Source organism: Gallinula chloropus, assembly GCF_964237585.1.
Source record: "Gallinula chloropus genome assembly, chromosome: 17".
NCBI classification, from domain to species: domain Eukaryota; kingdom Metazoa; phylum Chordata; class Aves; order Gruiformes; family Rallidae; genus Gallinula; species Gallinula chloropus.
Window position 1 is genome coordinate 12,463,724 of NC_140102.1, and position 67,994 is coordinate 12,531,717.

General features: G+C 54.2%; 4 protein-coding genes across 4 annotated transcripts; 3 read left to right on the forward strand and 1 right to left on the reverse strand.

The window, feature by feature from the left end:
* Window positions 1-892: 892 nt before the first annotated feature.
* Window positions 893-25,451, forward strand: TPCN1 (two pore segment channel 1; the record flags this gene model as incomplete). The annotated part of the gene is made up of 26 exons (XM_084272282.1): window positions 893-940; window positions 3,388-3,564; window positions 4,892-5,005; window positions 5,268-5,398; window positions 5,987-6,075; window positions 6,670-6,704; window positions 7,237-7,295; window positions 8,026-8,125; window positions 9,153-9,269; window positions 10,622-10,746; window positions 11,937-11,985; window positions 12,186-12,249; window positions 13,285-13,329; window positions 14,379-14,435; window positions 14,525-14,578; window positions 15,977-16,049; window positions 16,280-16,387; window positions 17,581-17,652; window positions 18,465-18,554; window positions 19,028-19,143; window positions 19,786-19,832; window positions 20,349-20,417; window positions 20,856-20,940; window positions 22,633-22,769; window positions 24,018-24,098; window positions 25,329-25,451. Exons 1-26 carry the CDS (start codon window positions 908-910, stop codon window positions 25,449-25,451), a joined length of 2,250 nt encoding a protein of 749 aa, XP_084128408.1. The 5' UTR covers window positions 893-907.
* A 3,497-nt stretch (window positions 25,452-28,948) lies between these two features.
* Window positions 28,949-34,284, reverse strand: SLC8B1 (solute carrier family 8 member B1). The gene is made up of 15 exons (XM_084272168.1): window positions 33,759-34,284; window positions 33,228-33,380; window positions 33,069-33,121; window positions 32,893-32,958; window positions 32,539-32,636; window positions 32,260-32,427; window positions 32,079-32,186; window positions 31,938-31,994; window positions 31,615-31,745; window positions 31,337-31,478; window positions 31,073-31,194; window positions 30,769-30,922; window positions 30,603-30,683; window positions 30,027-30,091; window positions 28,949-29,943 (listed from the first exon to the last, which is right to left on the reverse strand). The coding sequence occupies exons 1-15, from the start codon at window positions 33,906-33,908 to the stop codon at window positions 29,746-29,748; spliced, it is 1,746 nt and encodes a 581-aa protein (XP_084128294.1). The 5' UTR covers window positions 33,909-34,284; the 3' UTR covers window positions 28,949-29,745.
* A 2,046-nt stretch (window positions 34,285-36,330) lies between these two features.
* Window positions 36,331-40,504, forward strand: PLBD2 (phospholipase B domain containing 2). The gene is made up of 12 exons (XM_084271926.1): window positions 36,331-36,579; window positions 36,692-36,785; window positions 36,890-37,048; window positions 37,476-37,576; window positions 38,002-38,216; window positions 38,307-38,401; window positions 38,473-38,633; window positions 38,759-38,854; window positions 39,118-39,189; window positions 39,301-39,453; window positions 39,584-39,746; window positions 39,901-40,504. Exons 1-12 carry the CDS (start codon window positions 36,341-36,343, stop codon window positions 40,066-40,068), a joined length of 1,716 nt encoding a protein of 571 aa, XP_084128052.1. The 5' UTR covers window positions 36,331-36,340; the 3' UTR covers window positions 40,069-40,504.
* Window positions 40,505-41,953: 1,449 nt separating this feature from the next.
* Window positions 41,954-44,579, forward strand: SDSL (serine dehydratase like). Its single transcript, XM_084271927.1, has 8 exons — window positions 41,954-41,992; window positions 42,287-42,473; window positions 42,573-42,612; window positions 42,706-42,845; window positions 43,111-43,199; window positions 43,287-43,514; window positions 43,625-43,749; window positions 43,909-44,579. The coding sequence occupies exons 2-8, from the start codon at window positions 42,306-42,308 to the stop codon at window positions 44,100-44,102; spliced, it is 984 nt and encodes a 327-aa protein (XP_084128053.1). The 5' UTR covers window positions 41,954-41,992; window positions 42,287-42,305; the 3' UTR covers window positions 44,103-44,579.
* Window positions 44,580-67,994: the final 23,415 nt, after the last annotated feature.

Genomic DNA, 67,994 nt, shown 5'->3' on the forward strand with positions numbered 1-67,994 from the left:
TAACAATTGCAGCTCTGGACAATGGAGCATGTGGACACCTCCACCATGGGTTCCATGGACCTAAGCAGGTCTCGCTTCTGGGGGGTCTCTGGTCAGTATTTTTTGTCAGAGGTGCAGAATAAAAACCCCAGTCTCAGAACAGGAAACCAGTGATACTCCCTTTTTGAACAGTAGTGGTTTTGCTGCATGTCTTTATGCATGCTGATAGCACCCAGCCTGTAGAAGGCAGAACGTGGTGAGTATTTTGGAGCTTCGCTACGCACGCTGTGCGGCCCTCCCAGGGGAGGGCACCCTGTATGTGTAGCTGTGCTTGGCAGATGCTTTTTGCAATAGGATTTTATTTTATTTTATGAACTGTTTAGTTATGAAACATGGTACCAGTGGTCATTGTTTTGTTGTGCTTTCCCTATGAGACAAACGTGCTCTGAGAAGTTCGGAGTCAGTTCCTTGAGGAATCCTGCTGCCACTTTGTGGCTGGACATCCTCAGAGACCTGAGCTGCATGCAGCTTGTGTGCTGCAAACATGACAGCACAGATCTCCAGGAGACTGGCTGACACTATTAAACAGGATACTGTCTCTTTTGATGGTCTTTGGGGAGCGTTCCTGTGTCAAAGTGCAGAGTTTGAGTGAGTCTCTTAAAGGCTCCCACACGGGAAGAGTCACCTTGTCTGTGTACAAGCTGCCGTTTTCCCAGGTGCTCTGCCACCTCTTGATGCTCTTCTCTTCTCCCAGTGCCTGGCTCGTTTGTGTGCTTCCTGATGAACCTCAGGTCGCTTAATTGTTGTCTCAATTTTTGTCTTGCTGTTCGATGCAGATGGAGGTAGCTATGATGTGATTCACGACACGTCCAGCCCTGCTGCGGGGGACTGCTGCGCGCAGCAGAGCTCTGCCCGGCACGACTGGGAGATGAACTACCAAGAGGCAGCAATCTACCTCCAGGTGAGCCCTGCATCGTGGTGTTGTGTGGACAGTGGTAGTTCCTGATGATAAGCAACGAAGTCCCTTCTATTCTGAGCTTTAAAAATTGATGTTTTGCAAAGGGATCCGCTCAAAGTGTGGGTGGATGCTGGAAGCACCTTCAGATGGGCTTTGGCAAGTCACTTGGGAGCCACTGAACAAGCTACCCATCATCTCCCATCTCTCCCAGTGTCAAGGGCCGTGGTAGTTGAGGGATTTGGCACGTGCTTGGTTCTACCACCTTGCTGTGGAGATTTGTGTAAGTTGTCACAGAACGTCATTTTGTCACTTCAGTGTCTGCAGGGTGAATGGTCAGCACCCTCCTGGAGACATCTCATGTTCTGGAAGGGCAGCTCCTAATCCAGCCTTGGCCATGGATTTGGTGGGAGGCCCTGGGGCGTTTGTTTAGCATCAGTCAAACTGTGCAGGTCACCTAAGACAGTAGAGAAGGTAGAGGTTGTGATTTCTAGAGGAAGAAAGCGTGTTGGGAGCAGCCCAGGAGTGAAATTTATCCTATTTGAAAAGAAAAGACCAGCAAACAGACAAACCCCACTGATGCTCCAGTTACAGGAAACAAAGGTAGAGTAAATCAACAAAGGTAGAATATTTTTCAGATCACTGTGCATTTCCTATCAAAACCGAGCTGCTCCCAGAGCCAGCCAGTCTGAAATTGCTGCTGGTTCCCTCACTGCTCCTTCGTCCGTCCTCTTCATTCCCTTTCAAAGGCTCTGAGCTCCAGTTTGAGGTGCTGTGGATCCCATCAGGGCTTTTTTTGCTTAAACCACTGCAAGGTGATTGAAACCATTTGTTCCTTCCTGCTCCTGCCCCGTTGCTTCTCTGACATTTCAAAACCGGGTCAGCTCGCACCTCGGTCGTGCTTCAGCTTAGTCCTGTGCTAGAGCAGCACTGAGAATGGGCTGGGAGCTCCAGCCTTGCCTGGGCTTTTGTTTGAACTCCTGATTATTGGAGATGCTTTGCCAAGGGTCACCGAGCTGCTGCAGTGTCTGATGGTGATGGACACAGCAGGCTTGGCCCTTCAGATGCAGAATGTTCCTGCTGCTGTGACCAGTGGTCGCAGTGACAGTGCCCTTGAAATGAAGTCGTGTAACTTGAAGAGCTGCAGATTGTTTGAGCCAGTAGCTGCAGGCAGGAGCTGGGGAAAAGGCTTCACCACCCAGCTACATTGTGGGTCATGTGGCTACTGAGAGGCAGAGTGCAGCCTGTCTCTCTGCAGGGTGTTTTGCCAGGCGTGAGTAAGAAGGTGCTGCTGATGGCAGCTAGTGCTGTCTTTGAGCAGGGGGCTGCTGGCTTTTGCCCTGCTCTCAATCTGGCTACTGACCTGGCAGTGTGTGTGTGTTGTTAACCAGAATTCCAGCTTGCCTGTGAGATGAGTCAGTGAGGAACTCTGGAAACCCTGTTCTGAGTTACCTCCAGAATGCTTCACTTCTTAAAGGAGATCCTCTTTCCTGACCTCGCTATCCCTTCACAGTCATACTTACCCTTTGATAGCAATACCTTACTGTCTGCACAGGAATTGCTTACCTGGAATGTTGTTAATTTATGGAAAAAACCCCAACAACTTCCTGTGCATCTGCATGTCCCAGGTGGGGAAGAAAGCTCTGGCAGTTTTTGAAAGGCAGGAGTTTCCTGTGAGAGACACAGGCTCTGCTCCTTAAACCACTGACTGGGGAAACAGAAGAAGCTGTTGGGTGGTTCTGCATGAGAAAACTTTAAGCTCTCCCCAAACTAAGCTTTGTCCTAGAGGTAAAGGCAGTAATGATGTAGCTGTTTAAAAATCAGTTGTAGGCAAACTGTTAAGATGGAGTATCTGACCTTTTAATGTTAATTAAGCTTTCTAGTTAAGAGGGAATGACAAATCAGCATAGCAACTTGTTAATTTTTCATGGAGTCTGTCTTCCCCCAATCCTGCAGCAGAAAATGCTGTGTGTGCTCCAGTGTTTTCTCCCAGATGTTTTGCAAGGCCGAGATAAGAAGGAGCAACTGTCAGCCAGGTGCCCTGGGGCTTATCTGTGTGTTTTTGTGTTCTGTCCTGGAGAAGTTGAACCAAATAAGTCCATAAATACGTGGAAGTGGTTGCAAGTAAACGAAGGGCTGTGTTTATGTTGGGATGTTGACTAAAGTTTCTTTGCCTGCCTTGAGAAACTCTTTCAGCACTCTTTCTCACTTTGAAGAAGCTCAGGGGTTTCTGGGGCTGGAGTTTCTTGTGGATATTAATGAATTTCACTACTGAAATACGAAAGGGATGTCCCATGTGTGTAGAGTTTACTCCTCAATAAACAGATCAGTGGCAGGCTGTAAAGTGGGAATAGGCTGTTGGGAGTTATATTTAATCCTGTGTTCTTCACGTGGAAAGCTCCATTAGTGTACCGTCACTAATCCTGTTCTCTTCTTTATTCCCACTGCTTTAGGAAGGAGAAAATAATGATAAGTTCTTCACTCACCCCAAAAATGCCAAAGCACTTGCTGCCTACCTCTTTGCACACAATCACCTTTTCTACCTAATGGAGCTGAGCACAGCGCTGCTTCTCCTGTTGCTGTCTCTCTGCGAGGCGCCAGCCGTTCCTATGCTCCGCCTGGGCATCTTTGTAAGTACTTTGGGGCCTGTTCTGCAGGGGTGGGGAAGAGGAAAAAAGAAGGGTAAACATAGAGGAAGGAAGTAGAGGTGGTAAGAAATAAATCCACCTGCCTGATCAGGGAGTTGGCTGGCAGCAGGTATGCCAGGCAGCAAACAATCCTGTCTAAACCTGATGCGCACAGACCCTGAGGAAAGCGGTGCTCCCGTCCTGGCTCTGGCCAGGCCAGAGTTGTGCAGCTCTTAGGTTTTGTAGCTGTCTGAGAGGCTTGTGGGTTTTGCTTTTTCTTGAGATAACTCAAGAAACATTGTGCTTTGAGGGATGGTTTTTAAGTGGTCATCGGGGTTGGTGTTGTTACCCCACCGGTTCCTAGCACACAGCCAGCTCCCAGCTTGGGACAGGCTGCTAAACCTCCTCCCATCCTCTCTTCCCAGTGTTGTGGGAACTCTTTAATGTGTGACCGTGTCAGTGACTTGAAGGCTCGTGTCTGACCTTCACAAAAGGCAGGTTGACAGCAGGGGAACACACACTGGTGGGTACTGTTGTCAGTCCACAACCGTTTCAGGAGGTACCACTGTCCTGTGCAGCGCCCGGAGCTGCTGTCACTGGTTGGAGCACCCAGATCTGCTTTTGGAGTTGTTAACAGCACCCCCAGAGCAGAACAGCCAGAACAGCCCTGGGGTCTGAGTGCTGCTGAAAATGAGTCAGGGTTGCATAAAGCAGTTTGGGTTTGGGTCTAAGGCTCTGAGAAAACCCCTTTGATGCCTGTGGGGTGCATTTTGCATCTTCAGACAGAGAAGAGTCCTTCAGCACTGCCAGCAGCTGCATTCTGTTCCGGAGTCTGATCAGGACCCTTTCTCTGGTTGTGTAGAACATCAGTTTCAATGGAGAAAAACCTTTGTCTCTGTGAATTCCCTCTGCCCAGCAGCTTTTCTTCCTGTGTTTCACTAAAGAAATTGCAGACCCAAACTTACTTGTAATAGTTTTTGCTTGAGTCACTGGTGTCTTGCTGTTTTCTTTCAAATACATCAGTTCCTTTTTGATGTGTTATCAGGTCCATAAGGGACATGGCTTTCCAGGAAATGTTGGGCTGATACTCAATAGAAGAAAAGTCTACAGGCTTTAATAAAAGCACAGAGCAATAAATAATAGGAGCTCTGAAAAACAGAGTGCTGTGCTATCTTTAAGAGTGGCCTTGGGTTTTCCTGCATGTCACAAAGCTGTGTGCAGGCTGTTGGCAGACCCACGTGCTTGTCAAAGAAGGAAGGGCAGAAGCATGGCCTCTGTGCTGCTGTCTGTCCTCAGAAGTGCTGGTTTAAGCTTTGCTGTATTGTAACAGGTCCATGCAACCCTGGAGCTGTTTGCATTAATTGTGGTAGTCTTTGAACTCTCCATGAAGATGAGGTGGCTCGGCTTCCAAACCTTTATCAGGCACAAAAGGACTATGGTAAAGGTAAGTTGTCTGTCTGATTGTCAGTGCTTTTCCTCCAGCATCGCTGGGAACCAAAGAACCAGATGAAATGTTGCCCTGTACTATAGCAGGGACGACTTAGCCACGTGTCCCAGCTGCCAAATGACTCCTGTGAGACCTCTAAGCTCTTGGAGACAACTCCCACCCTTAAAGTGTCCAAATAAATGGAGAGAGTGCTTTGCCTTGCTCATGAGGAGATTGCAGCTGTGCCTCTCCCTAACCCCCCCTCCTTTTTCTTCTCCAGACCTGCGTGCTGTTTGTGCAGTTCATCGAGGCCATCGTGGTGTTGGTTCGCCAGACCTCGCACGTCCGCATCACCAGGGCTCTGCGCTGTATCTTCTTGGTGGACTGTCGCTACTGCGGCGCCGTCAGGAGGTGAGTCAGCGGCTGCGCCTTCTGCTCTCCTGCCTGGGATCCAGGGGAGGAAAAAACACTCTGATCCTGCAGCATCTCAGGGAAAATAAATGCCTTCCATGGGGCGTTCCAGATCTCAGAGAGCGTTTGCAATTGTCACTTCAGCGTACGCAGTGTGGGGCCTGTGCAGGGGAGTTTCAGGTGTAGCAGCTTCAGATGGGTTTGGCACACAACGCTCTGCATAGTGTCTTCTGTGTAACCTACCCCAGAGAGCCCAGTGCCTGAGCGTGGCTGTGGGGTTCCTGGGTCTGCCTGTTATCCCAGAGCTGCTCTTTCATCTGGAGAAGGGAAGTTAACAGGGTGGCATCAGTGTTGCTTGCAGAGCGTTGAGAGCTGACTGCGAAGCACAGATAGGTAGCTTGGAAATCATCTTCATTCACCTAACTTTGTACTTTCAATCCTTGGAGGGTGTGGGAAGAAAGTCCTCAAATATGGTGTGTTGTTGGGGTTTTTTTGGTGGGTTGGTTGGGTTTGGTTTGGTTTTTCCCCTGCCACCCTGGAGGAGAAAACAGGAAGGTTTCAGTGTATCAAGGTTTTCTTATTTTCCAGAAATCTGCGACAGATTTTCCAGTCCCTCCCACCATTCATTGACATTCTTCTCCTCCTGCTTTTCTTCATGGTGATTTTTGCCATCCTGGGTGAGTTGTGTTTACAGGAGGTGAAGTGATACTCTTAACCAGCTATTGTCCAAAAGCAGCACAAACAACCAGGGTGAATATAAAGCTGATCTGGTTTAGAGTCCTGCCAGGATCCTCCACTTGCCCTGTTTTTATCCACAGTCATCTAGAAGATGGAATTAAAGATCAAAAAAATCTAGAGGCTGTGTGTTTGGTTTTGAGACAAACTGCCTTTGACCTTACAGAGGAGTCAGGTGTATGTGTGTTTGTGGTTTCCAGGTTCTGTTTCCATCAGCTGTTCCTCAGCCTTGTAATTTTAGTCTAAATTCCCATAAACACATGTGTCTTGTGTACCTGCTACAGCCCTATGCTCACACCATCCCCAGAACCTTTGTTTTCTGAAAGGATTAGTGACACTCCAGTGCCAAATTGCAAATCTGTGTGGAGAAGGCCTTCCAGACACTGTCCTCTTCAGGCTGTCAGAGAGGGCTTACTCTTAGTGCCACCTTCTCTTCAGGAACAGAGGCTCACTGCTCTGCTGCTTGACATTAAACAGGCTTTATTTTTGTTCTTTCCCCCTTCTTCTCTCCCCCTCTCCCTTCACTGCTTCTCCAGGCTTTTACTTGTTTTCCCCTAACCACTCGGATCCGGTGAGTAGCGCTGATTCTCTCGGTTTCAACATGCCCAAAGGTGACTGTAGCTTATTCCTGTGTGGTGGCCTGGGAGGAGGCCAGCTGCTCCCCTGGGCAGTCTTACCCTGCTTCACCCCCTGCTAAGAAGCAGGGCAGTGCCAGGATGTCCCAGAGGGAACATCGAGAGTTGTTCCTTGCTCTTGGTGCTCCATTCAGTTAGGGAGCCGCCTGGGGCTGTCCCCAGGGGAGGGAGGGATGTGGGGGAAAGCTTGGCTGCCTCAGGGTGGCCCAGCAGCCACTGGTTCCTGCTGCCAGTCTGTAGGGATTAACTGCTACAGAAGTGTGTAGATGAGCTCTTAATTGCTTTCTCTTAATTGGTTTTTAACTCTTCACTCTGGGGGACCTTTAAAAGGTGCCCTTTCCCTGGGGGAGACATGGGGAGCTGTAGAAGTGCCTGTGCTCAAGTGTGTCGGTAGGTGGGTTGATTTTTGGATGAAATGTCACTGTGAGACTCTACTTGGTGTTTTGTCATGGGAATTTTTCCTTTCAGTACTTCAATACCTTAGAGAACAGCCTCGTGAATCTCTTCGTGCTTCTGACCACTTCGAAGTAAGTCCATGCTGTTCTAGCTCAGTCCTTCCCTTTGTTCTCAAAGAAGTCTCATTGAGCCAGCAGTTTCTTTAGGAAAATGCTCTTGTCTCCAAAAATGACCCCTTCCCTCTGCATGTGAGATAGTTCCTGGCTCAGCCTGCATGGGAAGAACTGGTATTTCATTTTGGTTTAGGGCACTGTGACCTCAGACACAGAGTTATTATCTCTAAGTGACTCAGACCACTTCACTGCTGAGGGCAGCAAGGGGGGAAACAGCTTTATTGGGCTTTGTTCCAGGAGGGGAAGCTCCTATTGGTGCTCCTGTGTCATGAAGTGACTTCCTGTCCTGCTGCTTTGTTCACCTATCTGCTAGGAAAGTGGGTAAATATTGATCAGCTGTCAGGGAGAGCTCTCTGGATTAGGAAAAGGATGGAATAAATCTTGGTTGTAATGCTTACACTGAGGCCATATTGCTGTTGTTGCAAGGGCCAAAGCACAACCATTGCAAATTTGCCCATTGCAAATCCCCTTTTGCCCCTTGGGGTTTTGGGACATGCAAGGCAGGTGCTTGTTGTGCTCTGGTTTCTTGCCATGGCTCTGTGTTCTCACTGCTCACCGTGTCACAGCAAGCACGGACTATGCAGGAATGTGCAGACCTTGGATGTGGATTCACACCCACAGACCCTGTGCCTCTTGCCATGTAGCCTGAGCTACCTGGAGCTTAAACCTGTGTGTCTCCTGGGTGCAGCTTCCCTGATGTGATGATGCCGTCTTATGCCCGGAACCGCTGGTCCTGTGTCTTCTTCATCGTGTACCTCTCCATTGAGCTGTACTTCATCATGAACTTGGTGAGTCCCTTGACTTCTCACTGCCTGGCTTTGGAGCTTGTTGGCCCCCAGATACTTCCCCCTTCCTGAGAGTGTTCCATGATAATCTGAGGCCCTTTGGTGGGATGCTTCTAGAAGTGGCAGCCTTGCTGCAGGCAGGACTCTTAATGTTTAACCACAAGGAGCTGAACTAAATCACGGGAAGCGGAATGATGCGAATATCTTTCAGCTTCTCCCACGTTAATATCCTGCTCCGAGTGACAAACTCACTTGCTTGAAATTTATTGTCCTTTTCTGTCTTAATTATTTATCATAAAATGGCATTTTATTATCTGGGCTTTCCTGAAATACTTTGTAAATCAGTTTGAAGGGGGTGGTGGAATTACTGAGTGTGGCAGGACTTGGAGAGCGCTGGTAACTGCGGTGAGCGAGCGTGGGTGCTGAGCTGGCTCTGCATCCAGGGCCAAGCCCAGCTCAGGTGAGGGTGGAAGCGGTGGCACAGGGCTTGTGAAAGGAGCTGAGGAATTCTACAACCCCCAAATTCAATCAACAGAAGTGATTTGATGCTGGTTGTGAGCTTGGATTTTGCTGCTGCTGTTCTTGACGGTGGATTAGTTTTAATGTGTTTGCCAAAGCTCCCGTGGAAGGATGAGTCCAGAGAGCAGCCCTCAAAACCTCCTTTCCCAGAGGAGAATGGAGCGTTTTAACAAACCTTTTGATACTGTTTTCTGTTGGCATCTCTGGGGTTTAGCCTCAGCTCTTAAAGCCACTTGCAAGTGTTAGGGGGGGCAGAAACACCTGGACCTCTTACAGACAGCAGATCAGTGTGTGCACAGCATGCCTGGAGACCCCTTTGTAGGATCCTTTGTGGCCAAAGGGTCCTTGCTGACTCCATCCCGCCTTGGCCAGGGTCATGCTACGTGAATTCCTCCTGTGGGCAAGTGCCTCTTGTTGCCTTTCTCACTGCCATTCCTGCCTGCTATAGAGAGCAGGAGCTGCTGAGTATGAGGATGAAAACATGATGTTCTCTCCTGCCTTCTCTCTCCAGCTTCTCGCTGTTGTGTTTGACACCTTCAATGACATTGAGAAGAGGAAGTTCAAGTCCTTGCTGCTGCACAAGCGCACGGCCATACAGCACGCCTACCGCCTGCTGATCACCAAACAGGTACAGGGCTCTGCAGGGAGGCCCAGTGGCAGGAGGGGAAGGAGGAGAGGTCAGCAGTGTTTTAAGAATGCCAGTGGTTTGGAGTGTTTAAAGAGCATCTTCCCAAAAAAGATGTCTGTAATCACGCTCACCAAGAGCTGTTGGTGTTTTCATCCATGTAACTTGTTTGTGTCTGTTTCTGGAGGAGAAGCTGTCTGAAATTCAGCCCCACATGAGGTTATGGAAATGTCTTGATAAAGACATTTATCAAGATGGGCTGAAAGGCTGAGTGAGCTGGGACTGTTCAGCCTTGAGAAAAGAAGACTAAGGAGGGACCTTAGTAATGTTTATAAATACCTTAAGTATGGGATGCAGGGGGAACGGCCAGCCCCTTTTCAGTGTCTGTGGGGACAGGACAAGGGGCAATGGCTGCAAGTTGGAGCACAGGGAGTTCAACACCAACATGGGGAAGAACTTTTCCCCAGTGAGGGTGAGGGAGCCCTGGGACAGGCTGCCCAGGGGGTGTGGAGTCTCCTTCTCTGGAGATACTCCAGACCTGTCTGGACGCCGACCTGTGCCATATGAGCTGGGAAGCTGCTTTGGCAGGGGAGTTGGATCTTATGATCCCTTGAGGTCCCTTCCAACCCCTATGGTTCTATGATTCTATGAAATGAGCAAAACCTGTTTTGGGGTGCATGCCATCATGGATTCCTCTGATTCCGTGTGGGTCTCTTGAGGACTTGCTTCTCAAGCACTAGTCCTTAGAGGAGGGGTGGGTCAAACAAGTGAAGGTACAGTACAATGCTAAATACAGTGTGAGCAAACGGTGTGGAAACAGAATTCACCTACAAACAGCTCTTTCTGGGGACAGAGCACTGTGTGGAGAGGGCTGATTTCTTGCTTAAGTTGTGGAGCAGGATGAGAAATAAGGTCCAAAAATAACTAACCCATTTCTAGCAGATTAGTTCATGTTTGGGGCACGTTCATTATATGAACAGTTCCTGAGGAATAGCTGATTGTCTTGAAAAAAAAGTGCCAGCAGTGGGATCTGTTAGACTCCTGATTTCCCAGGAAGAGAGGTTGGGCTCTGTCACTTGGGGTGTCTGGTGGGACAGTTTCATGTGACGGAGTAGCGGGGACCAGCTCTGCATGTGCAGGAGGGACAGACTGCTGGGAGAGCTTTCAGATCTCTGCTCTGGGATAAGCTGGGTGTGGTACAGTAATAGCTTAGGGTCCTTGGGGCCTTAATAACGGCATCTCACGATGACAGAGGGATCCTGCTTAAAGCAAACCCAGAGTGAGAATGACGTATGCTGGCCTCTGTGTGCTTCTGCCTGGTGTCACCGCTTATGACAACGTTCCCTTGTTTCTAGAGGCCATCTGGAGTTTCCTTCAAGCACTTTGAAGGGCTGCTGCGGTTCTACAAGCCTCGGATGTGTGCCCGAGAACGCTATCTCACTTTCAAAGCACTGAATCAAAGCAATACTCCTTTAGTCAGGTAGGACGGGCCTACTGCTGGTCCAGGGCTGGGAGCTGCTGCCGCTCTGAAGCTCGGCTGGGCTTCAGGGAGGATGCTGGGTGTCTGGGAGGTGGGAATGAGGACTTTTCTGGGAAGCTGGGCGCTTGGAGGGGCGGTTGCCCTGCGCTGAGGGTTTTACTGGGAGGTGCTGGAGTTCCCGCGTGCCCTCTTGTGGATACAGCACTGTGCTGGCAGCCTCCAGGCAGCCTGTCCCCCACCTCCCCCCAGAACAAGGGACCAGAGAGTGAGGAACAGCGTCGGAGCCTGCAAGGAACATTTCTTCACACCGTGCAGCCTCCCAGCTTAATAAGTTTTTGTTTTCTCCAGCAGCTGGCTGTGTCCCCCAGGGTTTTGTTAATTAAAATCTGGTTCTGCTGGTGCTTTCAGGACTCTCATCCTCTGTGTTATGAGGCAGAGAATTACCGTTCGGATGGGTGGGTGCATCTAGCTCCAGCCAGCATGGAAGTGGAGGCAATTAGTGCAAGAGACCTCCTCTTCTTTTTCCTTTGTTCTGGCCACAGACAGGCTCAGAGCGAGCCTCCTGTGAAACACATGCTGATGCTTCTCCTTAGAATCAAAAGCCAAAGAGAATTGTTGAAAATAAAAGGGGAGAAAGACTGAGTTTTTTAAATCTGGGCACCTGCTGACACCAATAAGAGCCTGAGAAGTTCAGCAAGCTCACTGTCAGACACCTGAGGCTGTTAGAGGCCTGACCCTCAGCACCGAGACAGGCACTAGTGTGTTAGGAGTCCCTCTCCTTTCATGTCCCTTCCCAGATGTCATTATGGCCTTGAAAAGCAAATGTGCAAAGGTGCTAGAAAAGGACTGCACAAGTAATTAAGACAGTCCCAGACTCCTTCATGAAGAGCAGTCCAGCCTCTGTCCCTCAGAGTTTGCTGTCACTGTGGAGGTCTGTGGAGTCAGGGCTTCCTCTGGGGGCTGCAGCCTTAGCGAAGGGAGGTGGGCCCTGCACCCCATCCTGTCTACTGCCAGTTGCTAACCCTTGGCCTGAGGGTGAGAGGTCAGTGTGGAGTTATGTCAGCCGTGGTTCCAGTTCTAATAAGGAGTTGTTAATCTCCAGGGACTCTCTACTGATGATGCCTGACAGGGACAATTAAGGATTTAATCAGCTCCAAGGCTCTCACCGGATGCTTCTTTCTGTTTTGCAGTCTAAAGGATTTCTACAATTTCTATGAAGTTGTGGGCTTAAAATGGAAGGTGAGTATTTACTGGGGGGAGAAGGAGGGAAGGGTGTGTGGGAGGCACAGCAGAGGAGGCCAGTGATGAAAGAGAAGGTGGATAGGAACAAAGGTGATCTAAAAGAAGCTGGTGGGGGGGTGAGGTGGGTCTCCATCACTGCCCACTTCTTGTATGGATGAAGCATTGACTACCTCTGATCCTGGGTGTTCTGCTTCCAGGCAAAACGAAATCGTGAGCACTGGTTTGATGACCTTCCACGGACAGCATTCCTTATCTTTAAAGGTAACAGCCTGGGCTTTCCTGACTACATCTGTTCAGCTAACAGGAAGAGCATTTCTTTACAAAGACAGGGCCACGGAAAGGACCCTCTCTTATGTCCCCAGCAAGCAGCTGAGGGAAGGTCTGCTAACCAACTCTGTGTACTCAGAGCCTCCAGGGCCAGAGCCTTGTATTCAGGGTCTCCAAGGAATATTTCTATTACATAAATACTCCCTGTGCTCTGACCCAGAGCCTGGCTTCCTTAAAATAAGAGACTTCTTGGCAGAAGCTCTGCAGTGAACCAGACCCTGAGGTCATGAGGCGCTGTAGTCCTTTTTCAGCACAAAAAAAAGTGGGGATTTATGATTGCTGAAGCTAGCAGAGTTTATAGTTTCTCCATATCCCAGGCAGTGGCTCACAGCAGTGACTCTGGAGTGGGATTTGTGTTTTCACAAAAGCTGTTGGGCTTCCTAGTCCCAAGATGTGGCCACAGTGCTCGTACAGGTCAAGTGCAACTGCTCAGGAAGGGGAAAGAGTTCTGAAACACCCATCAGTGTAATCCATCCTGCAGATGTGCTTTCTCTCTCCCATGTCTCAGGGTTCCTGGTGGAAATGGAGCCATTCAGAAATAAGAATTTATCTGCAATTCTTTCTGAGTGTTGTGCACTAGTGGGAAACAGTTAACACCATCTGGCTCTGAACACACAGCTGCCATAGGAGCCCTGCCTATCTCTGCTGATGCACTCAGCCCTCCTCAGCACCATATGTGCTGTTCCAAAGGCAGGCAGTGCTGTGCATTTAAAACTGCATTTACTTCTGTCCACACCAAAGTTCGGGGAGGGTGTGGGGTGTGGGAAGGCATCACGGTGTTTAGGGATAGTGAGTTTGCTGTTTAGAATTCTGGAGGTAACTTGAACTTGATCCCAAGAAGTAGAAGTTAATAATCTGCTAATCTGCCTGTCTGCTGTGCTGAGGGGTGGTATGAAAAGTGTCTCTGAGGAGAAGACAGAGGAACCTGTGTGTGTAAACGTTGGCTTTGTCATGCTTTCCTTCGTGCAGGCATCAACATCCTTGTGAAGTCCCGTGTGTTCCAGTACACCATGTGTAAGTACAGTGAGGAGCTGATTGTGGGGTCTGGAGTGCTGGGACTGCCAGCCCTTGTGAGGACGCGGCACAGGGGGCCTGGCCTTTGGTCTGAGCAGTGCCACAAGTGCAGACCAGGAGTTTTGGCAGAGAGGGAGGGAACCCTCTGTACTGCACACGGGTAACAACCACTGCTGCAGCCTGGGCTCAGCTCACACTGAGTCGAGTCTCTGTGGGTTCACTACACACGTAGGGGCTGAGGCTGCAGGGCTCACCTTGTGCCTTTGGTTGGTGGCTGGGTTGCACAAGCCTTGAGGCTTTTACCTTGCAGCTGAAGGATGCTGGGTGAGGAACTGCCTTGCCAGTCAGCCACCTCCTCCTGTTCACACTTGAGAAGGTGTGAGCATCCTCACTGCTGGAGGGATTGCTTGGCAACTGTGCTGCCTGCAAGAGTGACTCTGGGCTGTTCTTGAGAGGAGAAAGAGTGTTTACTCGTGGTACTGCTCGCTGTGTTCTGAACAGGCTGTTTCTAATCAGTAATTTGGGGTTTTATGAATGTTGGAGGAGAAGTATTTTATAAATTGGGATGCTGAAATAAAGAGGGTGGGTTGAAGAGATCTGAGTGAAAAGGAGAAGTCCCACACCTTCAGTTTTCAGGATCTGAGTGCTGGTGGGCAGTGATGGATCCAAGCCAACAGGGCTTTGTCCTACTTGATTTGTGACCCAGTGGTTCTCGAGATCTTGTCCCAGAAGTAGGAGGAAGCTGAAATACAGATGCAGTACCTTATCTTCAGCAGGAAACAAAACTAAACCAAATCAATGGTCTGAATCACGCTCCATCACTTTTCCTTATCGTTATCTTACATTCTGCTATGTATTGAGCTTCAGTTAAAGGCCTGGGAGAAGTCAGGGTAGGAGATGCTCCCCAGGCTGAGTTCAGTTTTATTCATTGGATTGGAAACAACAACCCTGCCACTTGTTCTGTGTGGTCCCTTTTTTTGTTAGCCTAGGAAATGGACGTCTTCTGGTCCAGGAGTGGGTTTGCTATGGGTTTTTACTTGGTTTTCCAGACACTGTGGTGGCTGTGAATGGAATTTGGATTCTTGTTGAAACCTTCATGCTGCAAGGTAGGAAACATTGCAGCTTATTTCTTGACTGTGGCTCTGGGGGATTGAAAAAAAGGAAGGCTAGAAAAAGGTGTTCTTGTGTCTTGCAGGAGGGAATTTCTTCTCCAGAAACGTCCCGTGGAGCTACATAGTCTTCCTCACAAGTAAGCTGATGCCTCCCAACAGAGCCGTGTCATTTCATGAGGAGTTGGGAGGGGAATAGATAACTCTGTTCCTGGAGGTTATTGGGTTTGAAGTGAAAACTTGTCTGCAGGTGTACAGACTCCATGTAGAACAGTGCTGTGCCTGGCAGGGGCTGTCAGCATCCGCAGAGACCTGTGTGAAGGCTGCCACACAGTTGCTGCAGTCTGGGGAGCTCCTTACCTCTGGTAGAGCTCTGCTCTCTTAAAGCTGTCTCCAGTCCTCAGAGCAGAACAGTCTCATCTGTCAGGCACAGGCTACAAAGCTCCTCCAGTCTATGGTGGCTGTGTGTGGGGTTGCTCACGTTGCCCTGCACAGGAGCATCACCAGCCCTGATCTGATCTGATCTGATGGCAGCTGCGAGCGGGCTCTGCCACGCAGGCAAAGCAGCCCTGGAGCACAGACTGCAGGGCCATGCTGAGGAGAGGGCTGGAAGGACTGCTTCCACAAGATGAGCTGAGTTTTCCAATTGAGCCTCATTCCCTCTGTGAACATGTGCCTTAGTCTTCCTCTTCAGCCCAAGTATAAGCAATTCTCTGTGTGCTGGTTCATTACAACGATGAGAATTTGCTTCCCTTCTCCTGCCAGTGTCTCCTGCTTGAGAAGATGCAAAATATAGCTCCATTGAATCAAAATGGTGTGTAAAACTGCAGGCAGGAGGTTCTTTGGAGAATCTAGGAGAGGTTGCTGACCTCTTCTTTGACTGCTGGGCAGCTCTAGTGCTAGTTCAAGGCTTCCCTGGCCGTTAGGCTTCAAAACACTTGTTACAAAGTCTGAAGGCAGAGGCACACTGCAACACCTCCTTTCACAAGGCTATTGTCATCCAGCTGTTCTCTTTGCTTCTCTCCCATCCCCTGGAACCTCAAAAGAAAGGTTTGAGGGTGACAAGCAGGGCATCATCATGTTGTTACAGTGTTCTTGAACCTACAGGCCCACAAGGTGCTGCCAGGATGGAGCAGGACCGCAGATGGCTCTTTGAAAGGATCTCTCCATGCAGGCCAAAGCTATGGGATGTGGATGTGCTCCACTGAGAACAGGAGGAAGCAGACAGGCAGGACTGAATTCCCTACACTGCTTCCTGGCTTTTCCTATGGGAGCTTGTGCCTCAGCATTTGTAGCATGTTAGCCAGCAAAGAGCTCTGGAGAGAAATCACTGTGAAAATAGAAAAATATGTTGATTTGGAGAGAAAATCATGTCTCTAGCATCTCACTGACAATAAGGAGGATGGGTGGGGGTCTCTTAAACCTATGTTCAGAAGTCCTGTACTTGAAGCACCGTGCATGTTTGAGGGTAAGCCTTTGCATAAGCCCTCCTTGTGATGCTGCTTATTCCTGACCGTGGCTGTCATCTCATTTCACAGTCTACGGCGTGGAGCTGCTCCTGAAGACCACTGGGCTGGGGCCTGTCGAGTATCTGTCCTCAGGTTGGAACCTGTAAGTGCACACTAACGTTGTTGAGAGAGGGATTGTGGGAAATTGTCAGGCTAGAAAGAGTGACTTCTGAAGTGAGTGGGTAGGCCTGTAGACAAGGCCATCAGCAGGCCATTAGAATTCTTCTGCCCTTGGCTCTGTGCATCTTGTGAGGCTGAGCAGCACCAGGTACCTCTTCTCTTCTGAAACACTAGTGATAAATCATCGCTCTCATTTTCTCTTTTCCTCTCCAGCTTTGACTTCTCAGTCACCCTGTTTGCGTTCTTGGGGCTCATGGCGCTGGCGTTCAACATGGAGCCGTTCTACTTCATTGTGGTCTTGCGACCCCTCCAGCTGCTGAGGTGAGATGGGAAGGCTGGGGAGGCACAGAGAGCAGGTGGGGAAGCAGCCAGCCAGGCTTGTTTTCCATCAATCCAGCTGAGGAGCAAGGTCCTTACTGGGAGAGGGCAAAGTCTGCTCCGTGGGTACCTGACCATGGCAAACGGGAATCATGTGGGGTAATGGGATTAGCCCGAGGTATCAGAAGGAGTGATAACAAAAACTTGGGGTGGGATATGAAACCCCGTGCTTTGGAGCTTAAGCTGATCTCTAATAGAGATCAAGGGATTTACTGGGGGCAGATTATCCTGTGTCTGCCTTCGTGGGGTTCTTATACCTAAATTGTCTGATGCAGCTCAGAGGGAAGCGTCAGGGTGAGGCACTCTGAGCCAGTTTAATAATTTCCACTGAATTACCAGAAATTACAGTTTTCAAAGGATGCTGCTTTCTAAGGTGACGCACAGCCCTGCTCTAACTGCCTCTCACACTTGAAGCAAGCCTGTGGCCTGGAAGCTCTCTGCAGCTCAAGGAGACAGCTCTGATTAACCCTCTCCTTCCGAGGCTGTTACAGAGGCATGCTCACCTTTGCAGGATGCTTGGAAAGCCATGGGTGTGGGAGGCATGTGGGGCAAAAACTTGTTACAAGCTACAGTAATTTAGCTCTTCAGCAAGGATTTAAACTTTATGGCACTGGGAGGGGAGGATGTTTTCTCTGTTGCTCCCCTGCCAAGGCCTGTGTTTGGCAGCCGTGTTTCTCTGTAAGGCTGATGGAGTTGCCAAATTTTAAATTAGAAGGCACAACATAGAGTTCCTTCATCAGTTCTTATTGGGTCATGGGGAAACACAGAAAGATTCTGTCCGAGGAAAGAGTAATAAATCCTGACCTGTACACAGGGCGAGTTTAAGTTTCTGTGATCCAATTTTATTGTTTCAAATGGCCAGCTATGTATCCCACTGTGTAAGAAGCCATAGGCTTTCCTTTGAGATAACTTCAGTCCTGGAAATATTAATTGAACCTGTCTTAAAACTTCAGATGGGACAGCAGGACATTGTTAGGTGAGTGGAGACCACTTGAGCAAGAGCAGATTCTGTGAGTTTGGTGTCAGGAAACCATCATTGCCATGGGAGGTACAACCAGCCAGGAATACTCTCTTAACTGTTTGAGCAACACCAGGAACACTTCAGTACATAGGTAACCACTGGCTTCTCCTTTCAGGCTCTTTAAATTGAAGAAACGCTACAGAAATGTCCTGGACACCATGTTTGAGTTGTTCCCCCGGATGGCCAGGTACTGACTTCTCTGGGCAGTGGCCAGGGAGGGGAGTGGAGGTTTAGGGGCTGGGGCTGGGGTTAGAGTAGGGACCTCTTATCCTGCTGAAGGATTTATGCTCTGGTCTGTCAGTAGATCATTACTGCTTCTTCCCTGTGCTGCAGTGATTTGTTGGAGCAGTATGTGGTAAAGAACACCTCAGCTCCCCAGGGCTGCCTCCTGCTCTTGTGTTGGGAGGGTAACTAAAAGCTGATGCTTGTTTAATTTCTCTCCCCTGTCCCAGCTTTTGGTGAGAGGGGAGGCTGGGTCTGGAGGAATGCTGGCAGGAATATACTCAGCCCCTGGCCAGAGTACAGGCACTCGAGAGCGGTATTGCAAAACGGTGGGGCAGAGGGAGCTTGGTGTTTGAGCAGGGCACCCACAGACCTTCCCCTTGAGGAGATCTGAGCAGAGCGTGTCAGCTCCAGAACCCTGTTCCTGGCACCGTCCCCACATCCAAGGACGTGGAGAGGGCAGAACCAGTGTGTGGTGTTCTTTATTAAAGAAACATAAAGAGAAACGTTTGTTTACCAGAAAAGGCAGACTGGGAGAGAGTCCAGGCTGCTCTTTAGTTTCTCTCTTCAGCAAGTGGCAGGCTCCTTGTCCAAGGACTTCTTGAATTAGAGCAGGCAAAGAACTGCAGAGCCACAGTGCTGGGGAGGGTGGTCTGGGGCTTTCAGTGCTGCTTCCCATCCGTTGGAAATTCCTTCCAGAGCAACCAGCCTGTGACTGTGTTTCCCTGCCTTAGCAACTCTTGGGTAGCACAATGCTCTTTCTGTTTTTGCCTCCAGCCTGGGTTTAACCCTGCTGATCTTCTACTATTGCTTTGCCATTGTTGGCATGGAGTTCTTTGCTGGCGTGGTCTACCCGAACTGCTGCAAGTGAGTACCACAGACTCCCCCCCTCTGCAGTGGGTTTGGTGTGAAGCCAGCAGCAGTGAGCTCTGGCCGCTCTCTCCCAATAGACAAGGGGCCAGAGGATGGGTCTGAATGGGGCTTCCCAATGAAGGCACCTTAGTGCAGGATAAATCCACCCCGTGTCCGAAGCTAAGCTGTCCTGTGCCCTTTTTTACCTCCTCTGTAACGATAGCAGACCACTTGGAAATGCTCTAAGGGTGTGAGCCAAAGAGCCTGACTCAATTTCTCTGGTATAATATTTATGAATGATTAGAAAGACTCTCTCCATGTGGGCCCTGGGCTTGGGCTGCCCTGTGAAGGACAGAGGCTTGTTCTCAGGGGAAAAGGGATAGATACTGCCACCCTGCTCACCGCCTTCTGAGCATTTGGTATTTATAACCCTTGAGATTGTCCTTGTTTTTCCAGTTCTCATTCTTTGTCCTGGTTTCTCCAACCAGCACAAGCACTGTCGCAGATTCCTACCGCTGGGTGAATCACACCGTTGGCAACAAGACAGTTGTGGAAGAAGGGTATTACTATCTCAACAACTTCGACAACATATTGAACAGCTTTGGTAAGGGAGGTTCTGTCCATAGCAAAGACTGTTCCTCAGTGTGTCTGTGCTCTGCAGAGCTGGTGGCAGGGCTGTAGTGCTGACGTAAGCCTGGGACTCTCACAGGGTCTTAGTAACGCTCCTCGAACACTCAGCACCCTGCTCTTTCTGTCTGGAGAAGTGCTGCTGACTAATTGTGCCATGACTGTTTTGCAAGGGAAGCAGGCATCTCTTAGAGTCAGCACATCTGTTCTGACTGGTGATCAGACCGGACTTCAGAGATGTTAAGGAGGGCTTTCAGTCCCCATGCTTCTAAAGAGCCAGCAGTGCTGCTAATACATTCCTCTGAACGTGCTGAGTACTCTCCATGATTTTTCTTAATGTTTGAGCAGAGATGCGTATCTCCTGGAGATCTGAGAGGTCTCCATGCTCTCTGGTGGAGAGAGGCAGGCCTGTTTCTGATTCCTGTAAGAAGTACAGATGAAGCCATGCCCCAGTTCTGTGGATCTAACCTGCTTGCAGCGAGGAGGGTCTGCATTCTGTCTCCAGATGTGTGGCTGCATTGAGACTTTGGTGTCTTGCATCCTTTGTCTAAGAGTCGCTGCAGATGGGGTCAGGATGGATACAGCAGTTGTCTTTGTCTTTTCTCTCCCATGTGTACAGTCACGCTGTTTGAGCTGACAGTCGTCAATGACTGGTACATCATCATGGTAAGTAACACTCAGCTACCTTGTATGTGTAGACAGCACAGGACCCTCTCCATCTGAGCTGATCATCCACTGTTTTCTTCCCCTGGTGATCAGAGATGGGCCCAGCGCTGTCACTTCTTGTTGTCAGGCATCTTTTGGCCCTAACCCTTGGGTGGCATTTGGCCTCTGGTGTGTCACTGAGCATGTTCTACTGTGAATCTTGACCAGCCTTCAGGCCAGGCTTCACAGTCTGCACAAGTGAAGTCACTGTGTTCCAGCTTGTCACCTGGCTGCGTTCTCATAGCTCTTCCAGCCACAAGCTGTAAGGGCTCCATGTGCCCACAGACAGGAACCTCCCTTTAGCTTGAGAGGCAGATGAGCTGCAGGGCCCAGCTGGGGCACTGAGCATGGTACCTGGGGGTACCTGTGGAGCCATCGTACACTTGGATGTACACTGCTTTATGTCTGTTGCCAAGCAGTTAACAGCAGACTCTCCCTTCATTTGTGCACCACTGACTTCTTTCCTCTCCCCTTTAGGAAGGGGTGACATCCCAAACCACTCACTGGAGCCGTCTTTACTTCATGATCTTCTATATTGTGACCATGGTAGGTCTCTGCACATGCTTTGTGCATCAAATATTGGGGATGAGGAGGGGGCAGCAGCTTTTACTGTGGTCCAGAGGGAGCTTCCATCCCTAAATGAGGACAACTTTGCTCTTCTACATGAACATCTTCCAGAAACAGGCGTGAGCCTGCCTTGCATGCAGAAAGTGGAATTTATAGTCATTGACAAAGCTGATGCTGCACAAATCTGGGCCTGGAGTAGGGACTGGGGCAGCACAGAAGTTCTGTTAGCAGTTTACTCAGAGGTAGTTGTGTGACGTGTGCTTCCCATGTGGTGGAGGAGCTGGGGAACACAGAGTTGAAGCACAGACCAAATGCTCAGTTTTCTGATGAGTTGGGCTGAAAGAAACACACGCACCCCCCACAAATACACCCCTCAGCAGCAGCCTCCTGACCTCTCCTGTTCATGTCCTCTCCCAGGTGGTGATGACAATCATCGTGGCTTTCATTCTGGACGCTTTTGTCTTCCGCATGAACTACACTCGGAAGAACCAGGATTCAGAAGGTCAGAACTGAGGACTGGTTGGTCTACAGCGTTGTGTCTTCTCTCCCTGGTGCCTTATGTCTGCAGGAGAGAAGGGGTTTGGCTGGCAAAGACCAGATTTGGGGGTTTAGCCTGACTTCTGAAGCTCAGTGTTACACTTTTCTGTGATATTTCTGTGTTCTGCCCCTCATCTCTCCCCCAGCACATGCAGTGTTTTTATACATATATATGAATATATATTGAAATCTATTAAATATATATATATATGAAGTGTTTCTAGTGAATAAAATATAGTGAATATATATAAAATACATATAAAACTATAGAAAGTATTTTTATATATCTGTATATGAATATATATATAAAACCCAATATATATATAAAAACATATATATGTATATATATTTTTATATATATATAAAACCACCATATGTGCTGGGGGAGAGATGAGGGGCAGAACACACACATATATATATATATATAGTATATACATGTGTGTGTATGTGGGGTTCACATATGTGTCTGTGTGTATGCACACACTTACACACTTCAGCTGCTTGAGCCCTTTTAACTGAGTTACTTGAGGGTAGGAAGTCTGTGTGCATCTTGTGCAAGGAATCTAGGAACCATTAGGGCAGGGATGTGGCCGAGCTCAGCAAGAGGAAGGGAAGGTGGCTTCTCTTTTAAAACCCATTTCCCTTCCGCTCTGACACACTGGCTGGTGCCAGAACTGTCTCCAAGTGCCTCACCCGGCAATCTGGCACTGGGACACTGTGTGAGTGGTTTGCCAGCACTGCTGTGACACAGAGGGCAGTGGGTGCTGCCTGTCCAGTTCTTCCCACATCTCCCAGTTGTACATGAACTGGCGACTACGTGCAGGTTTTGGACCTGCCTTTCGGTACCTTCAGGAGCTGAGTGTGACTGATCTCACCATGCTGAGTCATCAGTTTTACTCCCTGTCCCTGAGCTGGTGCCTGAAACTGCAGGTACCGTCGTGACCTCAGTTCAGGTGCCACAAACACACTGACCTCTTCTAGCCTGTCCCCTGCCATCCCTTCAGGTGACTCCCCAGGCTTTGCTATTTGTTCCCTGCCCAGAACAAATTCTTCAGGCTTTGCTGCAGGAAGGAGAGGCAACTGCTGTGCTCCTACACCGAGCACCAGAGCCTCCCTGCAGAAACACAGCGGGAGCAGCTCTGATCAGCCCTGATCTGCCTGTGGTGCCAGCAGAGCAGATCCACAGGAGCCAGCCTTCAGTTAAAGAAAGGCTTTTCAGTGTGACCCCTGCTGCAGCCAGCCCAAAGGGTGCAGCGAAAGGCTCCTCTTAGCGCTGAGCTCCCGAGCTGGGTTAGGCAGCCAAGGGTCAGAAGGCAGCAACTCCTCTGGCATTATTTGCTTTGCTGGTTAATTTGCAGGCAAGCAAAAAGCTACAGGATTTTAATACTTATTTTTAAGATACTGAGGAGCCTGATGTTTCAAAAAGCTGCTGTGTTTGCTGGCCCTGCGCACTAATTAACTTCTTCCCTGGTCATTAGGGGACTGGGACGTTCCATTCTAGTCACAAAAGCAGGTACAGACTGTGCCTGACATCTGGCTTGGTCCTGCTGCTGCTAAACTTTGTCTTCCAGCATTACCATAGTGGCTGATGAAGCAATGCTCATCTCAGAGAGTCATCTTCTTTGTTTTCTCCCCTTTCTCTCTCTTGCCTCTCTAGAAGACAACGGCATTGTGCTGGAGAAGGAGATCTCCAAGGAGGAAGTGGTTGGCATAATCGAGCTGTACAAGCGGAGTTCAGCTCCCACTGAAACCGCTCAGCTGCAGAAGATGGTTTTGCAGATGGATAAGTATGGGGTAAGAGGAAGCGCTCGCTGGGCGCTCTGCGCTCCGGGGGAGGGAGGGAGGGACATGCCAGAGCTGCCAGTGCCTTTTTGCTGCCTTGGAGAGAAGCCACATGTTCCTGTAGTGGTGAGCGCTGAGCTGCCAGAGGGCTCTGCAGCGTGGGCACAGAGTCACACTGCTCTAGAAAAGCAGCTGCTGAATTTCCCCTGCACCCTGAAAAGCCTTCACAAGTACTCGCTGATGCTGCCTATAGACTTGGCTTAGAGCTGGCCTGGCCCCACATCCACTGGAAAAAAGTCTATTTACTTTTCTGTAAGGAAGCCACTTACTTAGAGTTCTCCTGCTCCGTGCCACTGTGTGCCTGGACAGCCCTGAGACATGATGTGGTGATAGGATGGCATTGGTTCCACATGCCAGGCTGCCCTTTGCGTGGCCCTGCTTGTGTTCATCCTGAAACAGGAGGGACAGTTGGAAGGATGAGCTGACCTGGGTAACTGCTCCATCTCAGAACTGCTGTCTCATGCATCTGGGAAGAGCTGAAGTGGTGGTTTTAGTAAAAGCCAGGATATTCTTGTATCACCACTACACTCTGTGTGCTGTGGTCTCTCAGGAGACCTTGCTGTGCCTTGGCTGCTGGGTGGCTAAAGGCTGAGCTCTTGTTCTGCAGATAGAATAGTGACAGTGGTACTGATGGGAATCAGTTTTCAGGACAGCAGACTGGAGGGTGCTGGGTGCTGTCCTCAGCCCCACAGCGCAGAATGACAGGGCCACACCTGAGGCTTCTTTTGCTTCTCAATCCTGCCTGTGGTCAGAGAGTGAGTCAGACTTGAGCTCTCTGTGTACAGGATTTGAGAAGCCCGGGCCCATGGAGTAAATGGTGTGGTGGAGACAATTGGGAGCTCAAAATTCTTCTTAGAGGAAATCTTGATTTGGAAGCTTGGGTTGTTCCAGGCACTGATGTTACATTCATCTGCTGAATCAAACACCACTGACAGACGCATCCGCCCGAGCTGCAGCTCCCTCTGGAGTCTTCGGGGCTCTGCTCAGTGTGATTGGTCTCAGCCTGCAGTATGTGCCTGTGTTGATTTGGGTGATGTGCACCCTAGAATGCCTCTTTCCATGACAACAGAAGGAGCCCAGGAGAGCCTGAGCTCATTGGGGGTGGCAGGTGCCTGCTGTTCAAGGGACTGATGCTGTGAGCTGCTTGGTGACTAATGAATGTCATCTTTGATATTTTCCCCTTTTCCCCCAACTCCTCAGCAAACATCAACACTCTTTCTGGGACGCAGATCAAGGACCAAGAGTGATTTGAGTATGAAGATGTATGAGGAGGAGATACAGGTATGTGGGCCTGAGTTGGAAATACGAGTCAGTCTCTGCGGTGAGTAGGATGTTCCCAGAGTAACAAACCATCCTTTAAACCCCCCAGTCCTCCAAGTTGCAGGCAGCCACGTGCTCTGTGAGAGGGGTGGCCAGGAGATGGAACACACCCGTTCTTGCACCTGGGTGCTTTCTTAAACCACAGAGCACGTTGGAGCCTCCTCAGTGGGTCCAAGTGCCTGGGGTGCAGGTGTGTGTCAGCTGAGCCACAGCAGCAGCATGCTTGCTGTATCCATGGGCTTGGCCACACTTACCTGACTCACCAGGGTGGATGTGTTTGCTGGGGCTGCGAGCACACGTGTAGTGAGTTCCAGGGCTTGGCTCCTGCAGGCCAGTTTGTTACTGGACCGGAATGGGCTGTGTGTGAGCTCGGGTGTGTCTGACACAGAACCCAGGCCATCTCTGGTGTCAGCAGCATGGCCTGGGTCTTGGCCAGAGCCACAGGCAGGGAGGAAGCACTTACACCGGCTGCTGCTCTGGGTGGTTCAGGGCACCCCTCCTCGTGCCCTTCGTGGCCAGGAGCTCTATGCCACAGATTTGGTCAATGTAGTGCCTGTCAGACCTTCAACTCCAGGGTGAAGGTGATGGGCTAATGTAATGATTAGTTCTGAAAGGATTACTCTGGTAACCACCTGATTCTGTCCTTTGTCCTCGGGCAGCCAGCCTGGGGACGAGTCTCCAGTCCCCTTGGTAAAAATAAACATGTTCTTTGCCATGGAGCTGGGTGGAAGCCTGCAGAGAAGCTTCCTGCCTGCTTCTGCTTGGTCTCTGATTCAGGGGTGTAACGTCCTGTAACATCCTGAGCACTTCCCAGCCTTGGGAGCAGCTCTTCAAATTCCAAACATCATGGAGGCATCAGTGTTAGAGCAGGGGGAGGGAGGGATGGGAGGGACACTCCAAGAGAGCAGTGTCTCCTTGCCTGGGTTTGCCACCTCGGCTGCTGTACCTGAGCCACAGCTTGTCCTTGCTTGGACATGGGCAGCGAGGTCTCAGTGCGTCCGTCGGCCCTGCTGCAGTTACCCAGGTGCTGCCAGGAGGTCTGGCTACATCCAGGGCTTCAGAAGGAGCCCTCTGTGCCTGAGCAGAGGAACCCTCACAGGGCAGAGCAGCCTAAGGCTCTGCCCTTCGGGGGTGCGAGGGGGATGGTGTGGGGCACAGCCTCATCGGGCCGTGTTTGGTCTCCTGTTGCAGGAATGGTATGAGGAGCATTCCAGAAAAGAGGAATCTCAGACGCCGCTGCAAGAGCCTGCATCTGCTTCCAGCAGCTCTCTGAAGCCCCTGAGCCTCCGACAACGCTCCCAGACTGTCATTTAGGCCTAGCTAACGCCAGCCGCCTTCTATGCAATAACCTAGAGTATTACCGCGCAGCGTACGCGTTGGGAGGGTGTATATAGATCTGTTCAGTGTCCTGTTCGGCTTTAGGGTGTAAATCCCTTCCCCTGGGCAGCGAATCGCTGGCAAACAGGCAGCCTGGGGGCTCCGCTGCGCCCGGACTGAGCACGGTGCCCGAGCATCTCGGACAGAGCAGAGACTTCGTCCCTCTGAGCCACATCTCAGGCTCCAGCCTGCTGTTTGTCTCACCACTAGCAGACCCTGGGGCAATGGATGTGCAGGATATGCTTAATATCAGAACTTTGGCCCTTTCTCAGCATCTCCCTTGCTTAAAAGGGTACCTTTAACCTAGGAATAGAGACCAGGGTGTGAGGTTTTGTTTCTTCTCCACCTGCCTTGTGCAGAGGAAGGGACGGTGGTGTGACATTACGGCACTTTTGAAGGAGCAGTCTGCCTTCCCCCTCCTTTTTGGCACACCTAGATGCACTCCCTGGAGTAGATCCCGCCCTGATAGTTGCATTTAGCTGTCGCTCAGCAGTTCTGTGGCAGCTGGAGTCGGATCTGGGGGCCAGCATCTTCTTGTGGTGCAGTTGTAGGTGGGACAGAAGTTTGGGGAGAGGAACTGTCTCTGCCGTAGCCCTCTGGTCACTGCCTGGGACTGAGGTCGCCTCTGTAAACCCCAAAGCTCCTCTCTCCCCTCTGAGAGGGTGATGGTGGCTGCCAACCTCGGGCCACCTGCTCGAGGCAAACCTCCAGCTGGTCCATGGCTCAGCCTGGGAGGAAGAAATGGAAGGGTTTGCAGCTTCACTTGACTTGTTTCTGCCTGGCTGTGGCATAAGGAGAGCTCACGGGCATCCAGTGGTGCCGCTGGGCAGTCCTTAGCCGGCCGTGTCTCTGTTGGTGCAGGTGAGCGAGTCCCAGTGCAGCAGGGTTATTCCTCCCTTGGGGAAATGTTCCTTGGGCTGGAGATTGCTGACCAAGTTGGATCTTGGGAAGACCCACTGAAGGGCTTAACTGTTTCCCTGAATTGGGGATGCAGGAGGAATGTGGATGATGATGATGGTGATGATTATTATTATTATTATGCTCATCCAGAGGCTCCCAGATCGGCTCACTGAGGGAGGGAAAGGAGGGGGACAGGGATCCCTTCCCAGCTCCCCCACGTTTATGCTGTGATCATTTTGGGTTGCATCATCACTTGTGTTTCGTTGCCCAATATGTGATGGCAGCCTGTCCCTCTGAAGTCCCTTTTTCCCCCCTTGTCAGCACAGAATGTGCTGAGGGCTGGAAGTACCTGTCAGCTGGGACTCTCCCCTCCTTCCCTTCCCTCCCCTCCCGCTGTGTGATCTCTTCTCAGGCTCCCACTAAAAGTCCAGCTTTGCAGTGGAGGATTTCTCCTTCCCCAAGTAGATGAGGCAGTGGGAGACACGTGTGCCTGCTCCCTTCGTCCCACATCCCTGGTTTGCCTCAGTCAGCCTCGCGGGAGAAGACTGATCCTAACCCTGCAGCTCAGGGGCATTTCCTGGCTGGATGAGACTTTTGGAAGCAGGTGAGATGCAGAGAGCTGCTTCTGAAAACCTGTCCCTCCAGCACATGGTGGGAGTATTTGGGCTGTGGGGTGGAGAGAGCAGGCGAGCAGCTTTCTGGGCAGCGCACACCAGCGACTGCTCCCAGCCCTTGCCAAATTCCCTGGGTGCCTCAGGGCAGCTCTTTGTTTACTCGCTGGGTTCTGCAGGTATGAAACTACTTCTGAGCTGAACCGTGAAGGACCTTAAAGGGCTGTTTTCCAAACCATCAGCTCGACCACAGATTAATGAGTGGTGGTTGCTCTTGCAGTCGCTCTGCATGCAGCCGTGGCCTGGGAGGTTTATCCTGATGAGTCCTGGGGCTGGAGGTGTTTGTTCTGTGTGAAGCTGTGGGCAGGGTGCAGGAGCACTGGGAAGGTTATGGGGAGGGAAGAACACGGCTGTGTTACAAACCCCCTGTTCCCCTACAGCCCCACTCTCCTGGCAGTGCTGCCAGTGACATTTTTGGGGTGTTTTCTGGGTGTGGAAGGAGCTGCAGCTTTAAGTTATACTGGTGGGGGGCACTAACCTGCTTAACAGGCAGTAACAGGGCTCTTGTGTCACAGGGACAGGAACACTGGGCCAGGTGGGACTCGGGTGCTGAGCTGCCCCTGCACGCACGATGTATTCACTATTTTTGTAAACCAAGGAGGGTGGCAGAAGTTCCCTTCTTCCATACGACTTTGGAAGGAAACAAAGTTTGAGTACGGGGCATCCCCTTCTATTTACCCCCCACATCCCCCCACCCCCCCAGACCAGGGACTGACAATCACTTTGTAGGGCGCCGGGCGGGAGCAGCGCAGGGGTTTGTACGCTGGGGTTTGTTTATAAAGCGATTTTAAGGACGTGTCTGTAAAACGTTCTCTAGATTTATTTTTGTTTCTGAGCACACTAATAAAAAGCATCCTTGGCTTTCTAATGCCAGCAGCTTCCCTCCCTCCTTCCCATGGTACTCCGGGCACAGGGCTCAGCTGAAGTGTTCCCAGGGGCTCTGAGAGGAGGGGTGTCCATCTGTGCTCCCTCTCCAGCAGCAGCCGCCTATGTGGGCACGTTCTGCATGTGTGCCCAGCTTGGAATTCTGGCTGTGGACACAGCCAGGCCCAGCATCCCTACTGCCCTCCCCTCCCCCTCCCCCCCAGCTTTTTCCCTAAACGTTAAGCTAATGCTTTCAGACTTGAGGAGGTTTAGGGCTGCCTCATGCAGTGGTTATGGTTTGGATGGTTTTGGACCTGGCACCTCCGTGTGGGTGCGTTGGCTGCGGTTCCGATTGCTTTGGCCCCGCTCTAAGGGAACGGGGTCGGTCTCCCTGGCTGCTGGGGTAGCTTCCAGCAGCATGTGCACAGCTCAGGCCCAGCCAGTCGTTGCAGGCACCAAGGAGGGTTGTTGCCAGGGCCTGGTTAGAAAAGGAGAAACACTCCGTCCGGGAGCGGGTCTGGCAGTTGTGCTTCTTGCATCACAGCCGCTGCCTTCCCGCTGAGCCAACACGGGTTGCGTAGGCAGCGTGACGGTTGGGTTTGCAGCCCGTGCCCCGCAGCCCGTGCCCCACAGCCCCTCAGATGGGGAACACCAGCTCACTCATTGCGCTTCCCCCGAGCCACCGAAGCATCCTGCTGTGTCCCATGCCTGGGGAGCCCGTGACCCCCGTGCCCGGGGCTCACAGCCCGTGCTGACCCCGGGCCTGACACAGCCGTTACCTCACAGCGAATAAATGGCCGAGTCAGGCGCATGTGACCCATGTTGAGAAATCAGCTGCTGCCGGCTCAGGGAAACCACTTCCCTGCACAGCAGAAGCACCCTGCATTGCCCAGGGTGTCAGCACCCAGCCCCCCACTGCTGTGGCCCAGCCCCAGGGGCCCCCTGCCCCCTCCCATGCTGAGTAAGGGGTGTGCTACACCACGCAGCCAACACCGCGAGTCAGGGTTGGGGTTTTATTGCAGGTTCTCAGTTCGTGGGTGTTTCACAGTGCTCAGAGCCAGTGAAACCTCCGGGCCCTTTCCCACCGCTCTGCGTGCCTGAGGAGCAGCAGAGAAGTAGGATCTGAAACTTGGACTGAAAAACAGAGGTTTAAAAAGCAGGGGAAAGCAGCCTGCCCCACGGCGGAGGGGTTCTGGCTTCCAGCTTGGCTGCATTAGAACCAAGCGCTGCCCCCGAGCCTCACCTCACCCCAAACCCATTGCTCTTTGCCTCAGCTGCTCTCAAGCCCCCGTGCAAACACATCACGTCCTTCTCAATGACCAACCTGTGCTCACACCTTCCCACAGCTACCCTGCGTAGCACACCCAGCCCTGGCCCCGAACCACCAGCACGAAGACTGGGAGGGGAAATAAAGGGGTTGGAAAGGTAAATCCTCTCCTGCTGTGACCTGGGGCTGGAGCCACAGCAGTGCCCTGGGACCCGGGGGAAGCAGAGGCTGTAACCTCCATCCAGCTCAGGAGTTTAAGATTAAACAGAGTGGGGAGAGGCCGTAACGAGTGACTAACCAGGAGTGACTAACCACGCAGCCTTTTCCCTTCCCACAGCACAACCCACCCACCCCCCTTCTGGAAAGCAGAGGGCTGGGCTGGCACGTGATGCCTCCCGCACGTGGTGGCCACGGCATGGTTGGGGTCGCGATGTCCTTGTCCCCCTGGCAGGGGCAGGGAGAGGGGACAGCCATCCCCCGCTCCGGTGGGGAGGCAGAGCGCAGCCAGGGCTGGGTGCTCATCCCCTGCTCAGAGGGTGGGGAGCCGGATCACCCTGAACTCGGTCAGCAGGGCCACGCACAGGAAGGCCAGGTAGTAGAGGATGAGGCAGGCGCCGTACGCCTTTCCCAGCTGGAAGCACTGCGCCGGCACCGACACGAAGGAGAAAACTAAACTCAGCCCCAGGGCCCCGGCCAGGATCCAGACCAGGAGGCTGTCAGGCTCCAGCTGCAGGAGAGACAAGGACTGATTCAGAGCGATGCCCAGCCCCGCTGCCAGCCCGGCCCCTGCCACCCTTGCTGCACCCTTACCTTCACCACCAGCTGGCTGCTGGTCATCTGCAGCAGGCACCCGAGCCCCACGCCGACCAGGATGTCTGGGGCACGTTCAGGATGGAGATACAGTGCAGGGGAACGATGGAGCCAGCCATGGCCCTCCCAGCCCTAGCGCTGCCCCTTGTCCTCCCTCCTCACGCCTGGGGCTGTTGCCTGGCCCAAAGTGTGGCCTGTCCCTGGTGAAGACAGCCTGGACCACTGGGGCAAGAGAGGCTTCAGGCTGGTCTGGGGGCCACACACAGCCCCCCCAGGCACTGGCACAGCCTCTCCATCCCTTTGTCAGATCCCAGATCTGCCAGGCTCCAGCCCAAACCCCCACCCTGCTGGGGCCGGGACAGCAGTGGGGATGGGAGGATGCTGCTGGCTCCATCCCCATAGCTCCAGCTGCAAACCACACCATGCCAGTGCCCCCCAACGCCCCGGGGACGGATCCTGCCCAGCTCCTTCCCTGAGGTCCCCCAGGAGCAGGGGCTCTACCTGGACTTTGGAAACTGATGCAGCCCCTGCTCCAAGTACCACCATGCCCTCCCCCCCCCAGCACCCAAAGGATACTGAAGATGATGCCCCCGAAGCAGGCGGAGAAGGCCATGCGGGGATAGCCCTGCCGTGCCATGGTGAGGTCAGAGAAGGTGTCTGCCGAAGGAGAAGGGGGAACCTTGGAGGATGCTGAGAGGAGGGGTGTCCCTGGGGTGGCACAGGGGTGCAGCAGAGCCCTTACCGCCAATGCTGTTGCCCCAGGCCAGCAGTGTCAGGCCCAGCACGGTGTTACTCAGCTGGAAGATAATACCCAAGGTCCGGAGGATGTTCACCAGCTCCGTGGCTGCAGCATTGATCCACATGGCGCTGGCCAAAAACCCAAGGAAGGCAAACACCTGCCAGGCAGAGAGGTAAGCTGGTCCCTGGGAGCATCCTCCAGGCAGCCATGGGACACTGGGGACCAAGAAAGAGGTCCTCTGCTCTGCCCAGGCTGGAGGAGGCTGGACTGGTGCCCGCTGGGCATTTAGGGCTGGGGGGCACCTTACGCAGTGGTACTTGGGTGGCTCCTCGTTGCTTGTGGTGAGGAAGATTATGATGGCCAGGACAAAGCCAACCAGTGTGACCAGTGCCCAGACTGGGAAGATGCCCTGGATCTGGTACAGCCCGTCTGCATGTGGTGGAAAGAGGGGGTGTGAGAGCAGCCCCACAGGCGCCACATGAGCTGGGGCAGCTCCAAAAGGCTCCCATGGTCCCCGGGGCCTTGGTGGCCATCTCCATCCTGTCCCCTTAGGGGTGTCCAGGGCTCTTACAGGCGCCTGACTTCAGGGTAAGGACGCAGAGCAGGGGGCTGGTGAGGAGGTGCAGGCAGTTGAGGGGTCTCTTCCAGTTCAGGTCATCCTTGTCGGGGTCCACGACGGGAACCGTGAGCAGCAGCACCAGCTCCACAGGCACCTGGGAGGAGCAGCCATGAGCAGGGATGGGGGACTCACAGGTACCCATGGCCCTTGTCCCACCGCCCCCACTGCAAAGGGCAGGGGTGACACAGCCCCAGGCACCCTGTGTGGGGGCTCCTGTCCCCACCGTTCACCTTGAAGACCTTGAAGAGCCGCCAGTACCAGGGCTTCCTCCTCCACTTGCGGTAGTCCAGGGGGCTGAGGGCAGTGGTGAGGATGCGCAGGGAGGTCTCCCGGGAGGGCAGCAGGGGCTGGTACTCCTCACCTGGGAGGGGCCGTGGGGGCTGAGCAGGGCGGGGGCTCCCTGATCCCCCCCAACCCTTCCAGCATGGGACTGGGGTTGCTTGTGTGTGGGTAGCACCTGGCCACGGCCACCCTGTGCGCTCAGTTGCACACGCAGCAGCCTGGGGGGTCTCTGGGACCCCCGACCAGCCCCAAGCCCCTGGGAATAACATACCATAGTCCCCGCTGTTTGCGATGGATGACTCCGGCTCTTCAGCATCTGTTGGCAGCTCTGGGGGGGTGAAGAGAGGAGGAGGCATTGGAGGGAGACCCCAGCACTCCGGGGGTCCCGTCAGCAGAGCCACACGTCCCTTACCTGGCTCCCAGGGCCTGGGGGGGGCGAGGCCTTCCCCCCGCTGCCGGCGGTGAATCCAGGTGCAGAGCACCACGGTGAAGACATAGAAGATGTAGAGCCCCAGGTACCCTGGGATGGGGGAGCAACAGGGGTTACAGCTGCTCCGGCTGCTCCCATCACCCCAGCCCCTCCCGCTGCTCACCCAGAGCCTCTCCCAGCGTGATCCTGCCGAAGTAGAGGACCATGAAGGTGAGGAAGACAGCCACCATGTAGAAGATGACGTCCCTGAGGAAAGGCCTGGAGGCGGCCGTGAAGGGCTTGACCAGGGCGATGCCTCCGGCCACCACCGTGGTCACATAGACACCGGCGCCTGTCAACACAATGGATGCTCTCAGAGGGAACACCCCACGGCCCTGCAATGCCCCCACAACTTGTCACACCCCACTGGGTTGGCAGCCCCCAGTTGGGGGGTTGTCCTCACCAAAGACAGCCCCGATGGCCAGCCCCGCCGTCCGTGGGTCGGAGAAGGCCACCACGGCACTGAAGACATCTGGTGCCCCATTGCCAAAGGCCAGGAAGGTGACACCATGGAGAGGGGACGTCAAGGAAGAGACAGACATGGTGGCCTCCTGCCTGCGGGGACGCGTGTCCCCTGCCCGCCCCTGCCACCACAGGGCCCCTCCCAGTGCCAGCACCCCCACCCCGGCTCCAGCTCAGGCTCCAGTGGGTTTCCCCTGACACGGCGCTGAGGGTTTGCAGAAGAGCCCCCATCATACCACATCCCCCACCGTGTCACAGCCCCCTGCCCAGCCGAGGTGTGTGTGTCCCCGCGCACAAGGATACTGCCACGTTGTGGGACAGCTTCAGGTTGGTGGAGATGGCCGATAAGTTGGGGCAGAAGCTGGAAGGGCAGAGGAGGAGGCAGAAAGGGGTGGGTGATGGGGCTGCTCCAGGACCAGGGTGCTCCCCCCTCGCCCCAGGGGTCATCCCCTCCCTTGCAGGGCTACTCACAACTTCTCTGCTGTCACACCGAGGATGATGAACAGGTACAGCAGCCAGAGAGCCTGCAGAGCCAGGGACGGCAGAGAGAGGGGTTGGCGGGGTCCCCACATCACACCGCCCAAAAGCAGAGCATCCCCCCCGCAGCACCACCCCTGCTCCCATCCTTACATAGAGGGTGACAGCCAGGGGCAGCAGCCGGGGGGGGAAGACGCAGAAGACCCCCTCGAGGTAGTTGAGGAAGCCGCCGTCCAGCCGGCAGTCAGGGTTGGTCCGGACGAAGCGGCACCACTCGGAGCTGTTGTGCTTCCGCACCTCCCAGCACTACGAGGCAGAGCGTGGGGTGCTCACCCGGGCACCCCACGCCCTGGCCCTCCCGAGCACCCACCACCCCCCAGCCAGAGCTGGCATCGGGCACCCTGCACATGACCCGGTGCTCCCTGCCTCAGTTTCCCTATCTGTGCTACATGTTGAGGGGGTCGAGGGCTGTGCTGTGCCCTTCTCCCCACCCCTGCCCCGACAGCGCAGCCCCCCTCCGTGCCCCCCACCCAAGCCCAGCCGTGGGAAGGCGCCGGGAGGAGAAATCCCAGTGAGATCCCAGCTGGGAGCCCTGTGGCAGGGGACGCAGGGATGGGACGGGACCCCACCGGCACCCTCACCCCTCCCGTCGCCCCCAAACCCCACCGCAGCCCCTGCACTCACGTCCAGGCCCCGGCCGTGGCTCAGAACATCTCCCCCGGGAGGGACCGGGCGCCCCAGGTCCAGCGGCAGCGGGGTCCCGGCCGGCTGCGCCCCGCCGCCCGCCAGCACCCCGGCCAGACTGAGCGCCGCGGCCGGCCCCACGGCGCCCATGGCCGAGGATTAGGGGGACACACACACCCCCCTACCGCTGGCAGCGGCCCCGGGGGATGGGGAGCGGGGTCAGCTCCCGGGCCCCCATCCCGCAGCTCCCCGGGCAGGGCGCGGGAAGGGGAATTAAAAACAAACGATTAAAAACACAGCCGCTAAGGAGGACAGCGGGGAGGAAGGGCAGGGCGGGGAACACGCCGCCGCGCCACGTCCCCGCCGGCGGGGGCTCAGCCCCGGGCCCGCTCCTCTCCGAGCCCCCGCGGAGCGGGAACGGGGGTGGGGGGGGCTGGGGGGGGGGGTGCAGCGCGGGCACCGCGCCTCACGCGGGACCGGGGACACGCGAGACGAGGAGACCCCGATGCGGGGTGGGGATGGGAATCCCGGGCCCGGAGAAGGGGTCCTGGGACGGGCGATGCTCGGGGGATGCTGGGGGTACCCGGGGGACCCCCACCCGCCCCGCGAACCCACCGTGGCTGCGCTGCCCCGCCGCTGTGCGCGAGCAGCTGATTCCCCCACCCCTTCCCCCTCCCGCGCCTTAAAGGAGCCGCCACCCTCTGCTCTTAAAGAGACAGCGCCACCTTTTTGCATGTGGCCGACGGGGAGCTGCCCCGTCCCTCCGCATCCTGATGCCCGCGGGCTGCGGCGGGGCAGGGGCGGCCGAACACCCCTCCTGGGTGCTGCACCCACCCAGCCCCTCTTTGGCATAACCCTCTGAGGCCGAGCAAAACTCATCACAGGCACGTCCAAGGTTGTGCCCCGTGGCAGCGTGGGTACGCCAGCATCAAGCACCCGGGCTGTGCGGCACGGAGCTGCACTAGAACCCCACATTGGGGGCCCTGCAACCCCGCAGCTGCTTTTCTTGCTGCTAGTGCCCCTCCCCTCCCACAGCCAGGGTGCCCGGCTCCAGGCCACGCTGCTGCGCCCAGCCCCGGATGCGTCCCTGTCCCGTGCAGGTCCCTGTGCCAGGTTCTGGGGGGAGGAGGTGACAGTCAGCACAGCCCGAGGAGTCTTACAGGACTGAGGGGTCCGGTTCCCACCCTGACAGGCCCAGAGAGGTGAAAGGCCCAAAGCAAATGCAGAGCTCCAGGGGTCTCCCACAGGCGTCCAGCTCCAGCCTGGCACGTGAAGGCCAGCAGCACCCACTGGGTGCGAGCCCTGGCCTTGCCAAGTGTGGCCTGGAGCTGTCCCAGGGCATTACCCTCAGCCCTGGGTTCCTTTCTGCTCAACCGGTTTTCCTGGTTTCAGGCTAAATTCGGGTGCTTGCCCATGGCTTGGCACCCTGCTCCGCAGGGCAGTGGGTACACCGTGCTCCTGCCTTGGTTCCTGCGCCCAGGTTTCGGTGCGTGGCTGAATTTGGGTGGCCAGCACAGGCTCAGCCTGGGAGGGAGCCTGGGAACACAGTGCGCAGGCACTGGGCAGTACTGGAAAATTAACCGGTAGCAGCTGGGAGCTGGTGGGGCACGCTGGGCTGTGCCACGTGCCTGTGCCAGACATGCCTTTGGGGTGCTGCCCTGCCCAGAATAGCTCCCACCGTGTGCCACCTTTTCCAGCTCCGGGGCTGATCCAATAAAGGGCATTACCAGCCCTGCCCGCTGGGCACGGGGACGCATCCCAGCTCAGCAGCACCCTCAACCTGGGGGCTCCCAGCCGGGCCCCCCTCACCCCTAATGCTCTCTGGGTGTCCCAGTTCAGTGTGGGCTCTGGAGGTTTGGGGCAAAGCTCCGTCTCTCCTCACTGCTGCCAGGCACTCTGCCGTGGCATGGCATGAATGTGCCAGGCCTCAGGCAAGCTGCTGCTGCGGTAGTGCTCAGGATAAAACCTAGCGGGGGGCTATGTGGGGCCAGGCGATGGGGGCTCTATGCGAGGCCATACAGGACACCCCACGCCTCGGGGGACTTTGCCCGCTGGAGGAGCGGGAAGAGCAGTAAACAGGCGCCGGCCGAGATTGCACAAGGCAGGACTGCAGCGGCCGCAGGGCCCGTGGGCTGGGCACCAAACCCTCGTGTCACCCCCGGCCCCAAACCCCGGTGGGGCTCAGCCCCCCACCCCTCCTCAGGCTTTCACTGAGCCCCCTCCTCATGGGCTGCACCCCACGGGGGATGCGGCGGGGGCCGCGTTCCCCACGGCGAGGGGGTGGCCCACGTGTGCTCCCCAATGGTGGGGCATGGCTGGGGGGGGCGTGGGGCTGGGGGACTGGGTGTGCTGGGGGGACTGAGGGGGAGATAAGACGAGACCGTGGGTATGTGCGTGGCGTTGGGGGGGGGCGCTGGAATGAGGGTGACGAGGGGGGTCTGTGGAAAGGGGCTGCGGGGCCCCCCCGTGCTCGCGGCGCTGGCGGGCGCTGCCGGGGGCGGGGCACATCCCCTCCCCGCCCCGCACCCCGCGTCCCGCCCCCTGCCCCCGGCCGCGGCCCCGGCCCCGTCTCCGTCCCCGCCATGGCGGCCCTGCGGGTGCTGCTCGGGGCCGCGCTGGCCGCCGCCCTGGCTCGGGCAGCCCTGGCCGGGGCAGCCCCGGCCGGAGCAGCCCCGGCCGGAGCATCCCCCGCCGCCGCCCCGCCGCCCCGCAACGTCTCGGTGCTGCTGGAGCCCGGCTCGGAGCAGCTCCGCGTCCTGCCCGGCCGCCACCCCGCCGCCGTCGCCTGGGCCAGCCTTGATGACCGTATCCCCACCGTCGGGTAGGGCCGGGCTGGCGCTCACACGGCGCCGGCCGGGAGCCGGGGGCCGGGGGTGGCGGCGGGTGGGGCGCCCCGTCCCCGCCGTGTCCCACCCGCGCCGTGTCCCCCCTAGCTGGGCTTTCCTGGAGGTGACCACCAACGCCTCGTACAGCGACAGGCTGCAGGCCTACGCCGCCGGGCTCGCCGAGGCCGCCGTGTCCGAGCAGGTGAGGGGCGACCACCCCAAAGCCGGGGTCCCCAGGGGCGCCAGGAGGTGCCGCCCCCCCCCCCGCTGGCCCCGCCGGTGACACCCTGTGATGACACCCACCAGCTGATGTACATGCACTGGATGAACACCATGGTGGGCTACTGCGGTCCCTTCAAGTACCAGAGCGAGTACTGCGAGAAGCTGCGGAGCTACCTGGAGGCCAACCTGGGCTGGATGGAGGAGCAGATGGGGAAGGGGGAGGACCCTGAGTACTGGCACCAGGTGAGCATGGGTACCCCCGACCCGGGGCGGAGCCCCCCTGCATCACCCTGGGCCTCTTTGGGCATTAATTGAGAGGAGAGGGAGGGTGCTGAGGGGTGCCTGGGGTGCTGGGGGGGGATGGGATGGTGGGGACGTGGCCACCGCGGATCTTCCTCCCCTGGGTGAGCAGAGGTGACTTGTGCCTCTCTCCCTGCCCGAACTTCATGTGCTGCTGTTGGGGTGCACAAGGGTGGCTCATCCCCCGGCCCAGCCAGCGGTGCTGAGTCACAGCCCCAGTGACAGCAGCTTCCCGCTGCACCTCCTCCTGCTGGGACCCACTGGACCTGCTGCGACCCCCGGGGGAGGCGTGGGGAGCCTGTAACCCCGAAACCCCCTGCCCCTCTTCCCTGCAGGAGCTGAGTGCCACCTCTGTCCCCTGTCCCCACAGGTGAGCCTGGCCCTGCTGCAGCTGAAGGGGCTGGAGGACAGCTACAATGGGCGCCTGGACTTTCCCCAAGGCAGGTTCACCCTGGCACCCTTCGGCTTCCTGTAAGTTCCTGCTTGGAGGTGATGGGGAGTTGGGGTGTTCACCCCAGGGGTGCTGCTGGGGATGTGCCTGGATACCATTCCTAGATGTCCAGGGACACCCAGCTCTGCTCCCAGTCCCCCTCGCTCACCTTGTCCTCTGCTGCTGGGGCAGGATGGAGCCAAGGCAGGTTTTCCTCTTCCCAGCACTGTGGGCTGGGTAGTGGGTGTCCCCCCTCCCAGCCTGCTGCAGCCCCCTGCCTCAGTTTCCCTACTGCTGCACTCATCTGCTGAGGCTGCCAGGGTGCTGCCGGCACTCACCCCTGCGCCAGGGTGGGCTGGAGAAACACCCTCTGGCCTGGACAGAGAGACAGGCAGAGCTCTGAGCCAGCTCGGCTCCTGGGCTGGGGTGTCCCATACCTGGTACCCCGTGTCTTGCTTCCTCCCAGCCTGCTGCAGCTGGGGGGGGACCTGGAGGACCTGGAGTCCGCCCTGAACCGCTCCTCCACACGGCGTGTCCTGGGTTCTGGCTCCTGCTCTGCCCTCCTCAAGCTGCTGCCAGGGCATCGGGATCTCCTGGTCGCCCACGACACCTGGACCTCCTACCAGTCCATGCTGCGCGTCATCAAGAAGTACACGCTGCCCTTCCGTGCCTCGGCCGGCGGTGTGTAGGCTGGGCTGTGCGGGGGGTGCTGCATCTGACCCCCCCACACACACTTCCTGATGCTCCCCTACTTTTTCATCCCCCCTCCAGGCACTTCTCAGATCCCTGGCAGCATCCAGGTGTTTTCCTCCTACCCCGGCACCATCTTCTCTGGAGATGACTTCTACATCCTCAGCAGTGGGTTGGTGAGTGGGGTCTGGTCCTTGGGGACCCCTCCCCGGCCCTACTGCCCTCCCCATCTCTCCCCTCCCTGCAGGTAGCGCTGGAAACCACCATCGGGAACAACAACCCGGAGCGGTGGAAGTACCTGGACCCGCGGGGCAGCGTCCTGGAGTGGCTGAGGAACATCGTGGCCAACCGCCTGGCCCGCAGCGGTCCTGAATGGGCTGCCATCTTCAAACAGTTCAACAGTGGCACGTGAGCAGCGTGGGATGGGGCACAGGGAGGTGGGGTCGATGGAAGGACCATCCCTCTGGCCCCAGGGGTGTCCCCAGGGGGAGGCTGGCTGCTGAAGCCACGCTCTCCCCCCTTCTCCGTGCCAGGTACAACAACCAGTGGATGGTAGTGGACTATAACGCCTTCACGCCAGGGAGGGCAAGCCCGCCACAGGGCCTGCTGACCGTGCTGGAGCAGATCCCGTGAGTGCCCCCTTCCTCCCAAAGGGTCCTGCCCACCCCAGTGGAGGGGTGGGGGCGATGGGGGTGCCAACAGGCAGGAGCTGCCCATGCTGCCAGCCCGCGGCCAAAGCCTCTCTGGGGATGATTGTATGGCAGCGGTGGGCACCCAGCACCTCAGGGTGGGGTGGGATCCCCCACTATGGCTGCTTCCCTTCTCAGCATGCTTTCCCCTGTCACCGCTCGGTTTCGCCGTCCGCTCTGACCGATGCTTCTCCCCAGCACAGGGGCATGGTGATGGCAGCCGACCGGACAGAGCTCCTGTACCAGCAGGGCTACTGGGCCAGCTACAACCTGCCGTGAGCCCCCCGCCTCATCCCCCGCCCCGGTGCCCTGCAGACGGGGGCAGCCCCCACTGGCCTTGCCCCCCGCCGCTGGGTGCTGACCTGTGTTCACACCCCCCGGCCCAGGTACTTCGAGGAGATCTTCAACGCCAGTGGGACGCGGGAGCTGGTGGAGAAGTACGGCGACTGGTTCACCTACGACAAGAGCCCGCGCGCCCAGATCTTCCGCCGGAACCAGACGCTGGTCCGTGACCTGGACTCCATGGTCCAGCTGATGAGGTGGGTCCTGGGGACCCCTCAAGTCGGGGTGTCGTGTGTTCCCCCCCTGGGGATTTGCAGCCCTCGGGGGAGATTTTCGCATCCCTATAAATTCCTGTGTGTTTCATCCTCTCTCCGGGCTGCTTCGCAGGTCCAACAACTACCTGCGGGACCCTCTGTCGCGATGCCGGGGCTGCACCCCCCCCCAGAACGCTGAGAACGCCATCTCTGCCCGCTCCGACCTCAACCCTGCCAACGGCACCTACCCCTTCCCTGCCCTGCGCCAGCGCTGCCACGGCGGCACCGACATGAAGGTGGGGGAGCCGGGGCAGCCCCAGGGGGCTGGGGGAGCTGGAGGTCCCCTCTTTGGGATGCACCCCCCCCCCCCGACAACTCCTCCTGGGCTGCGTTACCCCTTCCCTGTGCTGACTTGCACCCCTGTTTGTTCTCTCCCTCCCTCCCTCCCAGGTGACCTCCTGGGGCATGGCTCCTGCCTTCGGGCTGGTGGCTGCCAGCGGCCCCACCTGGGATGACGTGCCCCCCTTCCGCTGGAGCACGTCCCCCTGCAGCGACCTGCTCCACATGGGCCACCCTGACCTCTGGACCTTCCCCCCCATCAAGGTCCACTGGGACTGAGCGGGTGCTGCTGGGCTGAGCCTGTCCATCCGTCTGTCCGTCCGTCTGTCTGTCTGCAGGCATCCCTCCTGTGTGGGGGTCAGACCCCTCCTGGGGGGGGGTGCAGCTGGCTGGGGGGGTCATAGTGCTACCAGCTCTCCCTGGTCCCCAAGGGACTGGCTTTGGCGACAAGTGTGGGGGGGTCCCCTGCACCTCTGGCTCTTTCTGCCTCTTGTGGCCGCGCCCCACGGTGCCCGTTCTGCTGCGCAGGGTGCGCGGCTCCGTGTTCCAAGAGCTGACCCTCGCTTTGGGGGGGCTCTTCCCAGAATGGGGGGGGTCCTGGGAGGCTGGGGCTCGCCTGTGGGGTGGTGAGGAGGGGAGCAAGCTGGTTTGGCTGTGCCAAATAAAGCAGCCAGCGTGCAGCGGCGGTGGCAGCTGTGCTTTGTGCTCTGCCGAGGTTCTCTGGTGTCTTGTATGGGGTTGGGCTCATGCGGCTGTCTTCTCCCCTCAAACTAATGGGGTCCTCCCTGCTTCTTCACTGCCTCCCGGGCCCTGGTGGGGGTGCTGCCAGGATTTTTTGGGGTGCAGGTTGCTGAGGTTTGCTGCTGCATCACACTGGGTACCTGGTGCGGGGCAGAGTTGCTCAGATGGGCAGCCTGGGTCACGGGCCGGAGGGAGGAGGTCCCACCACTCGCCCCCCAAGACAGGGTGACCATCCTTGTCCCTTTTGTCTTACCCTCCTCTGCCACCTGTGTGTCAACCCCCTCCCAGCCCCGAAGCCCCCCTTGCAAAATCCTCTTACGGCAGCTCCCTTGATCCGTTCTGCCTCGTTAGGAATAACGAGGTCATTACTAAGGGATTAATGAGCTGGCGGCTCGGCAGCGCTTTGAAGGCGCCAGGTTCCCACCAGGACTGGGGGGCCACTGGGGGTCACCAGTGGTAGTCTCAGGGTGTCTTTGCAGCACTGTTTGGGTCAGGGGACTGAAATCCCATATTCTGGGATCTATTTCACTGCTGCCTGCCTGGTAGTGGGGCAGAGCTGGGAGGAAAGGGGCATTCCCAGTGCACCCCAGTTGGCTGTGTTGTGCATGTGCCAGCTTGTGTGCTGCAGCCCCCCACCTTGGGACTCCCATGGAGCCACCACAGAGGACAGGACTAAGCTTGTGCCAAAACAGCTTCTGCTTTCCAATGCCTCTGGCTGGAGGGATAGAGAAATCACAGAGGTACGGCACATGGGAGGGGTGTCAGTAGTACTGGGATGACTAGAAAGGGTCCTCGTCTGCCCCAGAGGAGAGGAGCTTTGCCTGGGGGTCCCTGTGTGCTGTTGCACCTTGGGGCTCGGGCAGGCTCTGGCTGTTTCGCCCTTGCAGCCCCATCGCCAAGGATGCTCATGGGGTCAGCCGGGAGCTGGGGGCAGGAGGAGGCTCGTCCCAGCGGGCTTAGGCAGCTGAGCCCCACTGGAGGGGTGCTGGGGAGGGTGCTGCAGAGTGTGTGGGGGTTGGTAGGGCAGGCATAGGGTGCGTGGCTCGTTTGGAAGCGGGGGGGGGGGGGGGTGTCAGCTGCCTGCCGGGGACCTGGGGTGGCCGGGCTGCCCCGGGGGTCGGGTCCGATGGGCAAAGTGCCCACCCCTGGGGCGAGTCTCCAGCTGGACCCGGGAGCAGCCAGGGGCTGTGCCCGGCTAGGGGGGTACCCCGCAGGGACCCCCGGGAGCTGCGGCTCCCGTCCCGCTCGGGGAGTTTGGCCGCTCGTGGCTGTCCCTGCCCGGGGCACCGTGCCCGGGCAAGGCCCGAGCCCTGAGCCCTTCCCCTCGCCCCGCGGCTGGGCGCCGGGCCCTGGGGCACCGGCACGGCCCCTCCGACGTCACCGCTCCCTCCCCCGTCCCCAGACTCTGACCCGGCCGCGGGCGGGGAGCTGGGAACACGCAGCGAGACCCGCGGGACGCCAGGTAATCCCCACCGGGGGTGGCCCTGGCTCGGACTGGGCGGGGGGGCACTGGGGGACACCGGGGGTTCGGGGACCAGGAGCATGGAGGGGTGACCCAGCAGGCGCTGGGGCTCTGGCAGGGAGAGCCGTCGCTGCGCCCTGGAGCCAGGAGGGGACGGAAGGGACACTTGGGGACAGCCCTGTCCCTCCGGAGAGGCTCCCGCACCCCGTGCCGAGCCTGGGAGCGGGCAGCAGGCCCACGGCGGGGGGACCCCGTGGGGAACAGCCGGTGTCTTCCCCACCGTCTCCCTGGCAGAACGTTCATTCCCGGGGCCATGGCAGCCCAGCCCGGCGGGGGCCAGAAGCCCTTCCACATCATCTCCCCCGTCCTGGAGAGCCTGCCCCTGTCCCGGGCGGCCGGTACCCAGGTCTACATGAAGCTGGAAAACGTCCAGCCCACGGGCTCCTTCAAGATCCGCGGCATCGGCCACCGCTGCCAGGAGGTGAGCAGGGCACGGCCTGGGCAGGGAGTTGCCCCGGCGTTTGTGGGGGGCACGGTGGGGGGGCAGCCATCCCCTTCCTTCCTCCCCTTCTCCTTTCAGGCTGCCAAGGAGGGCTGCCGCCACTTTGTCTGCTCCTCAGGTAACTGGGGCCCAAGCTGGGGTGGGGGGGGTGGAATGGGGGATGTGAGGGTGTAGGTAGGGTCGAGCCCTGCCTGAACCCCATTTCTGGCAGGGGGGAACGCGGGTCTGGCAGCTGCATACGCGGCCAAGAAGCTGGGGCTGCCGATCACCGTCGTGGTCCCCAGCACCACCGGCTCCACCACCGTGCGCAAGCTGGAGGAGCTGGGAGCAGAGGTGGAGGTGTTCGGACAGGTACCCCCTAAAACTGGGGTCTGGGGGGGATCAGAAGGGACTTCTCTGTGATGCCAGGGATGTGCATGGCAAACCCCACCCCAAAACAGCTCCCTCCTGCCTCCCCTGCACCCCAGCACTGCAACGGGGTTGCCCCAGGGACCCCCACCTCAGCCCAGTGCCTGGGGTAGGTTTCTGGTGTCCCCCAGCCCCACAGTGACGATGGACCCACCTCTGGGGTGCGAGGGCTGCGTGTGCCCCTGCTGAGCCCCTATTGCCCCCCCAGGTGTGGGATGAAGCCAACAGGAGAGCGCTGGAGCTGGCGGAGACCAAGGGCTGGGTCAGCATCCACCCTTTTGACCACCCTTTGGTGTGGTGAGTGCTCCTGCCCCCCCCAACCCCAGGTCCGGACTGTCTTGGGGTGCCTCTGGGCTGCATCCCCTGCTCCCCCTTGACCCACAGGCAGGGTCATGCCAGCCTGATCCGGGAGCTGAAGGACTCTCTGGACACCAAACCAGATGCTATCCTGCTGGCGGTGGGCGGCGGGGGGCTGCTGGCGGGGGTCGTGGCCGGCCTGTGCCAGGTGGGCTGGCAGGACATCCCCATCGTGGCTGCTGAGACCCAGGGAGCTCACAGCTTCAACGCGGCGTTGTCGGCCGGGCGGCTCGTCTCCCTGCCTGACATCACCAGGTGAGCCAGGCCTTGTGGTACCGGCCATACCCGCAACAAATGGGCAGGTCTCAGCCCAGCTCACTGACACCTGGCACCACTCTGACCACCTTCCTCCTGTCCTGTCCCAGCGTGGCCAAGTGCCTGGGAGCCAAGACGGTGGCGGCACGGGCACTGGAGTGTGCCCAGGAGTGCCAGGTCATCTCCCAGGTGGTGGAAGACTCAGAGGCTGTGCGAGCAGTGGAGCAGTTCCTGGGTGAGCAGGGCCAGTGGGGATGACAGGGACGCCGCCGGCTCTTGGCCCTGGGCTGGGACATGCTGGAATCAGGGTACTGGGGACCCCGGCTCCGCAGGGCGCTGATGGAGCTGGGGTGGGCGGGCGGCTCAGGGCGTTCCCCTGCTCTCATCCCTGCAGATGATGAGAGGATGCTGGTGCAGCCGGCGTGCGGGGCCGCTCTGGCCCTGCTCTACACGGGGCGGCTGCAGCGGCTGCAGCGCGAGGGGCGGCTGCGGACCCCGCTGGCCTCCGTGGTGGTGGTGGTGTGTGGGGGCGGCAGCATCCAGCTGGCCCAGCTGCAGGCCCTGAAGAGCCAGCTGGGGCTGGAGTGATGCCTGCCCCAAGGAGTGGGACGCAACAGAGCCGGCACCCTCTGCTTGCTTGCTTTCCAAACCAGCCAAAATAAAGCCCTGCTGCCTGGGGGACGTGGGGCCTGACTCTGCCCGTGGTCTCTGCCCCAGCACACAGCATCAGTGGTGGGATGGGGAAACTGAGGCACACGGGGAGGACCAAAACAGGGCTCACACTGCAGATGGGGTGGAGCCAGGACCCCACCTGTGCCATGTCAGGACTGGGGTACACGCAGCCCCCCATCTCCAGCCATCCTCCACATCCCCCAACCCTCGTCTCTCCCTCTCTCCCCTGCACCTCCCCAGGCTGTTTGGACTGCAGCTCCCCGCCTCAATTAGCAAGTGCTCCCTCTCTAATTACTTTGCTACTGTCTTTATGCATTATTATTCTAATGATTATTAATTATTACAATTTTCTCCCGTCCCTGCCGCGCTGGCTGTGGTCAGGAGAGAACAACATGTGCAGACCTGCTTGTTACAGTGATTTATCAGCGGGGCTCCCTGGCTATGAGCAGCATCCACCGGCTCCAAGGCTCCTGTGTGTGGGTGTGTGTCCCACCCTGGAGCCCCCCTGAACCCCCTGTTCTCCATCCCCCCCCCAGGCTTTCCTGCTCTCCCCCATTCCCACGCTCCGGTGCTGTGTTTACTTTCACCTCCCAGGGGGTTTTGTACCCCCCTCCCTCCCTGCAGTGACACTCCCCTCTCCTTCCTCCTGTCCCCAGGCGATGGGGGGGGCTTGTTCCTGCCGAGGGTCCCCAGCCCCAGCTGCTCGCCATTTCCCCAGGCGTCACCCTGCGATGTCAGGCAGGGAGATGACCCTTTTCCTGCCCCAAAACCCTTCTCAGCCTTCTCCTCCCCTTTGGAGCGAGGAGGGGGCTCAGCCCCAGGCCCAGCTCAGCACCCTGATCGCAGCCAGCTCCCTGTAAGCCCTCTCCCTGCCCCAAGCCCAGCTGCCAGCCCTGCAGAAACCCCCTCCCTGCCCCAGCCCTTCCCCTTGTGCCCATACACCCCACAGGCCGGGCCAGCCCCCCACCCCCCTGACCCCCAGAATGGTTCTTGGAGGCCAAAGCACCATAAATCAAAACTTTGCCGCTCTGTTGTGGGCAATATCTTATGGAAAAAGGAGTTTCCAGGGAGCACCAAGGGCTGGAGAATCCTATTAGGAGGCACACCATTAATTACACAGAGTCAGCACAGCCTGCTCCAGCCATCCGTTACCCCAGGCCCAAACCCGGCTGCCTTCCCCTTCCCAAAGGGGGGAAAGGGCAGGGGAAAAACACCACTGGTGTTTGCCCAGCAGCTTTGGAAATAAGTTTATTTCCAGGCCTGATGCTGCACTGAGGGGACCAGAGGGAGCTGGGGGGAGCCAAGGGGCCCGGGGGAGACAGGGAGCTCGGGGGGAGCTGGGGGCTCGTGGTGGGTTTCCTTGGCTCAGTCCCACTGGGTTATTGCTGGTGGTGACAAGGGCTTGGGGCGATTCCCCTGAGCACCCCAACAGGGAGCTTTGCCCCCTCCTTGCCTTGACAAGGGCTTTGGGTGTTAGCTGGAGGGGGATCGGGCTGGGCAGGGGCACAGGGGTGCATGTTATCTGGGGACACCCATCTGGGGGTGGGCATGGCAGCTGGAGGCAGGTCTGAGCCCTGGGTGTTGGTGCCTTACAGGGACTGTTGGAGTGATGGGGACCCCAACCTGCCTGTGATGGGGGGGCCCCACCTTGGTTGTGAAGCTGCAGTGGGGACACTAAACATAACCCACCCCCCCACCAGTGAACTGGGGGCAGGTTTGGCTTCAGCACCCAGCTCAGATGGCTGCTCCCACTGAGCCCCATCCTCCTACACGGAGCCCCCCCAGCGCCTGCATGGGAGCTGGAGCATGCAAGTGTCACCCCAAATCCCTCCTGCAGCCTGTCCCCAACCTGGGACACGGTGCCCTTGGCTGTATGCCCAGGCTTCAGTCACACCAACAACACCCTGTGGTGACCCTATGAAACACCTTGTGCTCCAGTTTATAAGCCCCAAAATGACCCTGGGAGGGAGCTGTTTAAGAACACCCTCCCCACCTCACGAAAAGCACCAGCAGCTACTTGGAGTGTTTACTGGCCAACGAAAGCCCTCAGAGCACGGATGCCAGGGGCTGCTTGTGGGCTCCCTGGGGAGGGTTCAGGCCAGGTATGTCTTTGAGTCCTGGCTCCTTTGGTTTGGGAGCTCTGGCTGGACATTTGGCATGTTTTGAATTGAAGGGATACCTGGGTTTTGTCTTGCATTTTTATTGCTTTTACTCAGTATTTTTTTCTATGAAGTTTGACACTCTCTTTAGTATTTCCTGTCCATATTTTCACAAAGTTATGGGTATTTACAGACCCAGCTGAATCATCAACATAAATATTGGGCAGAGAATGTTTCCAGCAAGAATCCCTTTCTCCATTCAGCATCCCACCTCTGACATCACTCATGGCAACAGAGCCACACCTGCTCCTCCAGCTGCTTTTAATCCTTCTGCAGGCAGCATCCTCCCCTTTCCCAAGGGGCTGTGGGAAGGGCAGTGGGTGGGACCTGGGGTATATAAAGCACCTGCCTTGCCTAGGGGAGCTCATTCTGCTCTGGGTCTCCTACCAGAGGGTTGTGGTTTCCATGCTGCAGTTGAAGTGTTGGAGGTGCTGCTCTTGTCCTGGTTCCTGCATTGAGGGTAAGGGCTTTACTCAGGGTTGTACAGCTACTGAGGTGTAACATGCATTGCCCATGGGAGTGATGGTTTGTCAGGAGCATAAGAGTAAACTGGCATCTCCTGGGTGGTGGGTGCCACAAGTGGTGACAGTGAGCTTGTGTCTTTGAAACCAGCAGGTGACCTGACTGGCCTGTCCCTTTTGAGAGGGGTAGGGTTTAGAGCTTGGAGTGACATGTGAGATGCTGACTGATGGTGCTGTTCTGTTTTTCTGCTTGTCTTTATCCCAGAGGCTGAAGAATAATGTGGCAACTACAGGAACATCCCATTTGGCCTACGGGGGGATGTGCTGTGTTCCTGGAGGATGGAGATAGATCCCCAGTGGTCTGAGAGCTGAGCAGAGGGTCCTGGGCTGGTGAGGGAGCTGGTGGATGTGAGAAATGACTCGGTCCCAAGCAGGTTTATAGCTAAATTGAACAATTTATTAAACAAATAAAAGCAGGCACACAGTGCTGGGTGTGCTGTGAGCCTCTGCTCCACCAAGGCACACGCTGTACAGTTCCAGTCCCTGGCTTAGATGTCTTCCAGGGACAGGCACATCTTCTTCCTATGTGTGCCCTCTTCCCCCATCTGGTGGGTGTTTTGGCTTCACTGCCTGCTGGCTTCAACTGACATGCTGGAGTGCCTGCCAAGTGACCCCCACAAGACATAACAACCATATACTTCTTAAACTGCCCCTCCCAGGCCCATGGCCATACAAATTCTGCAAGTCTGAAATACATAGTTTCCTAACAACAGCATTTTTATAGCCTTTACTTAGTATTTTTTTGAAGAAGTTTAACACTCTCTTCAGTATTTCCTATCCATATTTCAGTGAAGTTATGGCTATTTACATACTTGGTTTCATAATTAGTATAAAGCTTCAGCAGAGGAGGAATGTTTTCAGCAAGAATCCCTTTCTCCATTCAGCATTCATTCTCTGATAAACAACTCAGAGCAGAAGAGCCACACCTGCTCCTCCAGCTGCTTTTAATCCTTCTGCAGGCAGCATCCTCCCCTTTCCCAGGCCACTGTGGGCCTGGCAGTGGGTGAGGCCTGGGGTATATAAGGCACCTGCCTTGCCTGGGGGAGCTCATTCTGCTTTGTGTCTCCTGTTGTAGTGTTCCAGTTTTCATTCTGCAGTTGAAGCATTTGAGTTGCTGCTGTTGTCTTGGTTCTTGCACTTAAGGTAAGTGTTCTACAACTAGCTGAGTGTGACCAGTGTCTACCTTGTGTGTGTTGCTTTGCTCATGGTTGGTGTGTGTATGTTGCTTTGCCTCCTCAGGGTCTTTTTAAGGCACCTCAATCCTCTATAGTCAGCTGTTGATGTTTTCCTTCTAGGTGCATCTCTCAGCGCAGTAGGAGACACCAGTGATGGCAGCCAGCACGTCTGTCTCTGGAAGGAGCAGGTGAGTGGAACGCCACATCCTGTTGGGGAAGGGGAGGAGGAGTTGAGGTTGGGGTTGAGGTGCCCGGTGCTGACTGCCTGCACAGTTTGGATTTGGTTTCTGTGTATCTTTATTGTAGATGCTGAAGAATGAGGTGTCAACTGCCAGCATGTCCCAGTCAGCCCGCACAGGGGATGGCATGTGTTTCCTTCCAGGATGGGTGAGGTTCCCCAGTTGCCTGAGAGCTGAGTGGAGGGACTGGGGCTTGGGAGGGAGTGGGAGGAGAAGAGAAGGGTGGGGTAAAGGTGGTGTTGGTGGCAGGGTGACTGTTTGCCCCTGAAAGTCAACCTCGACAAAGGGTCTGTTTGGGAGTGGTCCCCTCTGGGCTGGCAAAGGGGAAGTGGGTTACTTGTCTGCATGTCACCAGGGTGTGGTAGGCAGGGCAGTTCCCACCTTCATCTGTGTTTTACTCTTGTAGTGTGTCATGTTTCCTGTGTGAACACGGTGCTTCTGCAGGTACTTCAGGATTTAGGTGCATCTATTTGTTTCTGAGGGCACGAAGCAAGGAGGGAAGCCCAATGCTGTCACAGGGGGTGATGGCGGTCAGGTGAGTTGTTCTTAGGGGGTGGAAGTTGTGGTCACTGTGCAGAGCGAGTTACAGGCATCCCTCTTCTCTGTTTCAGAGGCCAGGCAGTGTCCTCACCGTGGCCGGCTGTGAACCACCGAGGCCAGGCGAGTGGTCTGTGGAGGTAAGGAAATGGGAGATGAAGTGTTTGGGGCAGCCTGTGATTTCAGGTGGTCTTTTGGCAGGTGGCTTTGGCTTCATCTTTTTGCAGGTGGTGTTGGTGGGGCATGGCCATGTGTCTAAGCATGATTGTGGGACCCATGATTTGTCATGAGTCAATTGGCATCTCCTGGGTGCCACAAGCAATGACAGCCAGGTTGTGTCTTTGAAACGAGCGGGTGACCTGAATGGCCTGTCCCTTTGAGAGGGGTAGGGCTTAGAGCTCGGGGTGACATGTGCAATGCTATTCTGGTTTTTAGCTTGTCTTTAGCCTAGAGGCTGAAGAATAACATGGCAACTAGAGGAATGTCCCATTTGGCCTATGGAGGGATGTGCTGTGTTCCTCGAGGATGGAGGTAGCAAGCTCATGGCACAGTTTGTCCTTGCATTGCAGAAGTTTCTGGTTGGTCTTCTCTTGCTGCATCACTGCAGGCTCTGTCAGGAGCTGTACTCTAGTCACCCATGAGGATTTTCCCAGCATCTTTCCATCATTGGGTCTTGAAGGCAGGCTTCTTGTGCCTCCATTGTCACAATTTTGATAGCAAGTCCTCCCACTGTGCTATTCCAGCTGTCTATGGCAAGTCTTCTGGGGCTGCCATAGAGCTTCCTCTTGTCCGTCCCCCCCCTCCGTGGTGCTCCTTGATGCTGTCTCCAGTCTGGGAGCCCTTCTTGCCAAAAGTTTTTGGTCATCTTGGAGTTGCAATGTCTGTGGTTTCTCTGTGTGTGTGTGTGGTGTGGAGCTGTTCTACCTGGGGCTGTGGAATTGGGGTGAGGTGACAGGGCAGTAAGTCCAGGGTTGGTGTGCAGGCTTCTGCCCAGGAGGCTTCGGTGAAGGTGGTGCCGTTGGTGGGGTGTTGTAGGCCAGGCCTGAGCCTTGGTGCAGCCACCCATAAATGGCACTGTCAGCTGAGCAACGGGTCAAGGTAAGGTCATGGAAGGTGGGAACCGGTTTTGGGCAGTCTCTTGGCATTTGTCTGTCTCAGGCCCTGGAGGTGGTGGCAGGACATGGCCATGGGGCACCAAGAAAGCAAGGTGCTGTGGTCTGTGGTGGTGCCTTGGAAGCAGAGGATTGGTGGAGGTGAGCTGGCATAACAGCCAGGTGCTGGGCATGGGGCAATTGTGGGAGCAGTTTACTTCTTGCAAGGGTAAAAGTAACTCTGGATCTCTTGGGGTGGTAGGTGCCACATGCCATGAGTGCCAGCACATCTCCCTCCGGAATGAGGGGGTCAGTGGAATGCCACCACTGGGTGCAGCAGGTAGGGCAGTTCCAGCCTTTGCTGTGCTTGTGTAGGTTGCAGTGGTTTTGTTGGGTTCTGCACTATAACTTACTCAGATCTCTTACTTGTTGGATCTTTGTTTGCTAACCAGTAATTAGACCTCTTGAGTCCTGAATAGCCATAGCTTTCTTCCTGTCGAGCCCTTAGTCCCTAGCAGCTGTAGATTCAAGCACAGATGTGTGTGGCTGGTATCTGCTCAAAATTATCTATGGCAACATGTCTTGCAGCAATAAGCTGGCTCTCAGGTGCATCTCCACCGAACCTTCTCTTTGTACAGATGTGTCTTCTGGGATTTAATTGCTGCATCTTTAATGGTCTCATGCCTGCTTGAGAAGCCAGGCCTCGGATTTTAGAGTTGCTTTCTCTTATAGGCTACCAATACTGCCTCTTCTGTGGTACTGCTATAAAGCATCTGCACTGTCCTGGTGCCATAAAGCTGCATCTCTGCTACAGTAGGCATTGTTATCACATGAGGTTGTCTTGCCATTCAGAGTCCCGTTTCTGTTGTTTGCCTGCCCTCCTGGGGTATGAGCTGCCCTGCCTGGAGCTGTAGCCATAGTAGAGAGAGGGGTAGCACTGCTTTACAGCATAGGGGCAATACATTGATATACTGCTTTGGAATGATCTATATGGTCTTTCTCTGCTGAGAGCTGTCACTGAGTTATTTCCATTGTGTTTGGCAGGTGCTAGAGTGGTACAATGGCTGCCTTGGAGCAGCAGCTTATCCCCAAAGAGGACCGACTGCCAGTGCCATGGAAGCATCGGTTGGAAGCAGACAACTTGCCTTGCCCCACTGATTTGGGTTTTCCAGATGCAGATCATGAGTCCTGAGCTGGAGGCCGAAGGAAGAGGCCACCTGAACTGGCCAGTGGAGTATCAGAGGAAGGCTGGATGGCATCCACTGTTAGAGCATCGGTGCCAGTGTCAACGGGGGAGAGTTCTCCCCTCTCCAGAATCATTGTCACATTTGAGCCTGGCCGTTCTGTCACCAAGCCCAGCGACCCTCTGTCCTCTTGCTCGAAGTCTAAAGGGTTTCACAGCACAAAGGTGACACTGCAGAGACATTTGCCAAGCCTGGGCTGGAACAACACCCCTGCTTTTGGAAGTTCAAACTCTGAAGTTCTGTGCAACCCTCAATCCCCGCTTGCTCACCAGCGTGCTGCACCGGTTCATTTCTTGTAAATGGGTTGATTTGGTGTTGTGTTGCACCACAGCAGTCTGTATTGGTTTTCAGTGGGGTCTGAGACCTTGGTAGCATTGCATCCTTATGGATTGTCTTGCATAGTAGGGCTTTGTCTTGGGGCAGTGTGTTGTGCCACATCATTCTGTAATGGGGTAGTGTAATCTGTAGCACTGTCATGTCCTGGGATGCTGTCTGCCTGGGGCTGTAGCCTGTTCCTCTCTGCTCCCTGGGGCTGTAGCCTGTTCCTCTCTGCTCCCTGGGGCTGTAGCCTGTTCCTCTCTGCTCCCTGGGGCTGTAGCCTGTCCCCAGTTCTAGGACAACTCAGGGCTTTCCTAGCTGTGGTCACAGCAGACCTGCAGCTGTTATGCAAGGTGGGGGCTGGGTGACTAGCTTCTCCACTTGGGTCTGTCATTCTTTTCTTGAAGTCACAAGCTGAGCCAGATGTCAGCAGCCATCTCTGCTTGTCTCAGCTCACCTGGCTGACACCATCACTGCTGACAAACGTAAAGTTATAACTGTCTCTGCTGTGTCTGCCTCTGAAGTAGAAAAGCATCTCAGTAAGCAGACATGCAGTAGACAGCCTGTCAAGAAAACAAGCTTTGAGGAATCTGGGGCTGGAAAAGCCTAAGTAGAAGGAGTTGAAGAAGAGAGCAAAGGTGGGAGGGGTGCAGGAGAAGCTGGATAAGGCTGCACAGGGAGGAGCAGGTCACTTACCAGCACAATGCCAGGGTGTGCCAGGCAGGGCAGCTCCAGGCTGTGTGTGTCTTAGTCCCTCTCTATGTGTCAGCATCCTCTTTGCACTCAAAGGGGCACAGCATGCCTCTCTGGCACAGTCTCAAATGCCCATGCTCACTCCTCAGCATAGCACCTACAGGGCTCTTCTTGATTTGCCCAGCATGGGTTGTCCTCAAGTCTCAGATGATTCCAGTCAGTCCTCTCCTGCAGCATCATCACAGGCTCTAGCAGGAGCTCTGCTCTCCAGTCACCTGTTTTCACAGCCAGAGGCTTTTCCCCTGCATCATTCAGTCTTGAAGGTGGCTTCTTGCACATCCATCAGCACAGTTTCACCAACAAGCCCTGCAAACAGCAGTAAAGAAACCAGCTACTGCATGAAAAGTCACACCAGAGACCACAAATCCTTTATTACAGCTCCTTGTTGTTGCCTCTATTTTTCAAGTTCTCACTGAGGACTTCGTGTTAGGACTCTGATATAGTCCAAGTTCACTATAAACAAATTACTGGTGACAGTACTCACAAACACCCAGATTAGCATTGTACTTTTTCTTGAACTTTGCTCATTATTTCCCTTTAGGCAGCCTTATTGTGCCTCAAACTCCAATTTGCTCTTTCTTTTCTCCCCTGGGAAACAGGTACCATCTCTGCTCTATGGGATGCCTTGTTGCCCCCCATGCCTAAGCTTAAACTAACAGAAAAACGTACAGCACAAATCACAGCGCAATACAAAACCTATCCAAAGTGCTTCCTAGGTCACAACCCATTCTTCAGGCCATCCTTCTAGGATAACTCCCTGCCCTTCCACCAATGCTACCCCCCCTCTCTCCCTGTAACCATTTCACAACCAACAGACCTTCCTGCAAGAAGCCACAGCTGTGACAATCCATAAAACCCTACCCCAGACAACACAACCCCTACACCATGAAAAAACCAAGCAGCACAGCACACCTCAGGACCATGGTCCCCAGGGGCCTCCAAAAACATCTCCCTGCCTGCCAAAACCCCATCCCAAAGCACCGGCTGCACCCAAACTTTGGCGACAACAGTCGCCTCGCAGACCGGCCGGGACCTGGGGAAAAAAACCCCAGCCAGGGGACAAAAAAAAAAAACATCCCCTGGCTGGGGTTTTTTATTCTGAAATATCTCATTCCTGAGGCCAGAGCAAACCTGAAACAGAAGCAGCACACACACAGTGTGCCACCCTAACTCCCCAAGAGCCTGCCCACCCCTACTGCTGGGCACCTACACCAGAGCCATCCCGCCTCCAGCTGCCGCAGTGGGCCAGCACCCCGAGGCTGCAGCCGTGCTTGGCAGGGTCTCACCCTTCAAACAGCTTCAGCACTGGGACACTAAAGTGACAGACCACCAAAGCCAAAGCCTAGGAAACCACTTCGCTACCTGCAGCACAGCTACCTCCTGCTGCTCTTTGAAAATAACACTCTGGGAACATCTGCTGCAGGAATCCAAACCTCCCTGTAGTGCCTGGCAAAACACACACCGAGCTAAGACACTGCACAGTCCAAGACTGCACCCCAAGGCAGTGTCATACAATGCAAAAAAATCCAAACCCACAGACAGCAGCTTACAACCCCATGATACAACTGTGCTATTGATTACACCATCCCAGGACCGAGACAGCATCCCAGGCCATGACAATGCTGTGGATTACACCACCCTATTACAGAGTCATACAGCACGATACACAGTTTGCATACAGAGGCAGACAGCATCCCAGGACATGACAGGGCTATGGATTGCACTACCCCATTACAGAATGATGTGGCACAAGACACTGCCCCACGACAAAGCCCTACTATGCAAGACAATCCATAAGGATGCAATGCTACCAAGGTCTCAGACCCCACTGAAAATCAATACAGACTGCTGTGGTGCAACACAACACCAAAGCAACCCATTTACAAGAAATGAACCAGTGCAGCACGCTGGTGAGTAAGCAGGGATCGAGGGTTGCACAGAACTTCAGAGTTTGAACTTCCAAAAGCAGGGGTGTTGTTCCAGCCCAGGCTTGGCAAATGTCTCTGCAGTGTCACCTTTGTGCTGTGAAACCCTTTAGCCTTGGAGCAAGAGGACAGAGGGTCACTGGGCTTGGTGACAGAACGGCCAGGCTCAAATGTGACAATGATTCTGGAGAGGGGAAAACTCCCCCCATTGACACTGGCACCGATGCTCTAACAGTGGATGCCATCCAGCCTTCCTCTGATACTCCACTGGCCAGTTCAGGTGGCCTCTTCCTTCGGCCTCCAGCTCAGGACTCATGATCTGCATCAGGAAAACCCAAATCAGTGGGGCAAGGCAAGTTGCCTGCTTCCAACCGATGCTTCCATGGCACTGGCAGTCGGTCCTCTTTGGGGATAAGCTGCTGCTCCAAGGCAGCCATTATACCACCCTAGCACCTGCCAAACACAATGGAAATAACTCAGTGACAGCTCTCAGCAGAGAAAGACCATATAGATCATTCCAAAGCAGTATATCAATGTATTGCCCCTATGCTGTAAAGCAGTGCTACCCCTCTCTTTACTATGGCTACAGCTCCAGGCAGGGCAGCTCATACCCCAGGAGGGCAGGCAAACAACAGAAACGGGACTCTGAATGGCAAGACAACCTCAAGTGATAAAAATGCCTACTGAAGCAGAGATGCAGCTTTATGGCACCAGGACAGTGCAGATGCTTTATAGCAGTACCACAGAAGAGGCAGTATTGGTAGCCTATAAGAAAAAGCAACTCTAAAATCCAAGGCCTGGCTTCTCAAGCAGGCATGAGACCATTAAAGATGCAGCAATTAAATCCCAGAAGACACATCTGTACAAAGAGAAGGTTGGGTGGAGATGCATCTGAGAGCCAGCTTATTGCTGCAAGACACTTCAGCCCAGCTGAAGTGTCTTTACACAAACGCACACAGCATGGGTAATAAGCAGGAGGAATGGGAAACCATGATGTCACTGGAAAATTATGATCTAGTTGCAATCACAGAAACATGGTGGGATGATTCCCACAGTTGGAATACCCCCATAGAAGGGTATCTCCTTTTTAGAAGGGATAGGCTAGGAAGGAAGGGTAGGTGGGGGGGGGTTGCCCTCTATGTTAAAAAGTGGATAGACTGGGAGGAGCTCTCTCTGGAAGGTGGCCAGGAGCAGGTTGAAAGCCTATGGGTCAGGATTAGGGATGGGGCTAATAAAGAGCAGCTGGTGATAGGGGTCTACTGCAGGCCACCTGATCAAGGAGAGACTACCTACCAATGAGGCTTTCTTCCTTCAGCTGCAGGAGGTATCACAGTCACAGGCACTCATCCTGATGGGGGACTTTAACCACCCGGATATCTGCTGGGAAAACCACACGGTGAGCTGCAAGAGGTCCAGGAGACTCCTGGAGTCTGTAGGTGATAACTTTCTGGTTCAAATAGTGGATAGACTGACCAGAGGTGATGCACTGCTGGACCTGGTGCTCATCAATGTGGGGGAGATCATTAAAAGTCTTAAGGTTGGAGACAGCCTGGGCTGCAGTGACCATGCCCTAGTTGAGTTTGTAATCTCAAGGAATGTGGGCCTGGCAAAAAGTGGGACCAGGACACTGAACTTTAAGAGAGCAAACTTTAGGCTGTTTAAGGACTTGTTGGCCAAGATCTCCTGGGAGGTGGTCCTTAGAGACAGAAATGTTGAGGACAGCTGGCTACTCTTTAAGGATGCCTTTCTGAGAGCTCAAAGACTCTCTATCCCCCTGAATAAGAAAGTAGGCAGGAGGGGCAGGAGGCCAGCATGGCTAAGCAAGGACCTACTGGTCAAACTGAGGGAAAAGGCTAATACAAGGACTGGAAGCAAGGGTGTGTAGCCTGGAAAGAATACAGGGATGCTGTTTGGACTTGCAGAGATGGGATCAGGAAAGCCAAGGCGCAGATGGAACTGAACTTGGCAAGAAAGGATTTTACAGGTACATTGGCCAGAAGAGACAGGCCAAAGAGAACGTACCCCCCTTGGTAAATGAGAAAGGAGAATTGGCTGCAACTGATGGCACGTGGCACCTACCGCCCCAAGAGATCCAGAGTTACTTTTACCCTTGCAAGAAATAGCTGCTCCCACAATTGCCTCAGGCCCAGCACCTGGCTGTTATGCCAGCTCACCTCCACCAATCCTCTGCTTCCAGGGTGGAAACTTCTGTGATGTGAGGACAAACTGTGCCTTGAGCTTGCTACACAAATTAAGAACCACCTCACAGGCACCATGGTGAGGAGTGAGCATGGGTGTTTGAGGCCCTAGAGACTGTGCCAGAGAGGCATGCTGTGCCCCTTGGAGTGTACAGAGGACCCTGACACCCAGAGAAGGGCTGAGATGCAGAGGACAACATGCTGCACAACAAGCATAAACACAGGCACAGGCTGGAACCGCCCTGCCTGGCACACAGACATCACAACTGTGACTGTGAATAGCAAGATGCCCACGATCAATAAGAACAATGACCACAGCAAGGATGATGCTGTCAAAGCAGCCTGATGGCACCATGAGAGTGCCAATGCCTTAAGGGAGCAATGGAAAAGATGTGATGACTGTCACCCCTAAGAGAAAGCAGCAAAGCTAGAGCAACAGGTGCACGAGGAGCCACGCTTTAAGATCCAACACCATTGAATATGAGGGGATGACCACAGAGAAGAGTGGTGGTGCCAGACAAATGTCCAGTGGAAAGACTTCCCATCCAAACAGCAGTAGTAGATGTGTGAGGGGCCTGCCTTCGAGACCTAACAATGGAAGGATGCAGGGAAGAAGCATCAGACCAGGAAGAGAGATGGCTGGAGAGCACAGCTACCAACAGAGCCAGTGGTTGTGCCACAAGACAAGACTGACCAGAAACTTGAGATGTGAGGGTGAACTGCACCTTGAGCTTGCTAAGTGAGCAAAGAGCAGCCTGATTGGCACCATGCCTGGGAGTGAGTGTGGCCATTTGAGAACCTAGAGACTGCACCTGAGGGGCATGTTGTACTCCTCTGAGCACAGAGAGGGTGTCGACACCCAGAGAAGGATTAAGACACAGGAGATGCAACACAACAAGCACACACACAGACATGAGCCAGATCTGCCCAGCCTGGCCCACCCTAATGTCGTGCTGGTGAGTAACCTGCCTGCCCAAAGGGGACCGCTCATGGTCAGCCCCTCTTCCTACATGAGCTTTCATGCCACTGCCTTTGGACCACCCTTCTCCCCTTCTCCTCCTGCTCCTCTTCTGTCCTGGAAGGAAACACAGGCCATCCCCTGCGTGGGCTGACTGGGACATGCTGGCAGCTGACACCTCATTCTTCAGCATCTCTAATAAAGATACACAGAAACCAAATCCAAACTGTGCAGGCAGTCAGCACCGGGCACCTCAACCCCAACCTCAACTCCTCCTCCCCTTCTCCAATGGGATGTGGTGTTCCACTCACCTGCTCCTTCCAGAGACAGACGTGCTGGCTGCCATCGCTGGTGTCTCCCACTGCGCTGAGAGATGCAAGATCACTGTGACCCTTGGGACACCCCTGGCTGGAGTTGCCTCCCCTGGAATTATCCCTCTTTCCTCCTGGATTTGCAGCTTTAGAAGAGACAGACAGATGTGAGTCTTGAAATAGCCAGAGCCCCCATGCCCCTCACCCCACCAACCCTGCTGGCCACCCCAGCTTCTTGTGGCATTTGGCTCAAGTCCCAACAGCTCACAGTTTAAAGAGCAAAGCCAGTGAAATAAACCCCCAACAGTCCATCTTGTGCAAAGCCAGGAAGGCTGCTAAAATGCTGTGCACCTAGAAGCAAAACATCAACAGCTGACTATAGAGGATTGAGGTGCCTTAAAAAGACCCTGAGAAGGCAAAGCAACACACACACCCCAAACATGAGCAAAGCAACACACACAAGGTAGACACTGGTCACACTCAGCTAGTTGTAGAACACTCACCTTAAGTGCAAGAACCAAGACAACAGCAGCAACTCAAATGCTTCAACTGCAGAATGAAAACTGGAACACTACAACAGGAGACACAAAGCAGAATGAGCTCCCCCAGGCCAGGTAGGTGCCTTATATACCCCAGGCCTCACCCACTGCCCTGCCCACAGTGGCCTGGGAAAGGGGAGGATGCTGCCTGCAGAAGGATTAAAAGCAGCTGGAGGAGCAGGTGTGGCTCTTCTGCTCTGAGTTGTTTATCAGAGAATGAATGCTGAATGGAGAAAGGGATTCTTGCTGAAAACATTCCTCCTCTGCTGAAGCTTTATACTAATGATTAAACCAAGTATGAAAATAACCATAACTTTACTGAAATGTGGATAGGAAATACTAAAGAGTGTGAAACTCCTCAAAAAAATACTAAGTAAAGGCTGTAAAAAAGCTGTTGTTAGGAAATTATGTATTTCAGACTTGCAGAATTTGTATGGCCAGGGGTCTGGGAGGGGCAGTTTAAGAAGTATATGGTTGTTATGTCTTGTGGGGGTCACTCAGCAGGCACTCCAGCATGTCAGTTGAAGCCAGCAGGCAGTGAAGCCAAAACACCCACCAGATGAGGGAAGAGGGCACGTGTAGAAAGATGTGCCTGTCCCTGGAAGACATCTAAGCCAGGGACTGGAACTGTACAGCGTGTGCCCTGGTGGAGCAGAGGCTCACAGCACACCCAGCACTGTGTGCCTGCTTTTATTTGTTTAATAAATCGTTCAATTTAGCTATAAACCTGCTTGGGACCGAGTCATTTCTCACATCCACCTGCTCCCTCACCAGCCCCGGTCCCTCTGCTCAGCTCTCAGACCACTGGGGATCTATCTCCATCCTCCAGGAACACAGCACATCCCTCCACAGGCCAAATGGGATGTTCCTGTAGTTGCCACATTATTCTTCAGCCTCTGGGATAAAGACAAGCAGAAAAACAGAACAGCACCATCAGTCAGCATCTCACATGTCACTCCAAGCTCTAAACCCTACCCCTCTCAAAAGGGACAGGCCAGTCAGGTCACCTGCTTGTTTCAAAGACACGAGCTCACTGTCATGGCTTGTGGCACCCACCACCCAGGAGATGCCAGTTTACTCTTATGCTCCTGACAAACCATCACTCCCATGGGCAATGCATGTTACACCTCAGTAGCTCTACAACCCTGAGTAAAGCCCTTACCCTCAATGCAGGAACCAGGACAAGAGCAGCACCTCCAACACTTCAACTGCAGCATGGAAACCACAACCCTCTGGCAGGAGACCCAGAGCAGAATGAGCTCCCCCAGGCAAGGCAGGTGCCTTATATACCCCAGGTCCCACCCACTGCCCTTCCCACAGTCCCTTGGGAAAGGGGAGGATGCTGCCTGCAGAAGGATTAAAAGCAGCTGGAGGAGCAGGTGTGGCTCTGCTGCCATGAGTGGTGTATCAGAGGTGGGATGCTGAATGGAGAAAGGGATTCTTGCTGGAAACATTCTCTGCCCAATATTTATGTTGATGATTCAGCTGGGTATGTAAATACCCATAACTTTGTGAAAATATGGACAGGAAATACTAAAGAGAGTGTCAAACATCATAGAAAAAAAAATACTGAGTAAAATCAATAAAAATGCAAGACAAAACCCAGGTATCCCTTCAATTCAAAACATGCCAAATGTCCAGCCAGAGCTCCCAAACCAAAGGAGCCAGGACTGAAAGACATACCTGGCCTGAAACCTCCCCAGGGAGCCCACAAGCTCCAAAGTTACTGTTCTGTTCCAGCACTGTTCTCTTGAGAGGCATAACTCCTGGGGACATTGCCAGGTACCAGAGAGAAAGGAGAGTGACACAAAGCTCTTCCTAAGCACAGAGGCTTATGTTAGTCAAGCTGCAGGGCAGACTGAAAATGCTGGCTGTGGTACTGCATCATTGTGTTTCTTAGGTTGGAAGAGACCTTTAAGATCATCTCCAACCACAGCCTCACCTTGCCTAATCCCCCTCTAGACCATGTCCTCAACCACAACATCTACACACCTTTTAAATCCCTCCAGGGATCATGACTCCACCACCTCCCTTGGCAGCTTGTTCCAGTGCCTGACAGGCCTTTCAGTACAGAAATTCTTCCTGATACCCCACCTAACTCTCCCCTGGGGCAATTTGAAACCATTTCCTCTTGTCCTGTCACTCTTCACCCAAGAACAGCCTTGTACCCACAGTGCAGGTGCTTTCCCATCCTTGAAGAACTGCACCTATGATGTCTGGCCATTATTCCATCCTTATGACAATATCAGTGAGGAGACCCTTTGCAGCCAGATTTCCTCCTTGCTTACTCATGTCCCCTTGCTACAGTTCCTTCTGGCAGTTATGGGTTGCTCACCAATATCCTTCTAAATTGAGTTCCAGACCGTAAGACAATTCATGCAGCTTTGTGGTCTCATTGGCATTGAAGTGCTTCAGCCTGCACTGTCCTTTCTATGTGCACATCATTGATATCTGGTCATTCATCAGCCACATCAAGGAAAGGCCAAAAGGAATGGGTCTATAAATGGGAATAGTTGATGTAACTCTGTGCAGCACATGACTAAGGAATGCTTGGTTTGGTGCTGGTGGGCACCCAGCTGGTTTTCCATGCCAAGACTCATCATACTCCTTACATACCAAACCTAAGCAGACAGAGACACTTCAAAGACTCAGCCTCTGCACGGCCAACTAAGATGTCTATTCAACTAAGAAAGATGTTGAATCCCCTCTCTGGAAGAAAAACACTTCTTTATTTTCCCCAAAAACTCCATTCCAGCCAAACCCAGAACACATCTGTACCAAACAAATGGGAAGGATGAAGCCTGCACTTGCATGGGACAGTTTGTGCCTTCTTCAGTGTGGAAACCCCATGGTCTCCCCAGAGCAGAGGGGCAGAATCCCCTCTCTCAATCTGCTGGCCACACTCCTGGGGATGCAGCCCAGGATGGGGTTGGCCTGCTGGGCTGCAGATGCTCATTGGTGGCTCATGTCCAGCTTCTCCCAAGTCCTTTTCCTCAGGGCTGCTCTCCAGCACATCAACTCCTGACCTGTATCAGTAAAGAGGATCAATAACTGAGGCAAACTCTTAAGGTGTGTGTGTCAAACATCAGTTCACATGGGAGAACTGCAATATCACAGAATCATAGGGGTTGGAAGGGACCTCAAGAGATCATCAGGTCCAACCCCCTGCCAAAGGAGGTTAAATTCAATGAAAATAAAAACCTTTACATCCCTTCCCTCTCCCATTCCATGGAAGTGCTCAGGACATCCAAGTGTTTGGGTTGGATGCCAGAATTCAGAGGAGAATGACTCCTCCTCTTGTAAGAGCCCAAAACAATCTTATCTGCTCCACTTCCTTCAAGTTCAGATTGTTGAATCTACAGTTGCAGTGAAAACATTATGAAAAACAAAATGAGGTTACCCTGGACACCCAGAAGGAAGCTGATCAGCTGTGTTCTAACTGAGAAGATGGTCACCCATGTAATATATGTTTCAATCCATACTAATTTCTCAGGAGTGGAAAAGTGACACAGAGTAGAGCTTTGGTAGGTATGGTGATGATTTATGGTGTGACAAAGATGAGTAAAAGACTGGAGCATCTCCCCTGCAAGGAAAGGCTGAGTGAGCTGGGGCTCAGCACTCAATGTGCAGCCTCACCAACAGCACCTCAAAACCCATCTAGTTCCAGCCTTCTGCCATGGACAGGGACACACACACTTCTCCATGGGAGGCACCCCAAGGAGCACAGAGCTCCAACCCCCTGCCACAGGCAGGGCCACCAACCTCCAGGCCTGGAGCTACACAAGGTTGCCCAGAGCCCCATCCAGCCCGGCCTTGAACATCTCCAGGGAAGGGGCATCCACCACCTCTCTGGGCAATATATACATATATTTAGGTGGTTTATGTATATGTATATATACATGTTTTATATACACATATATGTGTGTATATATATATTTATATACACATATATATTTAGGTGGGTTTACTTATGTAACACCTATATATTTATATACATATAACACCTTATATATTTATAAAACACCTAAACAAATATCTGTATTTTATATATATCTGTATATCAATATATATTATATATACATTATGTTGATATGTTATACATTGATATATAATATTAAAATATGAGTACAGATTAATGATAATTATAACACTGTTTCTAAACTCTTTTACCAACAGCCAAGATGCTGAAATCAAACGTGAGAGAAAAAGGATGTTGTGGTCTGAATTTATTCATTGCCAGTGCCTGGTTGTGCTGTAAAGCTTTTGTAGGAAGGGTGGCAAATTGTAACCTCACTTACCTACTCGGAGAGGTGGGTGGTGACAGATTGAAGGTCTCCTTGCATCCTCAAGGTCATTACCAGGGCAGGTAATGTCTGTCTGTACCATAACATCAGCTCTCAATCATATTCTTTTCCTCCGTTCTGCTCAAGCCTCCAGTTTAAAAACCAATCGCCCAGTCCCATCAAAACCTTCCATGGGTTTCTACACGTCCTCCACTATGTAATTCATCCTGATAGCAACCAAGGGATTTAGTGTTGAGCTCAAGGATAAGTTACAGGAGAGAAAGAAGCTGTGGTGCAAAAAGCTGCTCCTTGCTGTACACTTCACTTTCAAGTCAGCTTGTGCTTGGGAGCCAAGCGAGAGTTAAACCAGCCCCAGCCCTGCCCAGCTGCTTTATGTGCTTCTGAAATAACCTCAGAGCAGAGCTAGCAACAATCTGTGTCCCAGCTCCCCAGAATGCCAAACATGCAGGCATTACAGCAACAGATGCTCCATTAGAGCACTGCAGCTCTCTGCACTGGCACGCTGTCGTTTGTTCCCAGCCATCATCTCCTGGTGACCGGCTCCAGACCTCCATCAAAAACAAAAGGGGAGAGAACTGCACTCAGGGTCCCAGGCAAAATGATGAGATCAAAAAGCAAGGACATAATAAAAATACATAATGAATAGTAATAAAAAACGGAGAATAAAAGCATGAATGTAATGTGCTGGAAGTTTTCTGACGGGGCTGTATCACCACAAGCTCACGCTGTCATTAAGGCAGCACCTACAGTTTAACCTGGTAGAATTGTTTTCGTCTGAAGAAATCAACACTGAATTTTTCCAGTTCCTAAATCCTTGTGACACAGGGTGTAACTTGCACATGAAGGACCAAGAAGCTGGTCCTCACTGCTCAAACAGGTCATAAGGTTTCCTCAGGTACTGTTGATAACGTGGCCGTTAGATTAAGCCTCATCCCCAAGAATCCTGCAGGGAGTACAGAGTTATTGATCAGCAGCACAGAATCCCAAGGTTGGAAAAGCCCTTTAAGCTCATGGAGTCCAACCATCCCTGTCCTGTGCTGACCCAGATCTCTCAGTACCTCGTCTCCCCATCTGTTAAACACACCCAGGGCTGAGGACTCAGCCCCCTCCCTGGGCAGCCTGTGCCACAGCCCCACAACTCTTTCAGGGAAGAACTTTTCTCTCCCATCTGAGCTGACCCTGCCCTGGGGCAGCTTGAGGCCATTCCCCCTTGTCCCATCTCCTGTGCCCTGGCTGAAGAGACAATCGCCCACCTCTCCGCACCCTCCTGGCAGGGCAGTGGAGGTGGGGAGAAGGAAACACTTATAAATACATTCCCAACCATCCTTTACACACACTATTCAATCCCCTTGAGATAACTGCTCAAAGAATAAAGCTTTATCTACCAATAAACTTCTCAAAGGCTTGTTTAGGCCCTAATTTCCCAAGTTTCAGGAAGAAGCCTGGTTGCAATACAGCTCAGACCGTGTATCTCCCAACCCAAAGGAGCCAGGACTAAAAGACGTGCACCTGGCCTGAAATCTCCCCAGGGAGCCCACAAGCAGCCCATGGAATCCTTGCTCTGAGGGGTTCTGTTTGCCAGGAAACACTCCAACTAGCTCCCTAGGTGCTTTTCTCTGCTGCTGCTTGCCACGACGAGAGAGAAGAATGCAGCCAATCAATGTGATTGATAAAGCAACTTCAGCTTTATGGCAAGCACACACTTCCTTTTATACTATTCCTATGGCATGGGGCCTGATCTTACTAAGCTACACAGGCGACTGCTTGGACAACTGCTCCAGAGGCTCCTGGCCTTGCTTCTCAAGCCATTCTGCAACAATTCCCCTTTTTCCTTTTTGTACAAGCAGTGCCTGCTTAGTTGCCTTTTCAGTTCCTCTTAGAATACATCTATATGCTATGTGTACTATTATAATTACAATTATAATGATTAAAAGCCAACGTAAACCTTCCTTAATCAGTCCTACAAGCCAGGGGCTTATATCCCCAAACATTGTCCTTAGCCAGTCATCAAATGGACCTTTATTTACTTGTATCTTCCGAGTATGTTCTTTTAACCATTGAAGTTGACTGTGTATAGACTGGCTGTGATTGGAAAGGTTAAAACAACACATTCCTTCAAAGTCCTGACACCCATGACCCTGTGCCAGAAGTAACAAATCAATTGCTGCACGGTTCTGTCGCAGAGCACGTCTAAGGCTGCCCATATCAGCCAGCAGCGATCCCAAAACTAGAGTGGGCGTATTAGCCTGTTTTACTGACCAACAGGCCAACTTCCCCAACTGATTCAAGGCTTGGGCTGCCACCACCCCCAGTGTGAAGGAGGCAAATACACAGGCAGTGCCTGGCCATAGCTCTACATCGTCCTTGCAGTTCTCGTTTAGACTGTGCATGGACCATTTTTTCCATGCAGTTTTGGTAAAACTTAACCATTCTCTTCTGCATGGGGCAAACAAAGTAAGTTTTCCAAGGTAACATGGTCCCCCATATGCATTTCGTGGAGTTTCCTGCCAGGCTCTGTCACCACAAATCAAGAAGACATTTGGTGGTAAGGCTCTCACGGTACCATTGTTCCACAGTGTTCCTTTGTCTCTGTACATGCCAAGGGCTTTGAAGTAGGAGACATGCCCTACAGAATCATTTGTACTGCAGTACCCAGGCAGGTTACCTCCCCCCACATAAAACTGCTTTCCTAACGGGGAGACCTCCTGCTGCCTGACATAGGGCTAAGTGGCCCTCTCGGCCTCGGTATTTATTTCCAAAAACTAGGCAGGTCTGAGTCCAATTCCTGGTCGCGTTGCCCACCGCCTCTGACCCTAACAACTCTAACTCCTGTGGGTCCGAAGGAAGGGTAATATTCAGCCCCTGCATCAGTTTCATCACACATTCTGCCATCGTGACGGTATTGACACAGGTCCCTTTACCATATTTCTTAAAATCCCCGGAGTCAAAGTCAGGCAGTCCCAGCAAGCAGGTCCTAAAAGGGTCTGTGGCAGACGGTAAGCTTAAGCAGGAGTCTGTGGTGCCAGTCTGATTAGCCCATGTCACCCACAGATTGGTTCTCTCCTCGATCCTGTGGATAGTCTGCAGGCACTGGAGGACTCCCCAAGCAGTCAGAAAGAGCGGGAGCTGCCTTGGTCCACCTCGACGGCACCTACAGCAGGTCTGTTAGTGTAACAATACACATATAACCTCTGCCAGAGTATTGCACTTCTGCTGGCCCTTTCCAAATACCTGAGGCTGGATCCCCATACATCACATATAAAGGGTTCACAGCCCTAGGCTGAGTCCTGAGCCCACTATGGATATAAGCTGGTGGTAGGTTCTGATCAATAAAAATACACAAATGATTTAACACAAATAATACCTTGAACAGTCTCTCTTGCACATCCCTGATCTCATTGAATTTCATTATATACTGTTTCAAAGTCTGATTTGTTCGTTCAACAATAGCTTGCCCAGTGGGAGAGTGAGGAAGACCCATGATGTGCTGCACCCCCCCAGTGCTGGCAAAACTTCCTCATCTTTTCACTAATGTATGCAGGCTCATTATCTGTCTTAATCTGTTTAGGGACGCCCATTACTGCAAAACAACTGGTCAAGTGGCGAACAGCGTGAGAGGCCCATTCCCCTGCTTGGGCAGTCGCCCAAACATAGTGGCTATATGTGTCCAGAGTCACATGCACATACTTCAGCCTCCCAAATTCTGGGACATGCGTCATGTCCATTTGCCACAACTCATCATGGCCTAAACCTCGAGGGTTTACCCCAAGGCCAAGGCCAGGACCATGATGGCTGCAGGTAGGACATGCTCGCATGATCCCTCTAGCATCTTCCATAGTGATGTTAAACTGCTTAGGCAGTCGTTGGGCATTCTGGTGAAAGGTTGCATGGGCCTCCCGTGCCTTGACGAACTCACTCATAGGCACAGTCAGTGAAACTAGTTAGTTGATCTGCTGGGGCGTTGCCTTCTCCCAGGCCTTCAGTCCATTTATGACTTCTAATATGCAAAACTGCATATGCTCTCTCCCTTTGAGAGAGAGCTGCTTGCAGCTGTGGCAACAGCTCGAATAGTCGGCGATTCTGAACGTCCTTAAGCCTCGCATCGTCGATGCGTTGGACTATTCCTGCTACATATAGCCAGTCAGTTATGATGTTCAGGGGGTCTGAGGGCCATCTTTTAAACGTCCAGACAACCGCAGCCAACTCTAAAGTCTGTAAGGTGTCTGTAGCCTCTGCCTCTAAAATGATGTGGTGCCAACGACCATCGAGGTACCATGTCGCTGCTGCGCGTCTGGATTTCCTGCCTGCATCCGTAAACACCGTAACTGCTTTCTGTAAAGGTTGCTCACTTCGCTTAGGAATGGAAATCCACTCGTGCTGACTCATCCGTTTCAATACAGGTGCCCTCAAGGAGCTGATATTAAGGTCTTGTGCTATACTTAGAAGACTGATTTGCAAAGACTGAGAATGCTGTAAATACCAGTCCAACTCGCTTCGCTTAAGAGGTAAATAAATCACTTCTGGTTCTTTTCCCGAAATCTGTAAAATGCAACCTCGTCCCTTTTGAACCAGCTCAGCTAAAATGTGAATTTTTTGTTGTAGAGTTGTCTTTGGCTGCACTTTCATAACAAGCCATTCCAATACCTTTGGTCCTGATTCCCCCTTTTTCTTTTTGCACTGAGTAAGAGCACCAATGAGCTGTACTGGCCCATGAAAAATACTCAAATCAATGAGCACGTCAGGGTCCATATGATCAACACATTGTTGAGCTATTGCTGAACACAAATGACGAGTAACTTTTAACTGTTCATCAGTAGGGTGTACAGGTGCTGATGGATCTGTACCCTTCAGGTTAGGCCACAGGATTTCCAGGTCCTCATTTCGAAATCCAACTACTGGATGCTGGAGCCTCTCGGTTAATCGAGGGGAGGGTAAAAGCAAAACGTTGAGTATCATCTGGATGTAAGAACATAGTAAAAAAGCAGTCCTTTGAATCTGCAATCAAAAGATGCCAACTTCCAAGCAACATTGCTGGGTTAGGCAAACCAGGTTGTCATGCTCCCATAGCTTGCATTTGCAAGTTGACCACCTGTAAGTCATGTAACAAGCGGTACTTTCCTGGTTTTTTCTTAACAACAAAAATAGGGGTGTTCCATGGACTGATCAAAGGTTTTATATGTTCTTGTTGCAGCTGTTCTGATACTAGAGTGTGAGCTTGTTGCAGACTTTCTGGTCTAAGTGGCCACTGCTCGATCCATACAGGTTCATCTGTCAGCCACCATAAAGGAATCGGGAAAGTCCATATGCAGTGGTCGCAACTAAAAAGGTGTATCAGTGGTTAACACTACCCCAAGCTGATTCAGTACATCTCGGCCAACCAATGCAGTAACTTTGGCTGGCAAAGGCACGATGGTGACAAAACCAGCAGTTGTCCTTCCACCCAAGGTTATTTGCACCCATGTTTGGCTTCTTTGAACCCTCCGACACCTTCCACACTCCCCATCACCTGTTGGAGTGGCCAATGTCGAGGCCAAAC

Bases quoted from the DNA above. Each gene is read 5' to 3' on its own strand.
- SLC8B1 (XM_084272168.1), bottom strand. From the start codon at position 33,908: ATGGGCGCCGTGGGGCCGGCCGCGGCGCTCAGTCTGGCCGGGGTGCTG. The intron at 33,381-33,758 runs GTGAGTGCAGGG...TCTGCCTCGTAG, and splicing joins GCCACGGCCGGGGCCTGGAC to TGCTGGGAGGTGCGGAAGCA. The intron at 32,187-32,259 runs GTGAGCAGCGGG...CCCCCATCCCAG, and splicing joins CACGCTGGGAGAGGCTCTGG to GGTACCTGGGGCTCTACATC.
- PLBD2 (XM_084271926.1), top strand. From the start codon at position 36,341: ATGGCGGCCCTGCGGGTGCTGCTCGGGGCCGCGCTGGCCGCCGCCCTG. The intron at 37,577-38,001 runs GTAAGTTCCTGC...GCTTCCTCCCAG, and splicing joins CTGGCACCCTTCGGCTTCCT to CCTGCTGCAGCTGGGGGGGG. The intron at 38,634-38,758 runs GTGAGCAGCGTG...TCTCCGTGCCAG, and splicing joins AAACAGTTCAACAGTGGCAC to GTACAACAACCAGTGGATGG.
- SDSL (XM_084271927.1), top strand. From the start codon at position 42,306: ATGGCAGCCCAGCCCGGCGGGGGCCAGAAGCCCTTCCACATCATCTCC. The intron at 43,515-43,624 runs GTGAGCCAGGCC...GTCCTGTCCCAG, and splicing joins TCCCTGCCTGACATCACCAG to CGTGGCCAAGTGCCTGGGAG. The intron at 43,750-43,908 runs GTGAGCAGGGCC...TCATCCCTGCAG, and splicing joins AGCAGTGGAGCAGTTCCTGG to ATGATGAGAGGATGCTGGTG.